This window comes from Passer montanus, unplaced genomic scaffold (genome assembly GCF_014805655.1).
Source record: "Passer montanus isolate IOZ18808 unplaced genomic scaffold, ASM1480565v1 scaffold10, whole genome shotgun sequence".
Lineage (NCBI taxonomy): Eukaryota > Metazoa > Chordata > Aves > Passeriformes > Passeridae > Passer > Passer montanus.
Window position 1 is genome coordinate 28,322,017 of NW_024356505.1, and position 71,579 is coordinate 28,393,595.

General features: G+C 42.2%; 3 protein-coding genes across 3 annotated transcripts; 2 read left to right on the plus strand and 1 right to left on the minus strand.

Moving 5' to 3' along the window:
- Positions 1 to 404: 404 nt before the first annotated feature.
- LOC120500571 (phthioceranic/hydroxyphthioceranic acid synthase-like) lies at positions 405 to 59,902 on the plus strand. Its single transcript, XM_039705646.1, has 9 exons — positions 405 to 2,960; positions 42,006 to 42,074; positions 42,797 to 42,950; positions 43,911 to 44,090; positions 45,957 to 45,967; positions 47,388 to 47,569; positions 47,856 to 49,325; positions 58,838 to 58,969; positions 59,150 to 59,902. Exons 2-9 carry the CDS (start codon positions 42,014 to 42,016, stop codon positions 59,900 to 59,902), a joined length of 2,943 nt encoding a protein of 980 aa, XP_039561580.1. The 5' UTR covers positions 405 to 2,960; positions 42,006 to 42,013.
- Positions 4,159 to 8,867, plus strand: LOC120503775 (highly reducing polyketide synthase GPY1-like). Its single transcript, XM_039712688.1, has one exon. The coding sequence runs from the start codon at positions 4,159 to 4,161 to the stop codon at positions 8,287 to 8,289; it is 4,131 nt and encodes a 1,376-aa protein (XP_039568622.1). The 3' UTR covers positions 8,290 to 8,867.
- On the minus strand, positions 26,640 to 29,879 carry PTCHD3 (patched domain containing 3). Its single transcript, XM_039712701.1, has 3 exons — positions 29,008 to 29,879; positions 28,662 to 28,783; positions 26,640 to 28,220 (listed from the first exon to the last, which is right to left on the minus strand). The coding sequence occupies exons 1-3, from the start codon at positions 29,737 to 29,739 to the stop codon at positions 28,067 to 28,069; spliced, it is 1,008 nt and encodes a 335-aa protein (XP_039568635.1). The 5' UTR covers positions 29,740 to 29,879; the 3' UTR covers positions 26,640 to 28,066.
- Positions 59,903 to 71,579: the final 11,677 nt, after the last annotated feature.

A 71,579-nucleotide genomic window follows, 5' to 3' on the forward strand; every position in this document is an offset into this window, starting at 1 on the left:
TACACAAGGCATGCAGATTCCAGATTCCACCTCTAGGAAGTTAAGAGAAATCCTCTTGTGATCCATCCTTTCCTTATCATTCAAATTTTAGGAACATTTTGTAAACATCTTCATGCTATGATGTCATGTCTTCTACTTGTTGATCATCAGGAAAGGAGTTGCTTCTGTCCATGCTCAAGCTATTAGCAATGGCACCAGACTATCCACAGCTCTCTGAATGAGGCAGGGCCTGGATATTTTTTCAGGCTTTCAGCAAATGCATGCAGACAATTTTGAATCATTTACTGTCATATAAAGAGCTTGTTTTTGCAATCATACATAAGATTACTATTAAAGTGGGGGGGAAAAATAAAAGAAAAATAATTTAGAGGCCAGAAGGTGCTCTTCCTTTTACTTCCGTTCCTCCTCACTAGCCCCATGGTGCAGAGCTAATAAAAAGACCTAGGGGTTGTCACATATATTACTCTTGTGGTGGGGTCCTTTTTCACCCCATTAGTTTAGCTCCGGGCATAGCAGAACCCCGCTGTGCTTGGTGTTATTAAAACTTTTATAATAATAACAACAACAGTGATAATAAGTGTACTGGAAAACTTCATAGCTGTAGAATTAAAAAGGTAAAAACTGCTTCCTTATTCAATGACACATTAATTAATTATTATTCATTATAATTATATATAAAGCTAATGTTTGAGACTTGACTGATTGGAAATTGTTTTGCCCAAAAGCCAGTGCCTTTTCTTACTAGGTTTTCATGATAATGCAGAATGACATATTTGTATCACAACCTCCTATTTCGTCAAAGCACTGCTTCAGTGAAGAAATAATATCTAGTGGTTAGTGTAGTAATCCTTCTTGTGTCCTGATGGAAACAGGGATCCCACATGTATTTTAGTCTTGATATCTACTTGGAATTAAAAAGCATTCAAATTTTTTGTCTGTGTTGTCTTTAAAGGACATGCAGTCCCACGGATATTTCACTCATGCATGTTTTCCCACCAGAAGACAGTAAAAACTTAATTGAAATAATAAATACTAGGAAAATAAATAGCTGTTTTCCTGTATTTGAGTCTCAGCTGGATGTAATTGTTTGAGGAAATTCACATATATTTTGTTTCTCTTTTTGGAATTATCAGACATAGGTCTGATAGAAGAAACCAAAGGTTTTGTTCAGAGGTGAACACTGTAATGGCATGGGAGAAAAAAACAAGTGTAGTGCCTCCCATTTGACAGGTTTTTGTTTCTTTTTTCAACTTTTTGCTTTTAAATTTAGACAAAATGCATGACAAATCAACATGCAACTTGGTGACAAACCAACATGTTATAAATAGGGTGCCTACGTTAGTAACAGACTCAATCCATTATTGCTACATTTGCTTCCATACTTAGTTCCTATTTCTGCTTCTGTCATTGCTCGAAAGGATTGGGCAAGCACTTGGGTTTATTAATATATTCCAACTATGATGAGACTAGTGCAAGTCATTAGCACTCAGGCAACACACTGCTAAACTGTAAACAAAAATGTTCAGAACCAATGATGTGAACAGCTCTTTCTTAGTCCTTCACCAGTGTTCACATTGTTCATATTGTGTTTGGATCAGTGGGGTTCAGATTGGTTTAACTTGCATTGAAATTAATGACCACAGGTGTGCAGGATTCATTTCAATATTCTACTAATACCTAACTAATACCTTAAAATATGGCAACCATTGCTTTCAGGTGCTGATTGTGAAGCTGTAACAGAATTCCACAGAGAATTCCTAGTTCACTTGATGAATCCACATTCTGTTCTGCCAGGGAATGGTAGTGGTATCAGCCACACTCTAATAAGAGTGCCCTTTAGAGATGTGTAAACTATGGAGATTCTCAAGTCACTTTCAGACTAGCCATCTTATTAATAAGCCTCATAATGATATTGAGGAAGTATGATAATTAAGTTAAAAATCACTAAATAACTGGCAATATGCTCAGAACTGAGAAAGGTGAGTGACTGAGATATTCAGCTGTGAAATGGAGAGCAGAATTTAAAACTTTCAGAGCAGGTTATGAAGTTTCTTGGTGGGAAAATATAACAGAATAATCTGTTTATTCTGTCCATAAACAGAATAAACTGTTTATTCACAGCACAATGCTTTTTTGCTTTCTTTGTGGAAACCATAAGTGAATGTAACCCTGTGTTTTTATTACAAAGTCAGAAGAGGAGAAAGATGAGTTTAGTAGTTGGGATGAATTCACATGAGGGAGAGTGAAAGAAGGACCTAGCCGTGACTACTGGACTTGATCACTTCTGAAGTTATTTCTGGATATTCCAGTGTTATTTGGCTTTTAAGCAGATGGCAGTTTTTAGAAAGAAAGTTCAATACACCTTTTAATATTGTGGTAGACTCAGAAATACTTTGGGACTTTTTGTCTTTTGGCAAGGCTTTTGTGCTTCTACATTTAAATGGTCATGCTCAGTAAAAGAAAGCAGCTGTGGAATCAAACATGAGACTCAGGTTTTAAGTTTGTAGAGAGTTTATCTTTCATTTTCACAAATAATGCCTCCAACAAATAGGGCTTTAACACTAGTTCATATTTATCAATATTAACAGTAAATCAAACTGAGTTGTTACTTTAAAGACAGAGTATTTTAGCTCATAGTCTTAGGATCATAAAGATTTTATGAGCTATTTCATGGTAAGATATCTCAAATTAACGGTGTTGCTAACTGTAAAAAGTTAGATAAGACAGAGGTTTTACTACTGTTTTAGTGTGAAAACTCATGACATCAAGAATTTACTACTTCAGGGAGTTAGTTTTGAACTTTAGTCGGGTTTACTGACTAATCACATGACGCATTTTCTGTTTTCCTTTGAAAGGCGTTAACATTTTAGCATGCCCATTTAAAAAAGAAACCACACAGAATCCTATATAAACGACTTCCACAGACAGCCTATTGCTTCAGCCCACTGGGATGATATAAGGTAAGAGTGACATAGCTCTAGAAATGCTAAAGATATGGTCTATGTTATGATTGGAATGTCCTTAATTTTCTATTACTTGCTATTTAAGTAATAACTTAGGAAAAATACTTAAAAGTACTTTTGTGATAAAATATTTCATTGGGCTTTGCAGCTATAGTTTAGCAGTTACATTAAAATAAGAATTCATAGAATCATAGAAATCATAGACAATTTGGAAAGAATGTAAAGGAAACAATTATTGTGTCAGTTTTGAATTTACATTATTAGTAAAATAGAATTTACTCCTAGAAAGCCAGATTCTGGTCTCCTTATTTTTGCTAGGTGGCCTTTTAACTTTTTCTGCCTTTTCTGTTCTTAATGTAATCTAGAAGTAAATTTTTCAAAGTATGAATCTGAGCAGTTATTCCTAATTTCACCTTTCAAAGCAAACCTCCAAGAAAGAATAACTCTGAGTGATGAGTAGGGCTGTGAAACAGCCTCATCTCTGCTTCACTACTGTCAGTCAGTGACTGAGAAAGGCTCTTTGGGACCTGCTGTGCTGGGATGGAAAACTCTCCCCACTGCCAAGAATCCCCCACAAAACCTTTCTAGAGGAGTCATCTTCTTCTCCTCTTTGTGGGTGGAAGGAAGTCCAAGAAGAGTGCAGGGCTTAGAGCTGGGCATCCTAGTGAGTTCTAATTAGTTCAATTGAACTGATTCTCATCTGACAAGTTCCTTTCTCGGAATCAAGGAAAAAAAAAAAATCATCAGTCAATTCTATCCTGGAGTATTTAATTTGACCCCAAAGAGAATTCTTGTCTTTGCCATCTAATTTGTTGAAAGGAATCACCTTTTGTTAGCAGAGATTAAACAGTAAAAAGGAAGTGTGTGTGCATGACAGAGTTTGGGGAATTAAGTGGGGAATTCCCTCTGAAAGTGGAGACAAGAGGAAGAATATAGTACAGAGCTCTGTCCACTTGTGCCAATGAGATGTCCAGAGTCTTGGAGGACCCCCCAGGTTTGTTGGGGGTACATTTTTATAGATATATTTTCCTGCCCTGAAGACAGGTTGCTCTCTTTCTATGCAAATTATCATGTCCAGTTCCTTCTTTCAGACCTTTTTGGAAATGCATCAGAGGTTTTGGGGTTCTTGGGTGGTCTTAATGCCCTCCCTCCCCAGATTGACCTTGGGTCGATATTTCATTCCTGTTTCTGTGCCATGATACTAAGGGAGCTGGAGGAGCAGATAGAGCCTTTAGAAAAGCAGAAGGGGGAAATGGAAGTGATTTCAACACTGACTGGGGAGGTTGCATCTGAAAATGACTTTGCTCGGGGCAAATTCTGGGCACAGCATACCCGTGAGCCTGTTGCTTTCACACAAGCCATCCAAACTGCAGCCAGAGGCAGGGAAAACGCGGTGTTTGTGGAAATAAGTCCTCACCGAGCACTGCAGCGAAGCATAAAAGAAACGCTAGGGAAAGGCACAAAGGTGTTGTCCTCTTTGCAAACAGATGCAGAATATCAGACACTCTTCACACTTGTAGGAAATCTGTTTGAACTGGGATTTAATCCCAACTGGCAGCACTTTTATAATGGGTATCAAAGTGTTCCTGTGGCCATTCCACGATATCAATTTGATCGTCAAAAACTCATGAACTGCCTGGGAATCCATCAACAAGCAAACCAAAGAGGTGTCAGTGCCAGTCATCCTTTGCTTTACGGCATAAACAGTGACAACGTGGAGTTTGGCTGCCTGGTGTCCCAGGAAACGACACCGTACTTATATGAGCACAAGAACAATGGGGTGGCCTTAGTCCCTGGTGCTTTCTATGTGGAGCTTGGTCTGGCCTCTGTGATGAGCAGCTCAGAACCTAAAGTGCCTCTGAGCACTTGCCAGCTGAGTATCAGTTTTTCTGCACCGTGTGTTCTTACACAGAATTCCCAAGTGCTGAGTATCAAGCTGAGTCCGCAAAAAGCCATGACAACTTTTGAGGTTCTTTCTTCCTCCAACGCAGTTTATGCTGCTGGCCAAGTGGCAAAGGGGGGGCTTGAAGGTGTGGTGGAAGAAAGCAGCATCTCCTTCCAAGCCATCTATCGAAGATGCAAGTCAGTGATTAGCAGAGAGGAACTTTATGAAGCACTGTCTCATGTTGGCTTTCAGTATGGCTCCATATTCAGGCAGCTCAGTGATGTTCATTATTGCCAGGAGCTAAAGGAAGCTATAACGAGCATAAAGGTGAATGAGGAGACTGCCAGAGACATGTACAGCTACTGTATCCACCCAGTGCTGCTCGACTGTTTCCTGCAGATGACCGCTGTCCTGACCTCAAGGACACTCCACTCCCGAGCAGGCTTTCCTTCAGGGATAGGCAGCCTGGTGGTGCTCCGCCCGCTGCAGGAGGAAATGATGATATACATGAGAATGAGCAAATCCACTGGGAACTGCCTTGAGGTCTGTGGATGCTTTGTGGACAAACATGGCTCTGTTTTGGCTGAGCTCAAGCGCGTTGCCATCACTTTCATGAAGGAAGCGTCTTCCAGAGACAATGAGTTCCTTTTTGAAAACAAATGGAAAGAAGTCTCTCTTTCACAGACAATTGGACAGCTGGGGTTTAAGCCCAGAGTGCTTGTCTTTGCAGACAAATTTGGGATAGCTGAGCAGCTCAAAAAATACTTGCATCCTGCTTCCAGATATGTTATGTATGAAGGGTGGGAACGCCTTGTGGAAGGCGATGCACAGGATAAAATGAGAGCAGAGGTTAAGGATTATGATGAAATTCTCTTCCTGTGGGGAATCCAAAAGTTAAATGAAGATTCCCCAAGGAAAGCAGTAGATCAGCTGGCAAAGTGCTGCGAAGCCTATCGCCAGGTAGTGGTGGCACTAAGAGAGAAGATGTCTCGCTGTTCCGTCAGAGTGATCACCTACAGAACAACAGAGAGATATGTGGACCACGTTAACTGTGGGTTTGCATTGTATGGCATGACCAGAACTTGTACTGTTGAAGTTCCAGAAATCACATTTCAGTTGATTGACCTCAGCTCCTCTACTTCCCTGGACATCTCAGTGTTAGCAGATGTTCTTGTCAAGTACAAAGGTGGGGACTATCCAGAAGTCTGCATCAGCCAGGGAAGAATTTATGTGTCCGAAATCAGACGCACGCCTTTTGTAGATGCAGATTACATCCAACCCGTAAGATCTCTCCAGAAATCACAGTCATTCACTTTGTACACTTCTGATCCATACACAGCAAAAGACTTGTCCGGGGAATTATCCACCAGTGCTGCTACTCAACTTGACAAACAGAGTGTTGAAATTCACGTAGATAAAATTTGTCTGCACTCAGAAGATTATTCTCCCATTAGTGTTTCTAGCTGTAACTTTGGTAATACACTGTATTGGAACTCCCAGGCAGGAGACAAACACAGGCTTCTAGCTCTTGATTTCAGTGGCACAGTCACTGCAACAGGCAGTGATGTGAAAAAAGTGAAAGTGGGAGATCATGTGGTTTCATGTTATCCCACTGCTGCATCATCCAGAGTTCAGATTCCAGGAGCAGTTTGTTTCAATGCAAGGAAATTCCCATTCCTCCAGAATGTCCCTTGTGTGTCATACTTCATCATTGCATGGGAAATCTTCACTCAGAGGTTACCCAAAGGAAAACATGGCAGAGCATTGGGAATTATTACTACAGAGCCGTCCTCAGTTTTGTGCCACATTCTTTCTGCAGCAGCAGAAGAGATGGGTTGGAGACCAGTCCTTGCAAAGCCCACTCCTAACGTGCTCCAGTATATTAACCTGTGCAGTGCCCTTGTTGTTCTTCCTCCAGTCAACAGACTGTCTCAGGAGGACCTGGCCCACATGTCCTTTCTTAAAGATGTAGTGATCGTGTGTGGCAGTCAACAGCCTGAATGTATCCAGAATGTCAGTGAAATTGATCATGAAAACATCAGCTTTCATATCCTTGCTGTTGCCAGCCTTTTCCGGAAAGCACCTCTAAAGGAAGTGCAGAAGACCGTACACGCCTGGATCAGTTCCATGGATATGAAACGGTTTAGACATCTCTCAGGTTGTGTTTTTCAACAGTCTGAGAACTTTGAAGGGCTAAATTCTGTGATGTCCTATTTCACCTGCACTTCTGTCCCCCTTGCTGTCCTGAGAAGGCAGAAGGACATGGGTGTGCTTTCAGATATCCCACTGTACGAGCCCCAGAAGCAGCTGTTCAAGCAGAACGCTGTTTATGTAGTAGCTGGGGGGCTCACTGGACTCGGCTTTGAAACTGTGAAGTTCATAGCTGAGAACGGGGGAGGGTGTATTGCAATTCTGTCCAGGAGAATTCCCAGCAGTGAGAAGCAAGAAGAGTTAAGGGCTTTGCAGCAGCAGTACAAAGGGAGCAAAGTAGTGTCTGTGCAGTGTGATGTGGCTTTGACCAGTGACGTTGAGAAAGCTTTCCAGTCCATTGCCAACACCTTTGTGGGGAGTCCCATCAAAGGGGTGTTCCAAAGTGCTGTTGCTTTACACGACGGCCACCTTGAAGTGCTGAAGCTGGCTGACTTTCACAAAGTGCTGAGCCCAAAAGTAGCAGGGACCCTAAATCTTCACTGGGCTACCAGAGACCAGGAGCTTGACTACTTTGTGTGCTACTCCTCTGTTACTTCCTTTCTGGGCAATGCCACCCAAACAAACTATGCAGCTGCAAACTCTTTCCTGGATGTCTTCTGCCTCTACAGGAGGAACTGTGGGCTTTCAGGCCAGGCCATTAACTGGGGTGCTCTGAACCTTGGCATTCTGCTCAACCAAAACCACATTCAGAGCATTCTGGGATCCAAGGGCATAGACATTCTGCAAGTGCATGAAATTCATGACTATCTCAGGAAGACCTTACTTATAAACAAGCCGCAGCAAGCTGTGGTCAAATTGAACTTTCAAGCTTTGTATCATCATGTTTTTACTCAGATTATTTCTCTCAAAAGTCGCTTCATATCACTGATGTCAGAAGATTTCAAGAACAAGATTGAAACGTCTGAGGAAACTGAAGTCCCAGAGGCTGCCTTTCTCAAATCTGAGGACTACATCACCTCACTGGTGAGTGACCTCACAGGAGTGAACGCAGATGAGCTAACCATGAACACGCCACTTTCGTCTTTGGGCATAGACTCTATGTTAGCTATGACAATTCAGAACCGTGTCTTCCGGGAGCGAAAGGTGGACATACCCGTTGTGAAACTGCTTGATCCTCACACAACTCTGTCAAGTTTAGTGGTGGTGTTAGAAGAAACAAGCAATGCAAATGGAACAGTTGAAAAGAAGCATGCTGTGGTTGAAAGCGCAGAAAATGGGAGCTGGCTATAGGAATCTTCCCAATCAGGAATTGTGTAAATTTGACAACACTCAGACTCTTTGTAGCATGTCAGAATGTGTAATTGCAGAATGCCTGGTGGTGCTGAATGTACTCATCTGCACTGACTCAGAAAAACCCACACCAGGTTCTTCTGCCTTTATTCTGCTAGCTGTGTTAATTTCAGTCAGTTGTTTGACTTTTTACTTTCAATGTATTTTACCTGAATTTTCAATAGTTTTAACTGGAAATAAGTAGGTATTTTCCTACACATTTTATTGCATATTGCACTTTTAAATTGTATTCAAGTTTTGATGAAAATTGTATATTTGCACCTCTAAGCAGTAAATATACACATAAAGCTGTATAAGCTTATCAGCATATTTGTTATATTCTATTGTTAATATATCATTATTTTTAATATCACCAAATATTTATAAGTACAGGCATCTTTTTGAAAGTCTGATGTCAATTTAAAAACCTAGTGTTTTTCTTGTGTCTTCAAAAATATTAACAATTTACCAATTGTTACCTATTGTCAAGCATACAAAAAAGCAAATGTTTTTTATTATGAATTAACAAATTTTTGTGAAAGCCCAAATAAACAAAAGCAGTAAAATGTTAAAAAAAAAAGCCCTGAAGTGTATTCTTATCCTATTTTATTTTTTTGTCCCTTATCTGCTCTCCTACTTAAAATCTTTGTAACCCTAATACCTGCCCTGCTTTTGCTCCAGTGAAAAAAACCAGACTTTTCTACAAAGACACTGAAGAAAACTGTCTATAGTCTTTTAGTATCGGAATAGGGTATTGTATTATTTCTCCCTTTTCTCCCTAATTCTGATGAGTTGTCCCTTGCAGATCTGGTTGTATTCTCCAGTGTCTGGAGTATCCATGGCCTATGAGGTCCCCCTGAAATAATCTGATCTCCAGGCTGAACTTGGTCTCTCTTAACTCTCATGTGCCAGCCCCAAAGATCTTGGCGGTTTTATCCAAAAGTGTTCAGGTTTATCTGTATCTTTCTCATAGTGGAGGGCCCAGAGCTGGCGCAGGGTTCAGGATGGGGTGTAGTGAGCCAAGTGCGGTGTACTGGTGGTGCATGTCACCCCAGTGTGATGCAGAGTTCCCTTCCCAGCTGGCTGCTGGCTTTCATTGCTGTCAGTGTGCACAGTGAGCTCGTGTTCAGTCCACTGCCCATGGGGACCCCCAGTCCTTTTCCTGCTCTGCAGCCCGTCAGTGCCTGCACTGTAACGCTGTGTGCTTCGTCTGTCTCATGTGCAGAACAGGGCAGGGGGCTAAGCCACCCCAGGAGCAAGGCCTTGCATTCACTATGGTTGGAAATAATAAAGATTCTGTAATGCTCTTTGCCTTGTGAATACTGGCCCTCCCTTTCCATGTGCCAAATGCTCTCACCTGACTTGATGCTGGCTAGGCTGTTAATAAAGAGCCTGCAGGGTGCTGCTACTGACTCACTGCCAGATGGACTGGGCACAGCTGATATCACCCTTTAGGCCTGGCAGGCCAGTGAATACTCCACCCAGCTTATAGTTGTCTTTTTCAATCTATCTAGTATCAGTTTGGCTACAAGGATGCATTGGGACACTGCTGAAAGTCCTCATGGAATCAAGGTGCATAAAATCTCTCCTCAGTGTTTTCATTCTTCAAGGTAATCAGGCTAGTTAGCCCCCATACCTCTGTGGAAAATCCATGATGGTCGTTCCTAGCCATGTTTTAGTTAATATCCTTTACTACCTGTGTCATTTTGAGCTTATGGCTCTGTATGAGCAGAGATCCTTGTGACCTTGCCCAAACATTTTGGAGGGAAACATGGTAATGAAATGAAGAGCAGTTAACCATATACATTTATATACATATACATATGCAGAAAGGCACAGGGAGGATTTCAAATCCAGAGTGATTCTGATGTGGCATCACCTGACCAACAGCCAGGCAAATTACAAAGCATAGAATTTGTTCTCTGCAGCACATTTGTTGTACTCATTTTCTGTGCTCTTCCCTGTGCAAAAACACAAGAACCTTGTAGCACTGATGTCAACATCAAAGCAGTAATCCAGCAGGGCTGCTTTGCACAGCTGGAGTAGATAAAGGTATGACAGGTTGGACAGATGTTAGTTGTATGGCAATCTCTCATAGATGTCCACATTGCACAGTTGTGACTGAATCTATGGATTTCAGCCTTTATACAGACAGGTCTGATTCTGAAAGACCGAAGCACCAACTTTGGCTGGCTGCAGCTCTTTGGTTTTCTCTCACCCAACAATCACTGCTCTGTCAGTACTGTGAAATCCCTTTCTTATCTCTTCTATGTATTTTGCTTTTTACTGCTTCTGTGAATCTGCCATAAATATCCCAAAGGTCAGAATATTTGAACAAAAACAAGATCATTGCCAGCCTTCAGAAATACAATCAGAAACCTAAGCTCAAAAAATGCTCTGGCAAAGCATTTTCAGCTGCAGCCAGGGCAATTAGAATTAGCAGTTTGTAACACAGGGTTAAGGCAGCAATGGCAGAGCACTGACTGCTCTTTCATTTGTGCCTGATAAATACATAGACAATGTGACCAAAGTTATCTACAAGCACCAGAATGGACTGCAAAAACAGAAACAACCTGCAGTACTGTAAGAGCAATGAGAAAGTCCTGAGCCCTGTTCTGTCCTGCCAAACATCATAAATGGAACAGATAAACAGCCTTTTGCAGTTGGCAATCCTTTTCCTACTACAGCCCAGGGTATCATCAGCCTTCTTGGACCCCCACAGCTGGCAACCTGCTGTCCTCCAGGACCCCCAGGTCCTTCTCCACAGAGCTGCTTTCCAGCAGGTTGACCCCAGCCTGTCCTGGCGCAGGGGGTTATTCCTCTCGTGGTGCAGGACCCTGCACTTGCCCTTGTTGAATTTCAGACAGTTCTTCCCTGTCCATCTCTCCAACCTGTCAAGGGCCCTGTGAAGGGGGTATGGGCCACTTCTGCCAGCTTTGTGAACTTGCTGGAACAGAAGAGGCCTCTGCCCCTTCATTCAAGCCATTGATGAATAAGTTAAACAATACTGGGCCTGGCATTGAACCATAGGGGACCCCACTAGTGACAGGCCTCCAGCTACACCTGGTGCCACTGATTATCACCTCTGGGATCTGGCATTCAGCCAGTTTATTTTAAATAGATTTAAAAGTTCCTTTTTTTTTCCCTTCATCAGCTGTCAAACATGATTGCAGAGACCTGTACTGCCATTTCCTCCTGGAAATATGATGTTCTTCTCAAGACCTGAATTGTACTTAGATAAATTACACGTGAAAAAAAAAATCTGTATCTGTGTTTAACAAAAGGCTTTTAGTGACAATGTTCTTTGGCGTTTGCAGTTAACTCAGTTAACTACATAGGGGTATTTTTAATGATTCTGAACCCTCGGTCTCCAAACTCTCAATACTGTCATTAGAGGAAGGAACCCATTAACAGGATGCGTATTCAGTAATCAGATAAATGTGACTCTGGGACAATACTTGAAAAACTATTAATTTTTCCAGGCAGAGCCTGAAGTGATATAACATTTGGACAATATACTAAAACACCTGGCTCCCCTTCTCTGAGTACAACCATAAATGCAATTAGTCAGATATGTTCTAAACAGAAGCAACATAAATACAGAATTAATGACACTGAGCCCTAATGTTTCTTTGGAAAATGTGCTCGTGGATGGACTTTTTGCTTAGGCACTTCATCAAAACATTCTCCTATTGCATAACAGGACCTTGCAGGCTGAACTAATGAATGCATTATCCTGCCAGTAAACCAGCATCTGTTTCTGGTTTCGCCTGGATCATAAAACACCTGATAACACCCATGTTGGCCCGGAGGCGTGTTCTGCACCAGGATCAGAGGCCACAAGCAGCCTGTGGCAGGACTACGACATGGCAGTGGCCAAAGCCCAAGACCAGGGCTGGCTGTGGCCACGGCCTCCCCACTGTGCCTCGGGAAGCCTCTTCCCTGTGGTCCCAGCTGATCTGCCTTGGCCCCAGGCAGCCAAACCCCAGCATCTCACAAAGCCAACATGTGTTTTCTCCTTCAGATAACACTCCAGAGATGTAGGCATTCAGTTGATAGTGGGAATGTTACTGATAATGGCTTCTTTCAGTCATACCTTACAAATGCATCAAACATTGATTTTCGCTGTAAAGTAAAAATGCCGTATCGTAAATGGACCCATGTAAATGTTTTACTTAATGTAGTCAACAGATTAAGACATGTCTTACTCAACAGGCTGTTCCTATGGTGCTGGTGGAATGTAATCCTGACTCTGCTACTCAGTGTTTGCACCTGTGACCTCAGAACCAATTATAAGAAATGGTCTCATTAATAACAAAACAAGACACACATTTTGCAGGATCCTTGGAAAGCTACAGCAAAATTACTCAGACACGTGAGGCTGTTTGGATGATGAAAGGACTGGAGCACCTCACATATAAGGAAAGCTGAGGCAGCTGAGATTGTTCAGGAGAAGAAGGGTTGGGGGATCTTATTAGTGTATATAAATTCATGAGGGGAGGGTGCAAAGGGGGAAGAGCCAGGCTCCATTGGTGCCCAGTGACAATACCAGAGGTAACAGGCACAGACTGAAACATGAGAAGTTCCCTCTGAACACCAGAAAACACTTTTTTTATTGCAAGGATGACCAAGCATTGGCACAGATTGCCCGGGGAGGTTATGGAGTCTCCATCCTTGAAGGTATCCAAAAGCCTTTTAGACATGGTTCTGGCACCAGGTTCTGGGTGTTCTGGCTCAAGCAGGAAGTTAGTCCAGATGGCTTCTGGAGATCTCTCTCAAGCTGCTGTGATTCTGTGAAATCCACTGGCAGATGGATTTGATCATCTTCATCAGTTCAAATCTTGGGTATGTGTGACACTACCACATTAAATAGAGCCTTGTGGAAAAAAAACCCAATCAATTCAGAAGCCTGTGACTGATCTCCTTCTTTCCCCTGTACATCCCAGTTAGAGTCTTCAGGTCAGACCAAATCATCCTAGATTAGTCGAGGGTGAGAACAATACTTTGAGAATAGCTGACACATTTCACAGAGCAAACAGGCTGCTTGTTTCAGCTGCAGTGTTAGCTTTGACTGCTTGGACAACAGCATGTGACCCTGCAAGAAAGAAGCTGACCCATTATAATAAAAACAAGAGCCTCCAATCCAGGGAATGATTGGCATCTGACTCCATTGATTCAGAATGCTGAACAATTGTTTTATTAAAACTATATTATATTACATTATACTATACTATATTAAAAAATACTATCCTACAAAGAATATTAAAGAAAAACCCGTGACTGTCTTGAGACAGCCAGGACACAGCTTTGACCCAATAGACTAATTAATATAAACAACCATCACCAGAATCTAATTAGGATCTCACTTCAGGTAAACAATCTTCCTAACACATTCTACATGTGCAAAAGCAACAGGAGCAGCAAGTAGAGATAAGAATTGTTTTCTCTTCTTCTCTCTGTGCTTTTCTAGGAAAAAAAACTGGGAGATGAGAATTATCTCTCTCTCTCTGTTCAGAGAATGTGAATGCCACAGACCCATTCTCCTATTTCTTTGATGGATGGATTCAGCAGAGTGACATCTTCAATGCAAAGTTAGTCACAGACACTCTATGCACACATACACAAAGAAAAAAGAAACCTTTTTCAAGATAAAACCATTCAATAGATTTGAATGAGGCCTAATGACTCCCCTCTCTAAAATACCTGCTTTAGCACTGGCAGCAGGAGGAACCCAGGGCAGTTGGCTCAGACAGCACTCTCTTGGAGACAGCCAAGCTGATTTTGTTCAATATTCACAGAAATTCAACCTGCATAAGCATGGATGGAAAATCTGTAGCCTCCTGGCCTATGTTTGGCAGAAATCTGTGCAGCTGGAGGGGGGCTGAATATGGAAAATGTCAGACAAAATTCATTATGGTGTTACTCCAGTCTAGTTGTATCAGCCTGCAGCAGATGAGTGGCCTTGTCCCTGCTTGTGACACAGATGGAAAAAAAGCTGATGGAACATCTTGAGCCACAGTACTGGCTCAGAAAGACACACTTACATCTTTCATGTGAGAGTAAAGGAAGATTTTGTTCAATTGATGTGTTTCTTTTCAATACTCAGAACAGGAAGAACTGGCTTCTGTGTAGAAATGCAATTTCTTGTCATGACACCATTTATTGCAAAACCATTAAGAAATTCAGAGAATGCAATATTTCATATTGACATAATGGACCTTTACTTCCATAGGTGAACTGAAGAGAAAAAAGCTGGTTATTCTGCTTTTTAAGTAATAAAGCCACTAGTTAATGGAACTGATAATTTCTGGGAACAGAAAAAAATAATATGATGGAAATACTATTAGAAAGATTTAATATCAAAACATTGTGTACACAGCAGAAAATGTGCATGGTGTGAGCTGTCTTGTTGAGTAGATATGTTACTGCAATCTGAAACTTCAAATCAGATTTTTAGCATGGAGGCTCTAATACTGCTCTCCATGAAGTAAATAACTTTGTTTTTCACGAGCTGTGGAAGCCTGCCCCAGTGAGCATACAGACAGTCATTCCTTAGGCTTCCAGGAATTTAACCCTTGCTTTGTCTTGTAAATATTCTTGGCTTTACATCCTGAAAGTGCCATGAGAAACAGTGGTGATGACTGGATTTTTCATGTTTTCTCATCTATTTTTACTGTAATTTCTGGATTAACAGTTCTTCACCTCTCAGCTATTACTTGATACACCCCTTTGTTACAAGGGCAGAGGGGCACACAGCAAGGTGACCTCTAAGTTCACCTCCTATGGTGGCTGCTGTGGCTAGATGTGGTTATGGTGAAAATATGGAATCCCATTTGTGGCCAGGATGGCACTGAGCAAACTCAGCAGAATGTATCTGCTTCTTTGGAAACTGCTTAAATCCACATGTAATTTACTTGCTGATGGTGTGATATTCTTCCAAATCAAGAACCCACCCTCTAAGCAACACCACAGTTGCTGCAATATTTTTCCAAATCAAGAAAGCACCATCTAAGCAGCACCACAGTTGCTGTGCTAGCATTGATTTCAGGGAAATCTGGTTGAGAAAAGAGTTTTCAATATAGGACTTATGTGTATTTCACTTATGTGAAATATTCTTTTGCTAAAAATTCTTGTTCCAAATAATTTCAATGAATAAGGGCTCGAATTGCCTTAAATGTTATTTGGACAAAAATCTGTTTAAAGTTTGCTGCCTGAAGTTGCATTACAGCAAATATAAGCCCTTTATTAAACTGGTTAGACCTGCTGAAGCAATAAGATTTTTACTTACAGCTAATAGTGTGTGTCTAAACTCCCAGGGACAGCTCCTAAGATTTAAAAGCACAAGAGATGGTCTGTGATCAGCAAGAAGGTACCTTTTTGCAGAAGCACAATGGTGAATAAAATAGTTCAGGTCTTCAAACACCAGGTTATGTTTTTCAGAAGGGAATTTCTGAGGTAATGATGAGCTCCTCATAGCTGGTGTTTAGACCAGAAATAAATCCGCAGTGATTCCAAGGGTTCTCTAGTGGGAGGAAGATACTGTAGAAGTCATATATTCTTCTCAGTTAGCAGAAAGACATTTGAAATTTGTGACATGGGGACAGAAGATACAAATTCAAGTATTTTGGGGGTCTTAAAGGCAGTAGTTTCAGGGTGAGACAGTGCTGCTTGTTACAACTTGAGACATATCCCCTCAGGTACAGACAAGGAACTAAAATATGTGGAAACACTAGAGTTATTGAGTACTAGATTTAACATGGTAGAAGCAGCTTTGATAATTCTTGTTGGCATTTATGAATGAGTATTACGGCTGCATTTCATAAATTATATGCTATTAATACTAGTGTGGTAAATCAGTACAGACAGTCCATACTCGGGCTGCAAACCCAGCTCAGTTTCAAACAAGACTCCATTTAGTCTATTTGCCAAGTTGATCACTGATTGTTGAGCAGTCTTCAAAAGTGCTTACTCTGAAGTCTGACTTGGTTAAAAATCAACTGTGGTAAACGAAATTTTCTTCAAAGGATGTTTACATTACATCAGTGAAGAGATTGTTCAATATCTGCGGTCCTTGAATGCACACACAACAGAGTTAAAAGAAGTGAAACTTCCTGCGTTCAGCATCTTTATGCAAGCAAGAAGAAGCTGGTCTGTTTGGGAAAATATGGGGCTGAGCGGGGAGAGGTTTATGGGAAACATCCTCAAGTGGCTTATGAAAATAAAGACTGCTCTTCCAAGTAGAGGAAGCCTGGAATTATTTATCTTTTCTCAAAATATAAAACACACCTGACTAACTGAAAGCAATAAATCAATTTCTCTCTCTGGACTTGCCAAGTTACCTGCACATAGAAATGTCAGGTTTGCTGGTGCTTTTCAGAAACATCTGGTTTTAGTGCTGCCATGGTTTAACTCCAACTGGCCACAAACTACCAGGCAGCCACTCATTGAATCCCTCCCCTTCCCTCTCCTGGTGGGATAAGGATAATAAGCAGAAAAAAAAGTAAAACTCGTGGGTAGAGATAAGAACAGTTTAGTGATTGAAATAAATTATTATAACAGTAATAATAAAAATAATAGATTAATAATATAATTGTAATAGTAATAGTAATAGTAATAGTAATAGTAATAGTAATAGTAATAGTAATAGTAATAGTAATAGTAATAGTAATAGTAATAGTAATGGGAAGAGAGAGAAAGGAATAAAACTCAAGAAAAGCAAGACACACTTAAAAGAATTCCTCACTACCCACTGAGCCATCCCAGCCCCAAGCAGCAATCAGTGGCTCCAGGTCAATCCCCCCAGTTTACATATGGAGCATGATGTTCTAGGGTATGGAATTGATTATTGCAGATTAGCTCTTCTTGCCATGCCTCCTCCCAGCTTCTTGTGCACCTGCTCACTGGCAGAGCATGGAAAATTGAAAACTCTTTGATTCAGAGTAAGAACTAGAAGCAACAAAGAAACCATCAATTTGTTATCAACTTTGTTCTCATACTACATCCAAAATACAGCACTGTACTAGCTAGTAAGAAGAAAATTAACCATCTCAGCTGAAACCAGAACAAGCATGCAAAAGAAGAAATGTTTGTTCTTCTCTTTTAGATGTCCCAGTTGTGCTTCACAGCTTGATTACCCTGCGAGAAACCAAGGAAAATAGGAATTTAAACCAGCAGAAGTGGATTCAACACTGCCTGGGATTGCTGCTTCTTCAGAGGAGGCCACGGAGCAATGCACAAAAAACTTGATGCTGCCTTATTTTTAGCACAGAAATAGGATAAATCCCCAAGAGTTTGTAGAAACATGTTCTCAGAGAGGTTAAGTGATATGTAGGACACTTGGCACACTAACACTGGATATCACAAACCTGTTTGTTCTGGGATGTACAGGAGACTGGCAGCCCCTCTGTACATCATTTGCTCTTTTCCTGAATCATTCCTGAGTGCCCCAGTGCCCATTCCACAGTACCCATTATGATCACAAGAAATCCATGGCCTGCCTGGATATTTCTGCTGCTGAGAAGTTCTGAACCTGGAACTGTCAAAGGCTCTTTCATTGCCAGGTCTGAACTACTGAGAGGACACAAGGGCAAAAATACAAATGCTGAGTAAACCTGTCATTTTTCTGAACTTAAATTCCATTACTACATTTGTCAAATAAATAGATCAGGTGCAGAGCATCTGTCATGGTTTAATCCCAGCTGGCAACTAAGCCACACACAGCCACTCAATCTCTAGGGGATGAGGGAGTGAGAGCAAAAGTCAGAAAACTTCATCTTTGAGATGAAGACAGTTTAACAATTAAAGGTAAAAGCTGCATGCACAAGCAAAGCAAAATAAGGAATGAATTCACCACTTCTCACTGCAGGCAGGTGTTCAGCCATCTCCATGACAGCAGGGCTCTATCACATGTGTAATGATGACTTGGGAAGAAAAACACCATCACCTTTTCCTTCCTTCCTTCTTCTTCCTCCAGCTTTGCATACTGAGCATGACACCATGTGATCTGGAATATCCTATGGGCTGGTTATGGTTGGCTGTCCTGGTTGTGTCCCCTCCCAACTCCTTGTGCACCCCCAGCCTCTTTCCTGGTGGGGTGAGGAGCAGAAAAGGCCTTGACACTGTGTAAGCTCTGCTCAGCCACAGCTAAAACATCCCTCACTTATCAACAGTTTCCAGCACAAAACCAAAACACAGCCCCATACCAGCTACTGTGAAGAAATTAACTCTACCCCACACAAAACATCACAAGCTCTGAGCATTAAAATTAAACTAATAAAATTGTTTTTCTGGAACAGAGAAGAAACATGAACATTTCAACTACTGCCAGTAATTGTAGCATCATCTACATTTGTCTCTTGAAAATTTTATTTCCCCTGCAACTTTTACAGTGTTCACATAACACGCAGCAAAGCTGAAAGCAGTGGGAGTATCACTTCTCTTTGTCAGTGCAGCGAGCTGTGAGCTGTGTTTGTATTTGGGGCATTTCTGTGAAAGGGTGGGGACAAGGAAGTGGGTTTTGCTTGCAGCAAGCTTCTCCATTCTTTTCAGTGGGGAGCTCCCATTCCCAGAGCCATTTCCCAGCGATGCCTCCTGCCTGTGAGCACCTCCCAAGGCTGGCAGCCCTGTGCTGTGCAGCTGGGCAGGGCCAAGTGCAGCAGGAAGCCCTCTGCCCATCGTGCCCCCTCTCCAGGGTGCAGCACCTTGCTTCCACTGAACACAGGAGATCCCTGCATGACTGTAGTGGCATTGATCCAACAGCCAGCTCTCTTCAGTGCTTGGTATGAATGAGTGTTTAAGATTGCTTAAGAAATCACTGGCAAGGGTATCAGTGAAAACCAGATTTAACATTAAGCAACAGCACAACAAGGTTTGTTGCCAACATTCACTCTACTACTTACAGAACAGTTAAGACACACTGAGGATAAAACAGGAACAAAATACAGCCAATCAAAACAGAAATTACCTAAGAACTATCTATGTATGTTTGAATGTGTGTGTTTAGTTGCATGCGACAAAGGATAGAAAGTAATACAACCTAAAAGCTTAGCAGCACTCAAATGTAACAGTGCTTAAATTTAATTTATATCTTAAATGTAACTTATAACTTAACCATAACAATTTAGCAAAGAAATAACAGCATTTATATTAAAAGCATTTAAATTAATTAAGTTATTTAAGTTAACAAAGTTAACAGCATTAAACATAGCTTATAACTTAAATTTACTTGCAGGCCTAACTTACTTTGATGTCGAAGATACTTAAACATCTAAGAGAGCAGCATTTCTCCCAGACTTGCTATAGCATGTGTGTATGCACACAGACATTTTTCTCACTTTTTGATATTTGGCATTTAAATATTTTCTTCTGAATTTCATAAATGGGAACTGTGGCCTAAACACCAGTTACTGCTTGTAATTTCATGAAGTTGCAAAAAATGTTTACTGTGAGTCTAGAAGTAAATGGATCTTATATACATATGTCATATTTTATTCCGATTTGTATATTTCAGATTTAATTCATTTGACAACCCCTGTTTGAGATTAATAATATGGAAGCAGAATGCATGGATCTGCAACAGAAATTACTGATAGAGTGCAAATACAAAGCCCTGGAGGATGCAGAAGATAGACGGTTGAGTAGAGAAGCTTGTTCTGTACGGCGTGTTAAACAACAGCTAAATCCATCTCCGACTTCCAGCTCACTTGTCCGGGAAGATTTGTGAGCTGTTGTCTCAGCTGCATGGCCCGGAGTCACGGTCTTCCTTCTACTGTCCGTGTTCTCTCTCACTCGTGTGTTGTTCGCATGACCCCTTCACTGCCTCCCGTGTCCCCGGGGCCCCTCAGGCCCGTTCCCTCGCCGGGGATGCCCTGTCCGGCGCGGTCCCGGCGCTCCGGGACGTTCTCTCGGCTCCGACGCGGGCGCGCCCGGCGGCAGTGCCAGCGCGCGGCCAGCAGAGGGCGGCCCGGGCCGGGTCCCTGCCGCGATCCCCGTCGGGAGCGCGCGCGTGGAGCTTTGAACCGCGCCGGGCCACGGAGGGCGATGATGTCAGCTTCGTCCTTCCACAAGCTGTGGGGGGACCCGCCAAGGTATGAGGAATGGAGTGCTAGTCAGAACCCTCTGCCAGTGGCTCTGATTTGTGCTGACTGCACTTGAAGTCTTACGGAGATGAGTCAAGGGCTCCTGAGGTAGTAGATGCCGCCACAAAAGTATCTCAATGGAATTAAGGGATGCTCCTCTTAGGAAAGCAACATGGCCAGTATCCCAGCTGAAGTTCCTCTAAACCATTGCATACAGCACGGCCAACAGACAGGAGGAGCTGGAAGCCACCTGCTGTAATAAAGCAGTGACCTAGTTGCCATTACTGAAACTTGGTGGGACAAACCCCGTTACTAGAGTGCAGTTATCAGTGGCTACAGGCTGTTCAGAAGGGACAGAAGAGGAGGGAGGGGTGAAGGGGTTGCACTTAACATCAAGAGGTGGAGTGAATGTGAAGAGCTCTCTCTCTGAAGAACAGCCATGAGCAGGTTGAAAGTCTGTGGGTAAATAAGAGCCTGAGACAGTGAAGGGAACCTCATGGCTGGTGTCTACTACAGGCCACCTGACAAAGAGGAGTCTGGCTCCAGCTACAGGGGGCATGGTGCTCACATGCTCTTTTGCTGCTGTGGAACTTCAACCACCCTGACATCTGATGGCAAATTAGTATGCTGAGCTGTAGGCAACCCATGAGACTCCCAGAAGCATGGATAACTTCTTGAGCCAGGTAATAGACAGCCCTTCCAGAAGGGATGCATTACTAGACCTGTTGGTTGTTGCCATGATATTTTAGTGAAAAAGCCTCTGCTAGGATTTTTCCTGTCCTGAGGAGCTGAGGGCCTCAGGAAAGAAATGTAAACAATGGCTATCTGCTGCTGTGGAATGCCACGGGTGCATCTTCCATTGGTTCATGTAGGTTGTTTTCAATCAGTGACCAATTGCAGCCACCTGTGCCAAGGCTGTGAGCAGTCACAGGTTTTTGTTATTGATTCCTGTTCTATTCTTGTCTTTGTAGCCTTCTGATCTTCTTCTCTCTGTTCTTTTTAGTATAGTTGTAATGTAGTATTTTAGTATAATATATAACATAATAAATCAGCCTTCTGATCAAAATGGAGTCAAGCCTCGTGTCCTCGCACCAGGGATCTCAGTCTAAGCAAGAGTTGGTCACCAACACAAATGAGTTAAGTGTGGACATCAAGACTGAAAGGAGCCTCGACCTGCAGTGGTCACGCATTTGGTGGAGTTTGCAGTCCTGAGGGATGTTGGTCAGGCAAAGAGTAAAGTCAGGACCCCAAAATTTAGGAAGGCAAGCTTCCAGCTCTTCAAGAAGTTAGTCAATAGGACCCCATGGGAAACTGTGTTCAGGGACAAGGGAGCAGAAGAGAGCTGGCAGACCCTTAACGATGCCTGTCATAATTGCAAGAGTTAGTGATCCCTAGGTGCAAGAAATCAGGCATGGAAGGCAAGAGACTGGCATGGTTCAGTTTTAACTACGACCTACTAGTTAAAATAAAGGGTAAAAAGCAATTCATAGACAGTGCAAGTAGTGCTAGCTATCCTGGGAAGAGTGTAGACATGCAGTCTGGTTGTGCAGGGATGGGTTAAGGAATGTCAAGACCCAGCTGGAGCTGAACTAGGCAGGGGATGGAAAGAATAACAAGAAGGGCTTCTACAGGTATGTTAGCCAGAGAAGGAAAGTCAAAGAAATTGTACCTGCCTTGTTAACAAAGGCCAGCAAACTGGTCACAAAGGACAAGGAGAAGGCTGAGATACTCAACCACCTTTCTGCCTGTCTTGAATGGCAGCCTCTCTTCTCACACCTCTTGAGTGGGTGGACTGCAAAATGGAGCTTTGAGAGCAAAGTCCCTTCCACTGTAAGAGAAGATGTTTCATTACCACTTGAGGAACATGAGCATACATGTATCTATGGGATGTGATGAAATGTATCCCAGAGATCTGAAAAAATGGTTAATAGAGTTGCCAAGCCACTTTCTGTGCTATTCAAAAAGTTTGACAGTCAAGTGAAGTTCCAGGTGACTGGAAAAAGGGAAACACTGAACCCATCTTCAAAAAGGGTAGAAAGGAGGACCCTGGGAGCTACTGACTTCTGTGCTTGGGAAGATCATGGAACAGATCCTCCTAAGCTATGCTAAGGTATGTTGAGGACAGGGAGGTGATTTGAGACAGCCAGCATGGTTTCACCAGGGCAAGTCCTGCCTGACCAAACTTCTATGATGGAGTGACAATATCAGTGCATATGGGAAGGGTTATTATTTCCTCTGCCCTTCTTTAAGGCCTTTGACATGATCCCCCAAAATATCCTTTTCCCTAAATTAGAGAGATATGGATTTGATGGGTGGACTGCTAGGTGGATGAGGAACTGGTTAATTGGTTGCATCTGAGGGGTAGTTGTCAGTGGCTTAGTGTCCTAATGGGTATTGGTAACAAGTGGTATCCCTCAGGGGTACATACTAGGACCAGCGCTATTTAATATCTTCCCCAATGACACAGACAAAGGGATTGAGCAAGTCTGCAGATGACCCGGAGCTGAATGGTGCAGGTGACATGCCTGAGGGTCAGGATTGCCATTCAGAGGGACCTGGACAAACACAAGAATTGGGAACATCATGAAGTTCAACAAGGCCAAGTGCAAAGTCCTGCACATGGGTTCGGGCAGCCCCTGGTATCAATACAGGCTGGGAGATGAAGAGGATGAGAGCAGCCCTGCTGAGAACAACTTCAGGGTACACTGCTGGACAACAGGCTGGACATGACCCAGACATATGTGCTTGAAGCCCAGAAAGCCAATTCTACCCAGGTCTGTATGAAAATAATCACAGACACCAGGTCAATGGAGGTGATTCTGCCCCTCTACTCTGCATGGAACACTGCATCCAGCTCTTGGGTCCCCAGTATTAGAAGAACATGGACTTACTGGCATGAGTCTGGAAGAGGCTACAAAGATGAACAGAGGGCTGGAGTACCTCTCCTATGAAGACAGATGGAGAGAGATGGGGTTGTTTAGCCTGGAGATGTCTCTGGGCAAAAGGGGACCTGGAATAGTGACAGGGACAAATATTTTAGCAGGGCCTTTGATATAAAACCAGCAGTGATGAGTGAACTAAAAGACAGTTGACTTAATACGAGGAATTTTTTTTCGATGAGGGTTGTAAACCACTGAGGCAGGTTGCCCACAGAGCTGGAAACATTCACAGTCAGTTGGATTGGACTCTGAGCAACCTGATCATGTTGAAGATGCCTCTGCTTATTGCAGGAGGGTTGGACTAGATGACCTTTAAAATGTTTTGGTTTGACACTGGCCAAATGCCAGGCATCCACGAAAGCTGTTTGCTCACCTTCTCTTGGTAAGCTGGGCAGAGGAGAGGAAAAAAAAAGAAATAACAAAGGGCTCTCAAGTTGAGATGAGGAGAAAACTGGGAGAAAACACTCTAAGGGCAAAACAGATTGAAATTTAAAGGTATAAAGTGAATTTATTATTAACAAAATCAGAAGAGGACAATGAGAAGTAAAATAAGCCTTTAACCACTTCTTTTTCCCCCAGCTCCTCCCTCTTTCCCATTGACAGCACAGGAAGACAGGATGTGGGGGTTGTGGTCAGTTCATCACCCAAGATCTTCTTCCATTCGCTCAGGGAGAGGAGTCTTTCCTCTGCTATGCCATGGGGTCCCTCCCACAGGAGACAGTTCTCTGTGAACTTCTCCAGTGGGGCTCCAATCTCAGGAGCAGCAGTCCTGCCAAAACTGCTGCAAGGTAAGTCCTTCCCACTGGTCTTTCCAAAACTGCTGTGGCATGGGTCACTTGTCCATGGGGTGGAGTCCTCTAAGGATAGGCTGCTCTAGTTTGGAAGCAAAGGTTGTCTTTCTTGATCTCTGGAAGCAGGGACACTCTCTCTGCATTTGGGTCTCCCACTTGATCACACCTTTCTCCAGTATCCACCCACTCTGGCATTAGTACTTCTGCCACGGGCTGCAAGTGGATCTCTTCATCCCCCGTGGACCTCATGGTCTGCAGGGGGACAGCCTGCTTCACCATAGTCCTCACCATGGCCTGTAGAGGAATCCTGGCTCCAACATTTGGAGCATCTCCTCCCCTTTTTCCACTGACTTTGATGGCACCATTTTGTTTCCCCTCACATGTCCTCACCTCCTCCTCTTCTCTGACTAGAAGAAAAGCTGTTGCCCATAGGTAACACTGCCAACAAGTTACATCAATTAAAAGATTCCTGCAGGATCCCACAGTGCCGAGAGGTCAATCTTGTCTAAGTTCCTTGCCAGGAGTTGCTTGCCATACTTTTACCGCCAGCCACATGGCCCTGCTGCCACTGAGTGGGCAATGATGGCTGCTGCGGCGCTGGTGCTATTTAATGCCTCTCTTCATGTGGGGCAGCAGGAAGGGGAAGCTGTGGCCGCTGGCCCTGCCCTTCTGTCTTTGGCATGGCTCGCTAGGGGTGGCTAGGCAGGCAAGGCTTGCTGTGGGCCGTGCCAAGATGGCGGCAGCACATCGCCTCACGCTGCCAGGATGGCCCTGGTGGCGGCGCCTTGCGACCCTGGAAAAAAGCTGCACATGCACTGTTTTGATTTTCTTCTTAAAAATGTCATCACAGAGGCACTACCAACCTCTCTAATTAGGCTAGCAGCATGTCTATCTTCAGAGCCATCAGAGATGGGCTCTGTCAGACATAGTGGAAGCTTCTAGTAGCTTCTCACAGAAGCCACTTCTGTGGCCCTCCCCTGCTACCAAAAAACAGGCTGTGCCAAATCAACACAAATGTCCCTTCCAACTCAAAATATTCTATGACTCTATGCATAAGAAGGATCCTGCCCTGTTTACTGGGTCTCATGAAACTGGCCAGATATCCACAAGGAACAGAGGGAGTCCCTGGCTTTGTCACACTTGCTCAGACTCTCAGAAGAAACTCACCACAGCAGCAGATTTGGACTGAATGATTTAGTAAGTTCTACACCAATTTTTCCAGAATTACAAACACTGGTTATACCATCACTTATTTTATTTCCAATGGGTCTATCATCATGTTGGCAACAAACTATGAACTGCATTTTCACCTACTGTCTTGTCCCCATTGGTCAGAAGATCACCTCATACATTCTTAGCTACTAAGTGAAAGCTCCTCTGCTCTATCGATGCATCACAGGATGGGTTGTCACTGATGAACATAATGGAATTTATGGGTTTACAGTTTTAGGACTGAGCTGCATAAACTTGGGTTTCTTTTTCACTTTGTCTCACATCAGGCTGTGATTGTCTCTAGTGAATCCCTGCCCTGTCATACCACGGCATCTCCCAAGGTGGTTACTTAGGAGGTCCACACAAGTTCAATGAACTTTGCAAACTGCAGCCAACAGAAGCTACACACAAACTTTTTAAGGGTACCAGATGTTCAACCGTAGCTAGAAAACAGGACACCAAGAAAGGGTTTTGAACAGAAAATGGGAGTCAGCTTGGGGTGAGTCTTCCTCAAGGTTTTTTCATGCTGCATTAGGAACTTAAGCACATTTTGTCTCCTGAAGGCTTATGAGTTATTGCAGTCTGAGACAGTTCTGATCTCTTGTAATTTTGCTGTAAAACATCCAGATTTGAGCCTCTTGGATAAAAACTGTCTTCCAGCTCAGTGCTGGGATGAGTTACAGCATCAAGGAAAACAAGGAGGAAATACAGTCCAATGAGAGTTACTCTTTCCTGCTATGACTGTGTCCTGCAAACATGTAACATAGTCCATTCACCTGATGCAGTGGTCAGTGTTTGTAGTAATTTTAATACCTTCAGTTAAAAAGCCACACAAAAAATATAATTAGCAAGGTAGTAATATAAGGTGGTAGTTGAACATACACAAAGGTAAAAAATGCAAATCCATTCTGTGCAGTTTGTTGTTATTTTTCTTACCTGGCTTTTCTGAAGCATTTGTTGATCGGATGTATTTATTCTTCTACTTTTTATGGCTTATATTTCCGGACAGTCACTGCATTTGAGCCTCCACATAGTAAATATATAAAACATTTTATTTAAATAATTTATGGACAGTCTTTATCATTTCTAAACCTATGCTCTAACCTTTTAGATTTGGTATTATGAGGTGAACTGCCAAAGTTTCCAAAAAATGTTAAAAACACTGGAATAAAAACAAGACCATGAAGAGCCCCAAACAAAATAACAAGGAACATGATCTTGAAGAATGTCCTAAAGATGTAGGTGTTCGCTGCAGCCAGGACAACTACGCCCAATATCGTAGAAACTGCACTCCACTTCTCTCCAGTTTATCTTCCAGCACTTATTCACGATTTATTATTAATTTCTGTTCACCTTTATACCAATGTGCTCACAAATATTACCTGACAGGTCCCTGGGAAAACCTGCCAGGAAGACTGGATCCTGGGTTTGGGTTTTTGGTAAGATGCCAGAGTAAGTGAGCTGAAGTTCAAAAATGAAGAGCCAGTGGGCTTCTCTAACCTCTGCTAATTCTCAAGATTATTATCTCACACCTTTCAGTATTTTGCCATGTTGTCAAGGGCTCTTCTATTCACTGAAAATTAACACAACAGAAGGAAAGCAAGGCTGCGCAAATAGCGGAGTGAGATTTAGCCAAGCACAGAAGAAGAGAGGAAAGTATTACCTGCTACCTGAAAAGGCAGTTGCCAGTAAACATGCAAAGATGAATTAGGCAGCACATCAAAAGGTACTAAAGGATGGCAGTGAGCCAGTCTGCTTCAGAAAGCAAGCAGCCTTCAAACAAATCCTCTGATGTACTGAGAATTTGTTTGCTTTAACACAAGGAAGACAGAAGTCTGCGTGTTATTGCTGAAGATCTGAAGTGACTGGCTTAAGCCCTTTCCCAGGTATACAAAAGGGGCTTCTTGATAGTCAGCCACTGCAATTGATGAGCAAGCAAAAGTAAATTAAAATGCATTAGAATTATGCAGGAAACACAGAAACAATGCCTGCCCAAAGGAGCAGTTGCATTGGGCATCTTAGGATGATGCACAGCCTTTGTCAACCTGGGAGCTCCATGTGCCTTCCTCAGCATGTGACCAAGCCCAAGAAAACATCAGAAGAATATATGATATAGGAGACCAGTAAGGATTTTAAAAGCAGTCATTTGTTTGCAGCAACATTATGTAGTTGGAAACATTATCTAATTGCAGCAACACTATCAATATTTGGAAAGTTCACCACTGGCTGTTAAGCAGCCTGTGTAACAAGGATGCAATGATACCAACTTCCTTGGGTTTTTGGGGGGAGCTGCTTGCTCAAATGGTGCATCACTTCAGTTGTGCAGCCAACTGAGACTGGTTCATACATAGATGTTATATTGCAGAGAATGAATCTTCCTGGCTACACTTCCAGGGACACTAGAACCATGCCACAAGTGCTAACTGTTCCACTCTCTCATTTACAGTCTTCCTGCTGTAGCAGTGGATCTAGATCAGACCTTGTCTTCTAGGGAAAGCTGCCCTTGCACCAGAACCCATCTCCAGTCCCACTGTGGCACACTGAGCTGAGGGGTTTGCCCATCTGCAGGTGCTCTGAGAGGGCTGCCTCTCTGGGTATCTCCTACACTCACTTCAGGACAAAATGTTGTATCATCTGACATTCATATCATAAAAGACTGACACCATTAGGTTGTTTTAACTTCACTCTGGTCTTTGTATCTGAATACAACTCACTTTTTCTACTTACCCAGAATCAGGAATGGTGCATTTGCTACAGTGACCACAAATGGTACTCCACAGAAGAGCATCAATCCAAAGCTGCTTAATACAGCTAAGCCAGAAGAAAGCACTCCACAGCTTGCAAGCCAGATATTATTTCTTATACAGCTCAGTCTGAAAATATTTCAAGGAATATCTTAATTATGTGTCATATATTTCCCAGATAATACCCTGTCTGAAGAGAACACCTGATGAATGATGCTATGAGAGATCCCAGGTGTCAGGCAGTGGACATGATTTATTTCTGTTGGATGTGAGCATTCAAGTTGGTCATGTCTACACTAAAGACTTGTTCAGGTACTTACCATGAAACTCATCTAAGCAATTTGGAAATATGCACAGATAGAAAAGAAAAAGAAAGAAATACCTTTTGCCTATTATTAAATATAATTGTTATATTGTTAAGTATTGTTAAATATTGTTATATTATTAAATGTCACTGGAAGCCTGCAGTTTCAAGAACGCCTTCACTCGGCAAGACCAGAAATCAACTGCAGGAAGGTAAAGAAGAGCAGAGATTACTGATCACTGAGCCATAGTTTAGAGACATTTTACCTTAGGCAAGAGATGATTGCAAACGTTATTGTCAGGAAATATGTCACGGAGAAGAGCGGGATCACACTCTTGGTATTTCCTTCAAACTCCTGTTGTCTGGACAGTGAGGTAAAATAAGTCACCTGCCGTTAAAACAACAAGAAACCATAAAGCACTTTTCCTTTTCTTGTTCTTTCTACACAAGGAAAAGGCAAGGTCAAACATGACGTTGGCAGAGGAACAGTGCCCTGGCACTCGCAACCCGCTCGTCTTCGTCCGCCACCGTCCCTTTCCCTTTCCGCAACGGGGCTGCCCGGACATTTCGGGCTCGGCGGCTCCGCACGGCCGTAGCCGGCCCCTGCGTTACCTGAACGGAGCCGAGGCGCAGCTCCGCCACTTTGGAAGTGATGCTCTGCAGGAAGCTCTCCAGCCACTGCCGGCTGTCCTGCGCCTCGGGGCCGTCCTCCCGCAGGTAATACACCAGCTTCAGGGCCCTCGCCCTGAGCACCCGCCCGCCGTCCGTCTCCACGCCGCCCAGCGCGGCGCCCAGGAAGACGCTGCCGTTGACGGGGAAGCGGAGGCTCCCCGGGGCGGGCGGTCCCGCATCGCCCCGCCGCGACAGCAGCGGGTTGGGGCTGGCACAGACGCCGGCGGTGCGGGCGCAGAGCCGCTCGTACTCGGCGTCGTGCACGGCGGCGTTCAGCCGCAGCACCTCTGCCCACGCCGCCGGCTCCAGGACCGAGGTCCCGTTCGTCGCCACAGCGATGAGGGCGGCGTAGGCGCCCTCGGTGGGCAGCCGCGGGGCGGAGAAGCGCTCCGAGTCGTCGGTGGGGAAGTGCCGCCGCACGAAGTCGCGCTCGGCCTTGGCGGGCCCCCACGTCGGCGTGAACTGCCCCTCGATGTCGTTCGCCTGCCGCCGCGGTAGGAAGAGGAAGCCGGCGCCCAGCCCGCCCGACAGCAGCAGCGGCACCAGCACGAAGGGCCAGGGGCAGGCGGCCACGGCGCTCGCCAGCCCTTCGAAGAGCCGGCGCAGCGGCCGCTCCACGCAGTTGGTGTTGCGGCAGGAGCAGCGCTCCGCGGGGTCCCGCGGCCCCGCCATGGGCGAGGCGGGCACGGGCTGCCGGCAGCAGCTGCTCGCCGCGGGCGCGTCCCACGCCGGGGCCCGACGGTGCGGTGTGTGCCGGTGCCGGAGCAGAGGAGAGAGCAGAGAAAGAGAGAGGGGAGTTCAGAGCCGCCCTCTGCCCGTTGGGGCCGTGGAAGTAACGCGGAGCTTTCAGAGGTGGGCGCGGCCGGGGCCCTCCCTCGCCGTGACTCACGGGCTGTCCGGGACGGGCAGGAGGGCAGACCGGGCTCCCCCTTCTGCGCTCCTCCTTCTGCCTGGCCCGCGGTTCCGTGTGCTCCCGTTTCCTGGCCCCTCGTTTACTTTTTCTGTGTATAGTGAGCTGAACAAACTCACTGGGGAGTCAGATGAGTGCTGGGCCTGTAACGAGGAAACGAGTCAGGTACAGAAGAAGAAAGAGCATCTGGAATCAAGACTGTGTCATGCATTCCACTACATGTGAGTTGTCTCATGAAAGCTCACATGTAGTGGGCAGCAGGGATTTCAAGTAAATTTGGGGCTGCCTCGTGGGATCTAGTGCCTTGAACTCCCTGTAGTAAACAGGATTTAATGTGATCCTTGGGTATATAAACAGAGAACAAGGCTAGGGAAGGGACTTCCACAATATCTAATAGAATCAATAAAGCCACTGTTACAATATTAAATGCAGAACTAACTTCCATGTTATAAGAAGGATAGAGCAGAATTAAAAGGTGTAGTGATCCTGAGCAGGAGACCATTGCCTATTGAGGAGTTGTGAAGATCACATGGCAGCGAGCCCGCGCTGTGCTGTGTGTTCAGCGTGGCCCTTGCACCAGTCTGTGTCTGCAGGATAGCCTCAGCCAGCCCATGGCACCAAGAGGAGCCTGCAAAGCGTCTCCCACTTGGTACCAGTGATCAGAAAAGCTAGACTTCTGTTTCTTGTTTTCTCCAAATCTGCTGCAGCTGTCACTTCACCACTAAAGATTATTCTTCTATCTGGGAGCAAAACACAGACAGTGGTGATATGCATCTTGCAGTGTTTGCTCTTTCAGTGTACAGGTTTACAAAACAGGGGAGTGACAGAAGAAGAAATAAAAGAATTTGAAACAAGCGTTAGCGATTCCAGTTGGCAGGTCACAAGAATATCACTGGTGTGATATGTCAGAGCTTTATGCAGTAGCAATCATAGAAAGGATCTTTCCAAACCCAAACCCTACCCTGCAGCCTGGTGTTTTTGACATTGGTAAGTGACAGTGGTTTGAGTGGATTCTAGCTGAGAAGAGCATTAAGCTCAGATGTGGCAGTGCTAGTCAGGTGTCCAGATAATTAGCTAATCCCTAATAGGCATGCACTTCTTCTCCTTGCCTTTGAAAGGAGCAACTCTCTTCTCTCCTGCCAGTACTTGCGGAAAAGTTATAGGTATTTCTTCTCTCCCATCTAGGGAAGACAAGCTTGGAACCTGTGAGTGTAAAAGAGCCAGCCAGGCTCGGAGCAAGGTTAGGTTATATATCTCCTGCTGCACTCACCACCTAGGGCAGGTTGGATCCTGGCGATTCCCTTTTCCATGCACAGGTTTTCTGAGACGGGTATGTCAGCTCTGAATTTCTCTCTGGGAGACAGACACTTAGAAGCTATTTCCTGTAGTTCCTAACTTGTTGAAATCTAAGTGTTAATTAGCATGACTCCAGTGATAGCTTCTCTCGTATTCAGTTCTCAATTTCCTTGAATGGATTGACACTATATTAGAGTAAGAGCCGTTTACGTAGGAGGAATTTGTCAACAGAAAAAGGGGTAGCTACTTGATGTCATGTAGACATTTAGGTCTTGGTCTTAATTAAAGAGTTACTCAGCTGAAAAATATAGCCTTTGTTACCTAGAGATAACTAGGGAGCAGAATAGACATCTGGGTGGGAATAAATCACAAAGACACACCTATCCATAGCCAGACACCAAGAAGATTTCTAGGAAAATCTGGTCCTAGACCGTGTTGTGGAGGACTGACTGACATTGCAACAGACATGAAGAGATGGTGTCTAGCTGTAAAAAACAGCCATGAAGTGTTAGTGACTTTTTAAAGCTCAACAAGGCAGAAAATAAAATGTAACCACTTGTCCTAGCCAGTTTCTTTCTTGATCCTCAGGAGCTTGAGACAAACTCTGGTAACAGTCAAGGGGCAGGAACTGGACTAGTGGCAGGGTACCCAGTACACTGGGCTCAGGTGGTGCCCTTAGGTTAGCTCTAAGACTTGGGAATCTCACCTATGGCGTGGGAAGGTTGCTCCACCAACTCTCAATTCAGAATGGACTTGAAGAAAGAAGTATATGCCAGTCTTCTCTCAGAACCTGGATTCTTGTCCTTGTTCCCTGCCTATTCGTGCTCTGGTATTAATTTCCAATAGGATAAAATCTGAAATGCTGCTTGGAGCAGAGCTAGGAGCTGGTCTACAGGACTTCTGCCAACCAGCTTTCTGGTATTTTTTGGATGAAGGCACAAGCTCTCCTGATTATGTTGCATTTGATGAAATTTTCAAAGTGAAATCCCAGTGAATTGCTATTTAGACATATTGCCCCATAGGTAGATACTCGCAGCAATATTTCTTTGTGTTTCCCAATGCTAAAGAAACTATGAAAAGGAAAGCTGAAATATATATATGTATACGTAGATGTAGATGTAGAGGTATATATGTATCTGATATGCCTAGAAGACAGCTGAGATGGATAGCTAGCTGTTGCTTCACATTTAAGCAGATTGTATTTGCATCTTTGCAAGGTTTGTGGGGACGTAGCAATACAATCAATTAATTTCTAATATCCCAGTGGCCTCATCTCTAGGTGGTCTCAGACTGTACTTAACACAGGTACATTGTCCACTTCAAGACCACATAAACCAGTGAGGGTGGTAAACACCAAGCAAAAGGCCAGGGTGGGAGGACAAAAAGGAGAGAGGTCCTCACTGGAGCACAAGGAGGGAAGAGGAACCTGGACAGGGGCTGGAGCCAAGGGACCAGGAGCTGAGACATGCAGCCCTGAGGAGCTGTGGCCTGGTGTGTGCTGGCCTCAGTCTCCTGCACTGGCCACTGTCTCAGCAAAGGGGCTGAGCATGGCCTGGGGTGAAGAGCAAAAAGGGTAGTGAGAGGAAGAGGTGTCTAAAGGGAAAAAAGGTTTTTTCCTCAGGGCTGGTTGGGGTTTTTTTCAGTTTCTCTTGATACCAGAATCTGTATTTAATAGATTTTCAATTGCAAATAAATTCATTCATGGAAATTCCCTGAAAGAGTAAAAAGTTTTTGCCAGTAACAGTATATTGCTGGAATTTTTCATGATACAATTTGTGACACTTGGTTCTTGTCTTTTTCCAGGACAAGGACACTTGCATTACCAAATTCTCAGGTGGCTTATTTCTGCCTTGCCTTTGAAATGTCAGAACAGAGGGACATTTCCTAATGCACCCAGGCTGCCATTGGAAAGTACTTTGCCAATTGTTTGAGATACACTGGACACTGGAATTAAAAATAAAAATTCCTGTCATCAAGAAGACTTTTGTCCCATTTCTTCCATCATAATGCAGCATCAGGCATGACTGTGCCATTTATGAAGGAAATTCACTAACCTGATTTTTACAGTGCCCACCACAGCACCTGACAGAGAAGTTCTATCCTATCCTATCCTATCCTATCCTATCCTATCCTATCCTATCCTATCCTATCCTATCCTATCCTATCCTATCCTATCCTATCCTAATCTCCTTTCCATGCATTTTGATGAGGCAGGAGTACTCTGAGGGCTGCTTAGCTACTGCTGTGCTTGCATGCATGGCTGAAAAAATAGGACTATGGTACCTGTGCTAGGTACCTGTGCTCTGTGGTTTCCTGACCACAGATGATGTGGGACATGCAGTGCCTCAAAGCCCTGTGCGCAAAGGGAGCAGTTTCATTGTGAAACTGGGGGCTGCCAGCACACTCAGAATTGCAAAGGAAATTAATTTTATTAGTCATGTTAGCAATTAATACATACCAACCCCTGGATTCTGGAAAAGCCACTGAGCCACAGAAGGAGATGGCTTCTGAGAGAGAGGGCTAGGAAGGCAGTGCACTTTCAGGGCATCCCCTAGATGAAAATGGTGTGCATCATGTCATCCTCTCCCCTCCACCCCAGGACCACACCTTGTATCTCCACCTCAGCAGTAGCCAATTTCAGCATCATCTCACATGGGGCCAGCACATGAGATGAGGTCATAACAGCCCATGATAACACTTCCATACCAACAATGGCTTTATTCTGTATTATTCCCCTTTCACAGGATGAATCCCACCAGGTGTCTGACACATAGTTTAATTTCTGAAGGTTAGAGTCCTAGCAACTAACAATAAGGTCTTCTTCTACATTATCTTGTTGACGTGCACAACGGTGGACCAAATATGGCAGTTCTTAGACACGTCTTTTTTCCCTGACACAGACACAGTAAAGATATCTCAGGGGCTGATGTGAGCATAGGTTCTGTTATCTGAGGAGGGGATGACCTTTCAAATCCCTCTGCATTTCATTTACTGGAAGCAAATTTTATTCTTCCTTGTCAGGGAAATTTTCTGGCAAACACACAACTTATGTGGATCTTCTGCTCCATAGTGTTTCTGTGCCAACAGGATATTAGAGAAGTTATCTCCATGTGAAGCTAATCCAGTCTTTCCTGGAATATGTTGATTTATTATGGGTGTGCATGTCAGGGTAATAGCTTCTTCGGTTTCTGGTGCAAACAAGGAAATCGCTTGTCTGGCTCTATCTGTGCCTGTATATTTTTATCAATGTGTCCTTTTCATTTGCCTAGCCAGAATGTTTGCAGAGGTGTTGGTACCTGGGTAACTTTATATACAGTATAGCAGAACCCTCTAGGGAATTTTTGCTTTTCCTAGAATGCTGACATGTCAGATGGAGACTTTATGTCTTTGGAAAAAGATCTTTCTGATCCCCGAGTTTTGGCAGCCACAGTCAATATTACTTCTCAAAAATGAACCAGAGTGCATCCTGATGCTACCCTGGTCTTTCCCTGGTGCCTTCACTTTGCTTCACCCTTTACTTTATCCTTGCTGGTCACCTGGAATATGGTCCAGTGAAATGACTCCTGTTCTGTTAGCTCTCAGATGACTAATTGTAAAACACAAATGTAATGCCAGTGGCCTTCCTTTCCATTTACCTATCTTGGCTAGGAATTATCCTTGAACTGAGAGTGTTTTTCCTTCCTTCCTTTCCCAGGACATTCCTCAAACGTTCTTTGTGTCCACTTGGAGTTGGAGTGCAGTGTCCACCTGTACTGGCCCAACATCCAGCTTTCTTCACTGCGTGTTATGAATGAGAGTTTGAGATTGCTTGAAAAATCACTGACAAGTGTATCAGTAAAAGCCAGATCTAATACTAAGCAACAGCAGAACAAAGTGCATTGGCAAGGCCCACTCTACTATTTAAAAGACAGTTAAGGCACACTGAGGAAAAAAAACCCCAACAAAATACAGTCAATCAAAACAGAAATGAACAGAGAAATATGTGTGTGCATATGTGCCTATGTGTGTGTGACAAAGGATAGAAAGGGCAAGGATAAAAAGGAATACAACCTAAAGACTTAACAGCACTCAAACTTAACAGTTTTTAACTTATAACTTAACAATTTAGCAGGGAGTAGCACTTAACAGCATTAAACGTAGCTTATAACTTAAATTTACATGCAGGCCTAACTTACTTTGATGTCGAAGGTACTTAAACATCTAAGAGAGCATCATTTCTCCCAGACTTGCTATAGCATGTGTGTATGCACACAGACTTTCTCACTTTTGTGATATTGCCCTCAGAGACAGTTCTTGTCACGCAAGAGAACATAATCCTGGTGCAGAGTGCCCTGCTGAAGGGTAAGTGAGGTAATTGTTTCTTAGGGAAACAGTTGGTCAAGTCTGTCTTGTGTTCTTCAAGCTTTCATCTGAAGCAACATGATATCTGTCTGTGAATGGAATCTTCTCTGTGATTTTGGAGGTTCTAAGGGGTATTTTTGATTTTCCTCTGTTTTTTTGTTGCTGGTTTTTTAGATTATGCAGAAAAGTATTCAGGTGACAAAGATTAGATTATGATCCTGTGTAGGTTAATTTTTTATGAAATAGGTTGTAAAGAAGTACCATGTCATTTGACCCTGAACTGTTTATACCACTTTCATCGTCAATCATGAATGGTTTATTGAGCGTTAATGCTCAATATTTCAATATAATAAGGAAACATAAGTCAATATGTTTTCAGGAGCTGGTTTTTATGTGTCTCCTTTATAAAACCTGTGTAATTAAAGTAATAGGCAGTTATAAGTTTAGTATATTTTCCACTTCAAGTGTATAAACACCAAATGTTATGAATGTTTGTATTTTACCTTCAAAAGAGAAACTGTTTTTACATGGGGCACACTGAGATCATCAGGGCATCATAATGTGGTTTCTTAATGGTTTTGGAACACAACAGTGGCAGTCCTTTGCCTCAGTCCAGCTTCTGTCACACCCATAACCATGTCTTGCTCCAGACACAGTCCCCCACAGACTGGGAGGGAAAATAGCAAAGGAACTTCTGTCTCTGTGGGAAGCCATAGGTTCTTTTTTTTATGCAGTGTACTATAAAGAAAAATACTGGTATCAGATGAGGTCTGAGCCCTAAGAAGATTCATGTTTACAAGCAGTGCCGAAAGTCAGACTTGCAGAGCTGCTGCATCTCTTGTCTGAGCTCCCTTGCCCACCCCCCTCCGGGTGACTGCTGAGCTGCATGTACAAACAGGGAGGCACCAAGATCTTCCCCTTGGCTATTTATCCCAAAGCTGTACGCAGCCTTTTACTTACCCTTCTTGCTTCTGTCCAGGAGTCCTAACTCTCTGTGGCAGATCTCTGTGCTGTGCTGGTGCATGTCACTGTCGCCAGTCACTGTAGTAGACTTGTGACCTTCTGGGGTTGGTCATTGCTGAGCAATGCTTGCAGAGAGTCAAGTCTTTGTGTTTCTCACTTTCCTCTTCAGAGTCATTTGGGGGTGGGCAAGAGGCAGGGAGGGGACACAGCTGAGACACATTGCTGGACCTTGTACTAACAAACCACGAGGGATGGGTTGAAGATGTGAAGTTTGGGGGCAGCCTTGGCTGTAGTAACCATGAGATGGTGGAACTCAGGATCCTGCATGGAGGAAGCAAAGCATTAGGAAGGACTAGATTCCTAAACTATTGGAGACATAATTGTGGCCTCCTCATAACTTAGAGGAATCCCATGGGTTAGGGCTTTAGAAGAGAAGGGCTTCTACAAGTGCAGCAGCATTAAAAGGGAGACTGGGGAGAATGTTGGATAGCTGCAGAATCAGAAGGATGTTCTGGTAAGGGTCTTCTGGAAGACACAGAGAAGGCAGAATTACTGGAAACCTTCTTTTCCTCAAACTTTACTGCTGAGAATGGCCCTCAGGAGTCCCAGAATTGGAAGGTGAGGGAAGGCTGGAGAAAGTAAGGTTTCCCCTTGGTCTTAGAGGGTGTTGAGATTCAGTTATTAAAATTATTAGCGATACCTCTACCCAAATTAAGGTGCAAATGAGACTGTGAGGTGCGGGTCCATAGTGATGCAGGGTCCTGAGGATGGTGCAAATGAGAACCCCTTATTCCAAAAACCGGCCCTTTAAAAGCAATTTGCTGGTAATCAGCTACATAGTTTTTAATCATAACAAACATAATTCAACTAACCACCATACACCACGATGTGAGCATGCAATGGTTTCATAACCACTTGTGTTTCTACCTCTAATTCAGCTGTGTCACTTTCCCACAGTCCTTTTCTGCTTAGCCAAAGTAACAGGCTTGAGCCATGATTTTACAAGGCCTTCCCTTCGTAAGGTTTTACCTATATGCAACATGAAACCATATGCTAAAGTCAGTAGTAAGGGATTTATTTGATAGTAAATATGAGAGAGAGAGAGAGAGAAAGAAATAGAAAAGAGGTGGGGGTTGGGGTAAGAAAGAGAGTGACAGAGACAGAATAAAGAAAATATCACTATCTGTGGATCACAATGATGTTCCATTGATCCTCTTCAGCTGGTCTTCTTGGTGATGATGGTGCCCCTAAAAAGCATAGAATCCGAAGGGTTAATATACCCTCAGGCTAGATAGGAAAACCCAGCTATCTCCCTGGGGGACAGGAGTGGGGGTTTGCCATTGTCTCTTACAACAGTCTCTGGATTTGTTGCATCACCCTGGGGAGCACTTTGGGGTGTCTTTGATGGATTAAGCCCCCCCCGTCAGCTGCCTCTCACTTGAAAGTCCTTTGGATGTGGCCTGTGGTGTTGGGGGTTCCACAGCTTGTGTAAAGGAGAACGTTTGCTGCCTCTGACCAGAGGTTACCCCCCCAAACCTTCCCCTGAGTTTCAAGGGGGAGTCTGTGTAAACCTGGCTTCTGTGGGCTGTAATTTCCCCTACCCCAAACCCATCCAGGGAAGAGTCTCAACACAGCTGCAGGGTTTGACTCCTTCTTTTCCTTGTTTACTTGTTTATTTCTCCTGGGGTTTCAGATGAGTGACAAATGGGTCTCCCTTTATCTAATCTCAGCAGTTTGATTTTTAGTTCAAAGTTCCAGTCAGGCAATTTTTATGGAGGTGTGGGCTTCAATGGGTTCTTTATATAGTTTTGCTATAATGAGGAAGATTTTATATCAATGTTTGAGGCATGAACTATTTCAGTCTCTGACGTCCATCCCGTGACTCAAACAGTATAATAAATGATTCTTTGCCTGCTATCTTCTTCAGTTTATGGGGTGTCTATGAAGTTGATTAATAGAGATAATAGGACAAAAGATAGAAATAGCTGAAGCAATAACATGAGTAATCATACAGCATCCAACAGTTCAAAATGTAAATTCAGTTGTAGTCATCTAGTTATCAACCCATTTCTCATTAGTCAGTGCCCTTACTCATGATTCCTAGGAATCAGTGGATTTTTTTATGGGTAGTGAGTGTGTGGGATATCACAATATTGTATCTCTTAGGTGTTGACTCAACATGTTTTGAAATAGTTACAGAATTTTACAACAGTCCTTAATTTTTATATTCCATAGAGGGGTATTCTCAATAGATACACGTATTGATCAGCCAAGTTTCAAGAAGAGTCCCAGCTCTTGTAGTATAGTTGATTAATTTTACCCTGGAATAAATATGAATGGATTTGTTAAGGATGTGTGTTTTCTTCCTGACTGCATTCACATATAGTTGGAAGAGTTTTATAGGTAATATTCTTACTCAGCTGGATAATTCTATACATTATTATAAAATTAGCTTTTATGATACAAAATTAACATGCAAAACATTTTCATACAAAAGGTTCTCATGCAAACATATTTTTACATAAAGGCTATGCTCTGTTTTCCAGGAGACAGATTATAGCACTGTTGTAATTTAATCTTGACACAAAATAGAAACTGTGGCTTTATAATCAGTGTCATTAAAAATGAAACTAATTCCCTTTCAAACTTACTTGTATTATCCTAAGTAGATTTTTTCCTTTGAATTTTGGTGAGCAAATTACCCTCATCACATTCTGCACCCACAACTGGAAAGCATGTGCATGGCAGAATGTGTTATAGTCACCACATGAATTACCATAAATAGAAGAAATGAGGCAAAGTTAAAATACCCTCTTAGGACATATGAAAGGAAATTCAAGAGCACATTGCCTTGAGGGCTGGTAGGAGGCTTTTCTGTACTTTATTCATGTTCTAGTTGCAGTCCATGGCTCTCCCTCCTGGTTTAGGAAGGGGGATTCAATAATTTCTCATGTAACATTTGCTTGTGTTTTGTTAAGATTATTCAGTTCGCTAATTAGTAACTCAGAAAAGCTTAGCCAAATCCAAAAAATTCTAAAGGCAGAACTGGGAAGGTTAGTTTTCACAATGCTTCCAACAAATAGATGGCACTTTAAACACTTGTTGATATTTATTGATATTAAGAGCAAACCAAATTGAATTGTTGCTTTAAAGACAGAGTATTTTAAATTGTATTCCTAAGATCATACAAATTTACTGGACTATTTAATGATGATCAGAGGGCTGGAGCACATCTCCTATGAAGATAGACTCAGAGAGCTGGGTTTATTCAGCCTGTAGAAAGAAGGTCCTAGGAAGATCATATAGCAGCCTGCCAGTATCTATAGGCCCCTATAAGAAAGATGAAGAGCGACTTTTTAGAAGGTCATGTGGTGATAGGACAATGGGAATGGCTTTAAACTAAAAGAGAATAGGTGTACATGAGGTATTAGGAAGAAATTCTTTACAGCTTGCCCAGAGAATTTGTGGATACTACATCCCTGGAAGTAATAAAGGTCAGGCTGTATGGGGTTTTGAGCAACCTGGTCTAGTGTAATATGCACTGCCTGTGGCGGGGGAGCTGAATGTAGAGGATCTTTAAGGTCCCTTACAATGCAAACCATTCTATGGAACTATGGTTTGTTAAAACATAACTTCAGTTTATCATCTGCTAACTGTAAGATGGTAGATAATACTCTTGTCCTTGCTGGCTTCAAGAAATTTACAACTTCAAGGAAGTAGTTTTGAACTTAAATCAGGTCACTGATTAATCACATTTGCATTTTCCCCATGATTTAGCATGTGTATTTCAATAAGAAACCACACAGAATCCAACATAAATGACTTCCACAGACTCAGCCTATTTTTCCACCCGACCGGGATGATATAAGGTAAGAGTTACATAGATCACAGGATAGCTGTAGAGATGCCAAAGATGTGTTCTATGTTGTGCTTGGAAGGTCCTTAGTTTTCTATTATTTGCTATTTAAATGCTAAGTTAGGAAAAATGCTTAAAAGTACCTTTGTGATAAAAGTATTTAGTTGGGATTTGCAGCTCTAGTTTAGCAGTTACATTAAAATAAGAAATCATAGAATCATATAAATCATAGACAGTTTGGAAAGAATGTAAAGGAAACAATTATTGTGTCAGTTTTGAATTTACGTTATTAGTAAAATAGAATTTACTCCTAGAAAGCCAGATTCTGGTCTCCTTATTTTTGCTAGGTGTCCTTTTAACTTTTTCTGTCATAACTAATGGAACCAAGAAGTAGATTTTTCAAAGTATGAATCTGAGCAGTTATTCCTAATTTCACCTTTCAAAGCAAACCTCCAAGAAAGAATAACTCTGAGTGATGAGTAGGGCTGTGAAACAGCCTCATCTCTGCTTCACTACTGTCAGTCAGTGACTGAGAAAGGCTCTTTGGGACCTGCTGTGCTATCCCTGGGATGGAAAACTCTCCCCACTGCCAAGAATCCCCCACAAAACCTTTCTAGAGGAGTCATCTTCTTGGCACGGAAGGGAAGTAGAAAACTGCATCTGCAACCCAGCCCTTCTTAGGAAAGATACTCCCAAGCCAGGCTGTGATGTCCCACCCTTAAGGGGAAGGGAACACCCAAGATGTGTAATTGCTCAGGTCTGCAAAAAATCACCAAGTTTTAATAGTAAATTACACACTTGGCATGGAAATTGGAATGTTAGTCCCTGACCTGCTACATCAGCACATGGCAGTGGGATGTGGATAAAGAGGTGGGGTGGAAGGAAAAGAGAAAGGAAGAGATGAATTAAAGAAGGGGAGAGAGAAAGAGGGCAAGAAAGAGAGAACAAGAGAGAATGAAAGAGAGAAAAAGAGAGAATGAAAGAGAAAAAAATAGAGAAAAATACAGAAAAAGAGAGAAAAATAGAGGAAAAGAGATCACCAGTCCTTCTTCCAGTGTTGGTCTGGTCAATGAGATGTCCAGGATCATGGAGGACCCCCCAGATTTGTTAGGGGTACTGTTTATAGATAAGTTTTTCTGACCTGAAGACAGGTTGCTTTCTATCTATGAAAATTAGTTACCATATCCAATCCCTCCTTTCAGACCTTTAGAGAAGTCTTGGTTCTTGGGTGGTCTTGTTCCTTCCCAGATTGACCTTGGGTCGATATTTCATATCACCTTTTGTTAGCAGAGATTAAACAGTAAAAAGGAAGTGTGTGTGCATGACAGAGTTTGGGGAATTAAGTGGGGAATTCCCTCTGAAAGTAGAGACAAGAGGAAGAATATAGTACAGAGCTCTGTCCACTTGTGGGCAGTGTCATTTGTCATCACAACCAACAGTAGATCATTCCAGATTAACTAAGTTTTGAACAAGTTTGTGTGTTTGTGGGAAGTTCACATTTTAACCTCATATTTATTCAATGGTAAATACATAACTCTTGGTCTGGACTGACAGTGCTTCTGTCTTGTGCAGCCCAGGAGATGGAGATGGAGACTGCAGATGAAGTTGCTATTGTTGGAATAGGATGCAACTTTCCTGGAGGTAACTTTGGGGTAAAAGCAAAGCAGGCTGTGAGGGAACATTGAGAAGCAGAGTCTTTTATTAATGCTGAAATGAAGGAAAGCAACAGTTGTTGGTTTGTCCCTTGGTTGAATTTGTTTCTTTCCTGCTTGTGGGATCTTTTTGAGAGGTGGTGCTGTTGTGGAAACTACTTGGCCTGAATTTGTTTGCAGACAGACAGAGAAAAGAATCTGCAGTGCTGGTTCTGGGAAGGGCATTGAGCTGCACATGAAACTCATACAAATGAGCTGGATGGGTGTGGGATGATTTGACCTTTCTGCGTGTTCACTGGCTGGGTGATTGTGCATTGTTACAGGACTCTGCATCCATAGGGACAGGGCAGATGAAGGGCTGGACATTCTTATCAGCAATGCCTGTAAAATAAACAGGTTGAGTTTTCCTAAATTAAAGCTTCTTGCTTTATTACAGTAGGTGGAGTAGATGTAGTGAGATGACAGGGAAATGGGAGAGAAGGTGGTTAAGGGTTTTGTGGGGATCCTTTGCTTTTAGACAAGCAGTGAGGGGATCAGTCATGCTTTTTCATTTTCCTCTCACCAAAGAATGATCAATTATTTTTGTGGCAAGTCTGCTTGAACTGCCTAGATTTACAGGTGGGAGGTCCTTGTTGCTGATTGTGCATTTCTGAGTCTGTGTGGGTAGGGGGAGCATATAATTTAATCTGTTTTAAAAACTTTGTACAACAGGAGATGGAATTGACAATTTCTGGAAAGTCCTGGAGGAAGGCAAAAACTGCACGGTAGAAATCCCCCCCGAGAGATTTAATGCCAAGGAGTGGTATGATGCAGATGGCAACAAGCCAGGAAAAATATGTACAACACGAGCTGCTCTTCTTGATGAGTGAGTCTGTTCCCCTGCTGCACCACTGACTTTTGTAGTACTTAGACTATGGGTACAGCTGCTCAGGGGCTGTGATAGGGTGAAGAATAGCAAATTACAGTAAGGTCAAAATAAGTGTCTTTTATTTGAATTCCACATTCACCTAAAATCCTCAGGCTGTAGAACTTCATTCAAAGGAGAAGTTGACATGCACAGAAGAAATCTTAATGCCTCCTGAAATTTATACTTGGCAGGGTTGAAACATAGGACCCAGAATTACTTTAGTGCTTAGTCCCATGTTAGATATTGAATCCTGCTCTGAAATCAAGAAATGATGGAAGGCCATATAAATCTGATCTTGGGATACAAAATTAAAGTTGGACTTGGTCTTTTGTAAGCATGGGCCTGTTTTGAAGATGCTTCAAAATATAAATACACACAAAGTATTCATGAATGTGTTGTTAGAAAAGCATGGGTATCTATTGAAAACACCTGAGCCGATCCTCTACTTTTTGGTTTTAAATTTAGAGCATTGGTCTGTATTTGCTTAAAACAATCTGTAATTTTTGTAGAAAACAAGGTTTGCTGGGGGATTCTTTGCAGTGAGGAGAGATTCTCATTTTGTTTATAACTTGTTGAAGCTATGACCACATTACCAGGGAGGGAGTCTCATTCTGCACATTTCACAGTTTGAGGAATCCAGTTGGTAGTAGTGCAATAAGCGTGAGAATAAAAATGGGTAGGAGTGGGCTCTTAACTCTGAAATGCAGAATTATTGATAAAATGGCATTTTTTGTGGTGGGACATAAAACATCTTTGGCTTATAAACATTTTCTTCCGAATTTCATAAATGGGAACTGTGGCCTAAACACCAGTTACTGCTTGTAATTTCATGAAGTTGCAAAAAATGTTTACTGTGAGTCTAGAAGAAACGGATCTTATATACATATGTCATCATTCATTCCGGACTGTGTATTTCAGATTTAATTCATTTGACAACCACCTGTTTGGGATTAACAATATGGAAGCAGAACGCATGGATCCGCAACAGAAATTACTGATAGAGTGCACATACAAAGCCCTGGAGGATGCAGGAGTTCCTGTGGAATCTATCAGTGGCTCCAAAACAGGTGTTTTTATTGGTAAGATGAAAATTTCATGGCAAAGAAAATATGTTTGAACCTCACAAAGAGGAGCAATTCTTCATAACCTTTTAATATGTTATCTAGCACTGGATCTAGGCTGGATCTAGACTGGAGATTTAAGGCTAAAGTGCTATGGCACTTGTGGTTAGTTTTGGTAAGAATTACCAGGCTACTCTAGAAGTTCATGCTACAATTCCTGTATCTCTTTTTGGTGCTCTTCTTCCTTAGTTCATGCACTGAAGGGAAGCTTGAAACTGCATCTACAACCCAGCCCTTCTTAGGAAAGATACTCCCAAGCCAGGCTGTGATGTCCCACCCTTAAGGGGAAGGGAACACCCAAGATGTGTAATTGCTCAGGTCTGCAAAAAATCACCAAGTTTTAATAGTAAATTACACACTTGGCATGGAAATTGGAATGTTAGTCCCTGACCTGCTACATCAGCACATGGCAGTGGGATGTGGATAAAGAGGTGGGGTGGAAGGAAAAGAGAAAGGAAGAGATGAATTAAAGAAGGGGAGAGAGAAAGAGGGCAAGAAAGAGAGAACAAGAGAGAATGAAAGAGAAAAAAAAGAGAGAAAAAGAGAGAATGAAAGAGAGAAAAAGAGAGGAAAAGAGATCACCAGTCCTTCTTCCAGTGTTGGTCTGGCCAATGAGATGTCCAGAGTCTTGGAGGACCCCCCAGGTTTGTTGGGGGTACATTTTTATAGATATATTTTCCTGCCCTGAAGACAGGTTGCTCTCTTTCTATGCAAATTATCATGTCCAGTTCCTTCTTTCAGACCTTTTTGGAAATGCATCAGAGGTTTTGGGGTTCTTGGGTGGTCTTAATGCCCTCCCTCCCCAGATTGACCTTGGGTCGATATTTCATTCCTGTTTCTGTGCTGGTGCTGGCCATTGTTTGTTGATGGGGGTAGAGTGGTAGGAAAGTGCCCAGCAGAAAAGGACCTGGTGGTGCTGGTGGTCAGTAGCACAACATGTGCCAGTGTGTGCCCGGGTGGCCAAGAAGGCCAGTGGCATCCTGGCATGTATCAGCAATAGTGTCACCACAGAAGCAGGGCAGTGATTCTTCCAACTGTATATGGCACTGGTGAGGCCACAGCTGGAGTTCTGTGTCCACTGTTGGGCCCCTCAATTCGGGAGGGACATTGAGGTGCTGGACTAAGTCCAGAGAAAAGCATCAGAAGGGTCTGGAACACAAGTCCTGTGAGGAACACCTAAGGGAGCTGGTATAGTCTGAGAAGAGGAAGCTCAGGGGTGATTTTATTGCCCTCTACAACTGCCTGAAAGGAGGGTGTAGTGATGTGGGGATGGGAAGGGCATAGCATGAAAAGACATAAAAAAATAAGAAGTGGAAACCTTTCCAAAAAGACTATAAACTTGCTGACAAGCAGAATATGAAATGTGGATTAAATTGGCCAGACTGCTTGTTCTTTAGTGACCTCTGAAAAAATTAAATGCCAGCAAAGTCAGGAATTAAATAGGTCTTTGCCCTTGTCTGCTGTCCAAATGGACACTCTTATTGATTCTGCTTAGATCTTTTTGTTTAATGTTCCAATTATCTCTCTTTACAGTTGCATGAGAAAGATATTTCTCATTCTATTTCTACAGTTCTAAATTCATCCACCCTAGGGAATGATTCCTGCCTCCAAAGTGATGCAGATTGCATCCACATACCCTGTTTAAGGCTAGATCTCCACAGAACAGATATGCCACGGCCAAACCATGCAGCACCTCTGCTAGCAGCCCTTTTAGGCTGCTACAGGGCACTAGAACAGTTTGATAGATGGTGGTGTTTTTTTTGGTTGGTTTTTTTATTGTTTGTTTTATGTTTGTTTTTATTGCTGTTGTTTGTTTTTGTTTGTTTCTGTTTTGTTTTGTCAGGGAAGAGAGAGGTGGGGACATTGATTTTAGTTTATATTATGTGATATGATGTGGCAGCTCTGCTGGCACTTGAGACAGGTATGAATTATAAGATGAACATGAAAGTAGATATTTCATGCTCAGGAGTATTTCATTCGAATATCTGGAGACATCTGAGAGTGAAACACATGCAGGACAGCTTTTCCAAAGAGGGCAATAGGAGCAAATGCACCCTGTTTAAGGTTGTGTATGTTGCCTTTTATATATAAACTCCCGAAAAGATAAGTTACAAGAGCACATGAAAATAGCTTCCTTTTTCTAGCTTACACCTGGAACTTAACAGATATAGCAATCAATCAATTACTTAATTGGTTATAATTTATGATTTCTGGCAGCCAAGGCCCTGTGTTGGGCCAGAGAAGAGGGCGTTAGATTATTGTTTTTAGTAATTTCTATCATAGTATTGTCAAAAGCTTCTGACTTCCATTTGTTCCACATAACTAAACTGATCTTTAGCTGATTTTTGCATTTATTTTGTCAGCACATTTAGGTTTCAAAAAGAAATTTCTTCCTTTAATTCAGTAGTTTATTTTGTTGAGATGTATTTTATCTGTTCCAATTTTAGGCCACTAAAAGTTTAGTGCATATCCTTAAGCAAGTTACATTAGGCTCACATTGTAGACAGAAATGAATGTGTTCAAAGGGCAGATCATTTGACCTTGTTAGTTACTCACATGAAGAAGTCTGCCTAGATGTGCAGTTTTACTGATATTGATTACCCTGCTCAGGATTAGATATTTTAGATCCCTAAAGACAGTATGGCAAGACATTAGACTTTTATCTATTTGTTTATTCATTTTTTTGTTTGATGAGTTACATTTTAAAACCAGTTTGTTTACATTCTGCAGAAGAGATATATGAATAATCTAACATTTTAAAAGAGAACATAGAAACTCATAATTTATAAAAGGATTATGTTATATATATATAGATATATGTTTTTGGGTGTTTGTTTGTTTTGTTTTTTTTCTCTTTTTAGGTGGTTTTCGTGGCCTCCTTCTCCTTGGAGACATTCTTTTTACCTCTCCTTTTTTCCTTAAACTGTTTTAGCTAGATTCAGATACAATCAAGTTGGCTTTCTCCACCATAATGCTTTGGAGGCAATTTCCTCTTCATTTTAAATTTGTCACCAGGGAAACCTTTTTATTTCTTGCAGCCAAACAGATGGTTTATATTTTCATTTTTTATTTTTTCAATGTTTCCACTAAAAAGGTCAAGATCATCTTTGGAAAAGTGAAGTTCTGAATTTTCTTCCACTATCTAAAAATAAAAGCATATAAATTTTTAAAGTCCTACAGGTTGTTTCTTTTTCTTCTCAAATGTAACTACTCATAGATGACTTTGGCCCTTATCATTGTAATACCCCATGACTATGTTTCTGCTTGACTCCAGGAGACTGTGAGGCAGCAATTTGTGGTGGGGTGAACTGCATCATCGATCCCCGCACCTTTGTATCTCTCAGTAAAGCCAAAATGATCTCTCCAGAGGGCATAAGCAAACCCTTCTCCAAAAAAGCAGATGGCTATGGAAGGGGAGAAGGCTGCGGTGTTGTTTTCCTCAAACCGCTGAAAAAGGTAAGACTGCTTGTGAAGCAGGCTGAAATAAGACTGGTTGCTTGCCTGAATTTTGTGCCTTCAGGTCTAATAATGACTGTTCCAGAGAAGTTTTTCCAATTTAAGTTTAAGATTAATGAAGCATTTCTTTAGAATTTATCAACTTTCTGTAACATAGGGAAAGGATCTCACATGTAAAAGTTAGTACCATAATCTGGTTTTTCTTGGCTTTCTTGTGGTGTTTATTTGTTTTCTTTACAGAGAAAGCATGAGTTTATTAAAGACAATTTAACTTTTCATGGAACAGGCAAAGGAAGACTACAGCAAAATCTGGGGTGTGATAAACATCAGTGCAGTCAATCAGAACGGCAGATCCACGACTCCAATCACGAGACCGTCTCAAATAGAGCAAGAGAAGTTACTGCGCAGCATTTATGAAAGTCGTGTTGATCCCTCAGTTGTGCAGTACATTGAAGCCCATGGCACAGGAACTGCTGCTGGAGATCCTACAGAAGCTGAGAGCCTGGGTAGTGTCATTAGCAAAAACAGGTCTTCCAGAGTTTCCATTCTGAAAATCGGTTCAGTGAAAGGAAATATTGGACACACTGAATCAGCTGCTGGAGCAGCTGGGTTAATCAAAGTGCTCCTGATGATGCATCATGGAAAGATTGTTCCATCCTTGCATTACTCAAAGGAGACGAGCAGTATCGATACAGAGAAATTAAACCTTGCTGTTGCCACAGCTGTAGAGCCCTGGGAAGAATCCAGTGAGTATGGAAGAGTAGCTGGCATCAACTGCTTTGGATTTGGAGGAACCAATGCTCATGTTGTAGTCAGGCAGGTGAAGCAGCCAGAGGCTCTTCCTGCCTTTAAGAAGCCCCTGGAATTAGTTCTGCTGTCAGCAGCATCCCCTAAGTCCCTTCAGATGACAATGGCGGACACAGCTGAGCAGCTGAGCACAAGGAACTCCGTAACTCTCCCAAGCCTGGCCTACACCTCTGCCTGCAGAAGAAGCCATGCCAGCTACAGGTACCGAAAAGCATTTGTCACAAATTCCCTCCAACACTTGCAGCAAGAGCTGAAGCTGGCAGCGAGCACGGAACCTGCCATGTCCAAAGCGGAACCACAGCTGGTGTTTGTGTTCTGTGGCAATGGTGTAACGCTGAAGGAGTTCAGTGAGGCACTGCTGAGCTCAGAGCCAGTGTTCAGAGACAAGTGTAAGGAAATAGAAGACCTTTTCCAGCAGCACGCTGCCATCAGCCTCCTGCCAGCAAGAAATCATAGCCCAAAGGACTTGCTGAACCCAGAGTTTTCTCAGCCCTTGCTGTTTGCTCTGCAGGTTGCTGTAGCTTCCCTCCTGAAGCACTGGGGTATTAAGCCTGTTGCTGTTGTTGGCCACTCGGTGGGGGAAGTTGCTGCTGCACACATTGCTGGGTACCTTTCCCTGGCAGATGCAGTCAAAGTGATTTATCACCGGAGCAGGCTGCAGGCAAAGACTCCCAGGGGCAGAATGCTGGTGGTTGGAAACATCCCTGTTGAAGAGATTGCAGAGCGCCTGCATCCCTACTCAGGAAAGGTGTGCATTGCTGCCTTCAACAGCCCCATTTCCTGCACCTTGTCTGGGAGTGTAGAGGCTGTGGAAGCTGTCCAGAGTGAGTTAGCTGAAGCTTTCAGACAGAGAAACATCTTTCTTCATGTTTTAAAAGTTCCAGCTGCTTACCACAGCCCCAGCATGGACGGTTCTTCTGCCTTTATTCTGCTAGCTGTGTTAATTTCAGTCAGTTGTTTGGCATGTTACTGTTTGCACGTCTACATTATGAAAATACATGTAAAGCAGCATAAGATTATTTTGTCATTATTGTAATCTTTATGTATTTTTATTTTTTTAATATTACCAAATGAAATCAATTAAGTAATTTGATTACACAATGTTTATAAATACCAGCGTATTTTTGAAAGTCCTTTAGATGTTTTGATTTTCAAGATTTCTTCTCAAAAAGGAAATTTGATTCTTTTCCTTATGTTTTCAAAAATAATAAAACTGTACCAGGTGCAAAGCATACAGTAAATCAACTGGATTTTAAAATGAATTAACCATTTTATGATAACTGAAATAAACAGGAATAGTAGAAGAATTTGAAATGCAAAAGCTAAAGTGTAATTTCTTTTCTATTTTATTGTTTTTGTCATTCATTCACTCCCCTGATTTAAATTTTCCTAATCCAAACATGATGTCTTATTTTCTTCCCATGAAGACTCACACTTTTGAATGGAGAGCCCACAGATGGAAAAATTTAATTATATTTATGCAATAGGGATCTAATTCTAGAAGTTCCACTATACTTTAAAAGGTATTATCATTAAAAACCAAAGCATTATATTCAGTTTTAAATCTTACTATAGTAAATAATTTTCCTACTTGTAAGAAAGCATCTTCTATTTTGAATGTAACAGCAAATGCTCTGTATTGAAGTCAAATAAAGAATATAGTTTGCTATATTGCACACTAGCATTACCTGTGAATTTATATACCACCTGAAATTCATGAAGAGATGACAGTCTCTTCATGAATTTCAGGTGGTATATAAATTCTATATCTAAATATAGAATTTTTACCTATAAATTCAATCTATTCTATCTACAGCTTTGAACAGGCATCCTCTTCTGATAGTCTCCCTAGGTCAGACCAAATCATTCTAGCTAAATCTACAGTGAGGACAGTACTTTGTATTACACAGAAGAAGTTATAAGTGCCTTTGATTAAGCAGGAATCAGCATTTTAAATTCATCTTTTCCTACAGTACGTGTTAGTAACATTAAATCCGATGGTGTAATATAAATTTAGTGTTAAACCTTCTCCACAAATGGTATCTAAGAGAAGTACTCACCAAATTGTAGTCAAATAACATTGTCCTAGAGACTTCCTGGAATTCCAGAGAAATGAAACAGAGCAAGAATGGTACACTAGTTTAATTGTAAAGTATTTGTTCTATACAGGGGAAATGCTTATGCTTGTTTTGGGTATGTTTACTAATCACAGAATGGATTTACTGAAAAAATCTGTATATCTTTTTACATCTCCTTTGTCCAAAGTGGAGGGAAACTTTTAAGGACTTTTCAGGAAATGTATAGAAGAATAAGTTGAGTTGGAGGAGGCCTTTAGATAGACCTAAAACTCACACCTGCTCTCCTGAGAAGCTATATCCTGTTCACAGTGGCTGTGGACAGTATCTATCAAGACAGACTCAACCAATTCTGAGCTAAGAAGACTGCTTGAAAACAACTGGAATAAGAATATAAATATACCTTATTCAGGAGAAATGGGAGTCACTCCAGGATTACTAGGCCTGGTGCTGCCAGTGATGTGGATGGACAATGTAGTCAGGATTCAAGCCTGGAACAAGACTTGATCCTAGATTTTAGTGAAAACATTCCCTGGTCATATGGTATTCAGATGAAGGATAGCAGATATTTGCTGCCATTCAGGTTTCCCACTCTAAAAATGCAATAAATTGTTTGCATGGCTCTTCATCTGTGTGTTCCGAGCATAAAAGGGATTTAATCTGTTCAGAACTGGTTATCAAATAAACCAGTTAATAGAGAAATTGTAGAGAAACAACTCAAATCCATAGATAAGAATAGATGACACACCTCACAGAGCAGACAGGCTGCTCTTTTTACATCTGCAGTGTTAATTTTGATGATTTTGACAACAGCATGTGACTCTGGAAGATAGACCTGACCTGTTCTTGTATCACTTTCATGGACAGTTTTTTTGCAAAGGCTGGCACCCTCAATGCAAAGTTTATCACTCACCAAAAAGAGAAAAAAGAAATCTTATCCTAGAAAAAGCATGAAGTGGATTTGAAGAGCAGTTCTCTAGAAAGTCTGAGGCCAGTAATCTCCCAATCACATCATTTGCAGTGTGTATCAATTGTGTATTTCCTAGAATGTACTCCCCCAATTTGTTAGGACAGACTGAAGTCTGGCAGACAAAATATGGAAGAGACCATGGATTTCATAATGCAGAACACTGTTTCTGGTAATCCCGTACAAGTTTTAGGAAAGTAAAGCCAGTATGTTTTAGAGACTTTGAAGGAGATGCATAATCTGGAATAGAGCCATGCTTTCCTCTTAAATCAAGGACTCTTATCAATTCCCTGGGAGCCAAACTTCCGGTTTAGGACAAAGTGCAGTGGAAGACAGATGCTGATCTCAATATAAGTAAATCAACCATATAAATATGTCTAAGTTATACTTCTTATGCATGACTGACACTCCAAGCCCTGCAGCTGCAATGTGAGAGTTTCATGTATGGAGTGAAAGCTAGTGGCTTCAGGGGTTGCAGTTGTAAGAGAACTGTGCCTTTCTCAGGGTAGTATGTGTCTCAGAAAATCAAGTATCTTGGAGTCACATGAGGCCAAAAGAGTCAATTTTCTCCTTTAGAGAAGGATTTGGAGCTGGCCAACATAGAGAGAGTCTAATGTGAAAAGAGTGAAGGAATGAGGGATTGCCACTACTGAAACAGATATCTCAAAATGGCAATAGAAAACACAGCTGAGCAACTGAATGCAAGAAATCAATTGCTCTCTCCAGACTTGCCAAGTTACCTGCCCATGGAAATGTCAAGTTTTTTGCTGCTTTTGGTTTTAGTACTCAGTAGAAGAAATCTCTGTCTTCATCTTTTAAATGTCTGAGGTGTGTTCCATAGCTCAACTCCACTACTAGAAACTATGGGAAAACGCTTTGAATTTAAACTAATAGAAGTGGATTCCTTACTGGCTGGGGTTACTGCCTCTGCAGAGGAGGTCACTGAGCAATGCATAAAAAAAATAAAAAAATGAGGTTGTGTTGGTTTTAGGCAAGCAATAACACAGAAATTGGAGGGAAAAAAAGTGAGTAAACACATCTTCAAGGTTATGTGATATGTAATAGACACTCTGCAGAAAATAAGGATTACTCCTCCTCATGCACTAGCACTGGATATCACAAAGCTGTTTGATTTGGTATGTAATCCAGACTGGCAGCCCATCTGTACATTGTTTGCTCTTATCCTGAATCACTTGTCTCAGTGTCCCAGTGCTGGTTCCCCAGTACCCATTTGATCACAAGAAACCCATGGCAATGCCTGGCTTCTTGCCATTACAGTTTATCATAAAATAATTATAAAAGTAATATTGCTGATGCTTACAAAGTGCCTGTGAAGACACATCAAGTGAGGTATTCTGCTCTCTCTGCTACCTACTCCTGTACATAGAGTGTACAGGGGCAGAACCCATAAACAGCTTGCCATGGTCTGTGATTAATAGAAATACAGAAAATGAAATAGAAATAGAAATAGAAATAGAAATAGAAATAAAAATTTCAGCTGCCAGCTCAGTTTCTCTTTTCCCCTTTTTTCTTTCCATAAGGCTCATTTGCTGTTTTCAATTGCCATGTTTATTTGTTGCTGAAGCCTTGGCAGAACTTTATCTGCTGGGTCAAGTTTGTGGTAACAGTCATGACCGCAGCAGTTCAGTGAATACTGAAATGCTGGCTTGGGTTGGAAACATCAAAACCAGGGAAGCAAAAACAGTATTTAAACCTGACAGAGGCTTACAACTATGAAACCTCTAAGGGGAAGCACTTAGTTCTGGACAGTGTGTAGGAAACTAGGAGAGATTTATTTAAGGATTTTTATTTCTGTCCACCATATTGATCAAACTCAAAGAAAACATGCTAAGAGATAATCAAAGGGAGGATGTAGTCTCCCAAAAACTTAATTGGCAAACAAATGTTTAGCTTGATCCTTGAAATATTCCAGCAATGACAATTCCACAGCACCCTTAAGTAACCTGCTTCAGTGCTTCATTACACTTGGTGTGAAGAAAGCCTTTCCTGATGCATTGCACTGCTTCTTGGTACTTTCCTCTTTGCTGTATTTCTGTCTGTTCTGGTGGAATATCTTGGTTCTTTCTTTCTGTAGCTCTTTTGAAGGTCTGAAGACCTTTTTTTGATGTCTTAAAACTTTGAGTCAATTTGGTTTGTTTCATATTAATCACTTGCTCATGATTCATTCCAAAATATGTTTCTATTTCCAAAAATTATTTCCCTGATGTACATTCATTATGAAACTATTTGGGTTGCATATTTTTAAAGCTGCTTATTGATATAAATATTCTCCTATGAACTGGAAGCAGCTGTCTGTGAACCACATTGATAAAATTAATACAGTAAAAATTGTCATGTAGGAATTGACCTTGGCTGTTACACAGTCCACACATGCTTACACATTCCCCTTGTGATTTTCCTGATATTAGTTATAAATTCAGAGCTGGGTTAATATTTTGGCAAAATATTCAGGGCTTCCCAACTTGGCTAACCAATGAGCATCAAAACCAGATGTTCATCCTGACATTTCAAAGAAGTAGCAAATACACTTACTGCACAATTAGCGAAAGCAACAGAATTCAGTATTTTTAACTGTAAAGCAGACAAAAAAAAATAGGAGATGACCTGTCTTCTTTTACCCAATGACAAGGTGAATTTTTCAGAATTTCCTCATTTTCTGAAAAGCAGAGCAAAACACTCCCTTTGGAAATACATGAGAAAAAAAAAAAGAGAAAACACTGGTTCTCCTCCCTGCAGGCAGGTTACAAAGCAAAACAGAAGATATGCATGGAAAACTTCTAAATATCCTACTTTCTGATAGTCATAGAAATACTTGGAATTTGCTTTGGCGAGGACAGAAGTCTAGTTTCAGATAGAAAGAGGAGTGCATCATGACCTTAGATGTCCAATTAATGGCTTTGATCTTCTGCCTTTAAGGAAAGGACCTAAATCACTGCCAAGTTAAACTGAAATAAGAGGACTTTCCACATCAACTCATCACAGAATGCACATGCTGCTGTCTGCTTGAGGCTGCTGGGTCAGCACAGGGAGGAAACATCCATTTTCCCCTCATCTTTCAGGCTTTAAAATGACTTTGTAGACAACACTTTTAAACAGTTGCTACTTAAATTTTTCACCACATAAGCCTGTGGATTGAGTATTCTTCTGGCTTCTTGTTATTGTCAGTCCTAATCCTGCCATATTGTTAAGGGCTCTGCTGTTATTAAGCACTGTGCCAATACCTCTCAAAAGCTACAACTCTCAGCTTTCCAAACACAGTGGTAAATTTGTAAGTAATGTTTTCAGTCATGCCAAAATGACTTGGGCTCTAAGCCAGAAACGACTTAGAGATGTATGTTTGTACTGGCAAAAACATTTAATCCTTCATTCAGCCTCACTGAGTGTCTGCCTGTGCTTCTACATGCCAAAGGGCAAGAGACAAGGAGATATATCCTTGCAAAGCTTTCAGTTCATCCTTCTTTTAGCATGCTGCTGAGCTGCTTTGCATACTTGGGCATAGTCAGGCAGCAAGAAGAGTGTCAGAAATGCACACACACATCCATCTCTCCCCGACAGGAACACTCAATTCTTTGTGAGATTTACTGTAAGAAGAGCAAATGTTTTGGGACAATGACTTCTGGCTTTTCCCTGCCTAGTTCCTGGTGCCCAAGTCATTTATTTGCAGAGCAGATCTCTCAAAGCTGACAGATCCTGATTGCACTAAGCTGATGAAATAAAAGCACTTTGCTGCCAACTAAGGAGATATTTCTCAGATAATCCAGTCTACTGGCAGGACAGTGTCTCTCAAGAATTGTTTCCCAAAGGCATTCCAGCTGATTTGGTGCAGGAATTTGCATGATTTCCAGGTGGCAGCTGAGACAGGGCAAATCAGCACCATGGGAGCCACAGTGTGGGTTAATATCCCCCCAGAGCTGGTGGCCCAGGGCTGACACAGAGAGCTTCAGCTGGGTGCAGGGGGGATGCTGAGAACAACAGCCAGAGAAACAGCTCAGCTTCACTGTGTTCAAACATCTCCTCCCATTCCATCCCACAGTGCCTGAAGTCCCCCCAGTATGCTCCTACACTAGGAAAGCAAGGGTCATGGAGATTGTTAGCAAAGGTGCAAGAAGTGGGCTTCTGTCTTATTTTCCAAGAGTAATTGGATCTGTTTTTCCTCCACAGCTGCACATACTTCAGTGCAAGTTTATCCATGAACATTCACTTAGGAGTAAGAATTTCCTGTCTTGACTTAATTAAAGTTACTTTAAAAAAATAAATCTCCTTAAATTAAGTCAAGAGTCTTATTTTTGTCCTCATGTAGATTTGTACCAGGGTTGCTGGAAGTGTAAATTAAACCAGATGTAGTCAGTTCAGTGCCTGTGTATGAGACAAGGAAATGCTCCTGTGAGCTGATCATCCGAGGATTTTGCAATACATTTCTCCTCAGCAGTCACAAGCAGCAAAACACTTCAAGGCCTAAGCCACAGTAGCATGGTTGAATGACAGAGTCCATAAACAGCTTGCCTGGCCTGTGATTAATAGAAATATAGAAAATGAAATAGAAATAGAATGGCTAGTTTAACTTCAGGCACAAATCCCACCACAGGACTTGACCCAAATCCACAGGAGTTTTTCCTGGAATCAAGGAGAATTCACAGTTTGGGCACCAGTCATGGCAATGCCTGGCTTCTTGCTGTTACAATTAATCAGAAAATAATTACAAAAGTAATACTTTTACTTGATTATGCTTTGTAAGCATCACTTGGTGATGCTTACAAAGTACCTGTAAAGCCACGTCAAGTAGGGTATTCTGCTCTCTCTGCTACCTACTCCTTTACATAGAGAGCTGTTACTTCTCAGCCCATTGGCTGCTCATCCTTTTACATGGACAAAAGACGTTCCAACTCTTAGTCTAAAGACAGCAAAAATTCTGGAGAATTTTTGGAGAGAGAAATTTTTGGAGAAAAAAACTAGGAGCAGATTAGTAAATTAGTATTTGCTGGTCTCCAAAGGAATGAGGGAGAAGGTTGAAGGGCCAGCTTCTCAGGCCAGAATTAAAAATAGGAAAACTTTAACCCCCAGGAAAATATACCTAACTTGTTGTTATGCTTAATATGGAGGTTTCTTTGGCTGATATCTTCAACAGCAGAGTTATAATACTTAGAGAAAAATATATGCCATCTTTCAAGTGTTCTATGATTTAGCAAAGTCCCAGGACCTAGAAGCAGAGAACTGTCCATTCCCATTTACCTTCATGTATCATTCTGACTCCTTTGCTGTTTGTTAAATTTTGAATTAAGCTCAAATGACCTGACTTGCTTGAGGCTAAAGTCACCTTGGCAGTTATATTAAGGCTCTCAAAACTAAACAAAATTGTCCATGTTCCAAAGGGAATGAACAGGAGGCTGAATTAGATAATGATTACAGACTATCTTAAAGTGATTAAACATTAAGAAATCATCAATGGCAAATTTTCTGTGCTTTCTTTTAGCTGTTTGAGGAAAAGCTATCCTAGTCTTCTTAGAGAAGAAACTGGTTGTCTGTTGTTTGGCAGCGCTCTGCAGAGAGTCCTAGTTGAACATCATGTATTTATTTTCATTTTAAAACCTGTCTTTGGGGAAGGTGGGATTAGATGGTAGTTTCTTCTCTGATTACCTTCATGTCCTTTTTCTTCTATAACCAATCTCCTTCTGGTTCTCTTCTCACAATTCCTGGCTCTCCCTTATGATTCATGCTTTCTCTCAAAGTCAAAAGGATTTTCCTTTTGCAATTTTCCTACCATTCTCCAGTTAGCTAAATTGTATAGTGACTTCTTGGGATTAAATTAGTCACCAAATTTACAAGCTGGAAGGCCTAAGGTGCTTTTTCATTGTAAAATGGCAATTTTCAGGCAGCTGAAAAGGAGTTCTCAGTGCCACACAAAGATCTGAAATTCTGAAAACAGGAATGGTTCTCTGCTTCAGACATCTCCATGACCCTGCCCTCCTAACTCACCTGGAAAGGTGCCATTTGTTGCTCACTTGCACAGGTTGCTGACTGTGGCACCTCAAACATTGCCACTATCACATCTTTGAATGCAAAGTCAGAGCTGAGAGGGAGATAAGTAATCAGAAGCATGCATTAACGTAAAATTATTTATCCAACTCGGCTTCACTTCATTTCCTGCGTTGAGATCTTAGGAGGAAGCTGTGATTCCCATTCTCCTCTGCCCACAGAGAAAGAAAACAGCAGTGTTCTGACAAGGCAGGCAGCTCCACTGCCTGCAGGAACTGCTTCCTTGCAGGTTTTTCTAAATGTCTGCCAGACTACAGCACTGGAGATATCACAGGTGGGGGCCTTCCTTTTGGGCATTAGTTTATTCTAAATTACGTTCCAAAATGCACACCAAAAAAGAGCTGTGAAAGCGTAAGGCTTCCCTGGATTTTCTTGCTGTGGAGGAGAATCATTCCATTTCCAGCCTCCTCACTGATGCCCTTCCTGAGCACTGTTGCCTTCTTCCCCCTTTTTTCTCTTGCTGTTTTCAAGTGTCTGGTCAAATCTGCAAGGCTGTCAAATGCTTTCTGAGAGTCCATATGAGCTGCAGGAACCCTTGGGAGGAGAGGGTGGAAAGGGTATGGAACAGGATGGAGTAGGATCTATTGTCTCTGTTTCTGGCACTGGAAAAGGAGTGGCAACAGGGAAGTTTCCTTACTTGGAGATTCCAGAAACACACACATATATAGAGAGAGACTTCACATTTATTCTGGAAATGGAAGCAGTCAGAACACATGGAAAGAAAGAGCATGAGGTGGACAATGTTTTAGATCTTTGTATTTCCTTCAAGCACTTCAAATATGTTATCATTAAGGGTGCAGTAGAAGTTTCCAATTCTGATACTAATTTTTGAACTTTCAAATTAATGTTTCAACATCTATATGACACAGGTTATAGTTTATTATACAACCATTAGTTGTGAATTTCAAGTAGATATTATTCACACTTTTATCACATATACATGAAGACATATAATTTTTTGTTTTGTTTTTTTCTTAAGGGCCTGAGTTTCTTTATTTGTAAAGAATACTTGTGAATTTCAGTTTTTGGAACAGAACAATTTTCTAGTACTTATACCGAATTCTTGAAAGTCAAAACAAAGACATGAATATCAGAAAGCTAAATTCTGAGTAATGACTTTTAATATTGTTTCTGGTGATGCTGGGACTGGAAATGGGCAGGTTTCAAATCAGGTCTTTAAATCAACATCTATCCCAAGAGTCTGTGGGTGGTCCAGTATTACTGAGATTGGAAAAGACCCCTAAAATCATGAGTTCAACCATGAACCCAGCACTGCCATGCTCACACTAACAGTGTCCCCAGGTGCCACATCTCTATGCCTTTGTGCTCCTCCAGGAATAGTGATTCCATCACTTCCACGGGTAGCCTGTTCCGGCTCCCGACCACGCTTTCAGTGAAGACATTTTTCCTTATATCCAGTCTGAGTCTCCCCTGAGGCTGAGGACCATTTCCTCTCATCCTATTGCTCGTTACCCGGGAGAAGAGGCCGATCCGCAGGTGCTGCACCCTCCCTCCAGGCAGCTCTGCAGAGCCATAAATCGGGTCCCGCCCGAGCCTCCTTTTCTCCAGGCTAAACCCCCCATCTCCATCAGCTGCTCCTCACCAGATCTGTGCTCCAAACCCTTCCCAGGACATGAAAACACCAGATTATCCCGTATATAATTATCCTGTATATAGAGCCCTCTAACACCGAGTTTGTCCACTCAAAGAGGGAGGGCTCTTTCCAACACCCCCCGAATCCGCTCTCGCTTTCCCGGCGCAATCCGGGCGCAATCCCGGCGCATTCCCGGCGCAATCCGGGCGCAATCCGGGCTCATTCCCGGCGCAATCCCGGCTCATTCCCGGCTCATTCCCGGCGCTCCCGCGGGCAGGCGTTGCGCCGCAGTACCGGCGGCGGGCGGCAGGGGGCGCGCGCAGGCCGCGTTCCCGGCCCGGCGTTCCTGTGCCCGGCATTCCCAGCCCGGCATTCCCGTGCCCGGCGTTCCCAGCCCGGCGTTCCCAGCCCGGCGTTCCCGTGCCCGGCGTTCCCAGCCCGGCGTTCCCGTGCCCGGCGTTCCCGTGCCCGGCATTGCCAGCCCGGCGTTCCCAGCCCGGCATTCCGTGCCCGGCGTTCCCAGCCCGGCATTCCCGTGCCCGGCATTCCCAGCTCCCCTCCCGGCGGAGGCGGCGGCTGGGAGGGACCGGGGGAGGTGCTCGTGTCCGGGATCAGTGTCGCTGCTGGTGGGGTTGGGAGCACGTTTTGCTGCCGCTCAGGAGACCTGCCAGCTTTACGCTGGGCTCGATGGCCTTAGAGGTCTCTCCCAGGAGGCGCGATTCCGCAGCGCTGAAAGCTGGAGCGGCCCTTTCAAGGGCTGTATCACAGGCACCTGCGATACCGAGCGTGGGTTCGGGGGGAAACTGGGCTCTGGGGAAGCAGCCGTGGCTGGTTAAAAGGTCAGCGATTTTTTGCTTACCAAGGGTGGTATAAAACCTTGAGCAGGTCCTGCTGTGAAGCTCTTGCTCAGGAAGAGTGTAAAGGGCTTGGTTAATGTAAAACACATATTTATAGTGATTTCTTTTAAGTGCTATAATTTAATAGGTAAGAGCCTGGTTAGTGATGACATGAGGGAAGGGATGATAGCACACAAATATTAGGAAGAATACTGTAATAGCTGTGGGGGAGTTATAAGAACCCTGAGTTCCTATAGCATTAAGTTTTATTTTAGGGAAAGGGTTTGGTTTGTTGGCTTGTGGGGGTTTCTTTGTTGTTGTTTTTTCTTTTTTCTTCTCTCTTTTTTTTTTTTTTACAGACTACGGAATTGAAAATGGAAAATCTAAGATTAAATCTAAAGCTTCTAGCTTACAAGTGCGAGGTAAAAATGTGTCAGTCTTCAAAGTAATACTATTCCACATGGCAACCAGCAGTATTTTCCATTCCTGTTTTTCTTTTCAAATGTTTTTTTTTTCTGGTGCTGCTGAACTTCTTGCCCTCTTGAATGCTTTGCTTTCTGATACTAGAAGCACTGCAAGCTCATCCTTCTTGAAAGGGGCTATTTATTCAGTAAAGCTTTTGTCAGACCACTTATGTAACTTCAAAACCAATTCCCAGTGCTTTCCTTTCTCTCTCTCTTTGTGAGAAGCATATGGATTCTTGGACTGAATGGATATTATATCAATACTATACACTGTGCTTCCCTATCAACATCAATTGCTGCAGTTGGGTTACAGACGCTGTACAGGTGCAGGAAGGAAATGGTCTTGACAAATAAGATACATGGGATTTTTCAGGACAGTCTTTACAAAGAGCTGCCTCGTGAAATCCCCATTAGACAGCAGCACGACAAATAGGCAGGCAGGCTACATGAAATACCACGGCAGCAAATGTGAATGTCTCCCTTTTTTACTGAATTCTTGCCTGCTGCAATCATCACCATGCTTAAGTGAAGATCAGCAAAATGTATTGCATTATTGAGCACAGGAAAGCTGATGGCTCGTAGAGAAAAGCAGCTTCACTCCAAGACACAGATGGGAAGCACATACTGTCCTGAATTTGTCTGCCTTTCCTTTAGGGAATGACAAGTATTCAGCATTATACCTCCCCCGGGCATCGGTGTTGAACCATGAGTGTTAGACACAGGTAACATTTCAAAGCAGTCATACCACTGGCACAGTTACAAACACACTTGATTAAACCATCCCACGCTATGAAAAGAGGTTTAGAACAATAGATTCAGGGTCAGCTTTTCTTCTTGGCATAAACCTGCTCAGAAGGCTTCAAACAGGTCAATTTATGGGCCTCTGAGAGAGCTGAAGTGGTGAAATGGACTATGTTGTTGAATGATTAATTTATTGTTAAATTGTTTTTGCTCTTCCCTCTTTGTTTGTCCTAGTACTAAGCAGTGGGGTTTGCATTATTCATACAATCTAGTGGGGAGACTTTGCAATACAGAAGTACTGACATTATTTCAACATGCAGTAATGTGTTGAGATTATTCCATGCTCTTCCCAGTAGGGATGATGGCACCCAGTTCCATCAAATAAGCCATACATGGCCCATTGCTAGTAAAAATACTCTTTTTCCATTAATAGAACCTGACAGGAGGAAAAACAAAACTCAGCCCACAATCTGCTGTCTTGAGGTTGCCATTGACAAAACATTTTACTCAAATATTTTCAGGCATTTGATGAGGATCCAGTGTCGGATGGATTGAAAAAGGAAATGACAGAAAGATTGTGAAGATTTTTGGGACAGACCTGAAAAGTGAAAATGTCTTTTCCAGATCTTTCCAACATTCCTCAAACTGGCCAAAAAAGGGAAGGCATTTTGGATCTAAAGGCTATTTTAGTAGAGAATCCAGAAAGTGCTACTGGGGAAAAAAAAACTTACCTTTGAAAACATCTTGGCTATCAAAGGAAAGAATTAGACTGCCGCTGGACTATTAAATTATTTGAAATATGAAGGACACTATTGACAGGGGTATTGGAGATGATGGATTATACCTATTTGCTACACAGTGGCAAAATAGATGCATAGTAGTACAGTTTCTAATGTGCCTCTTTTGTATTTCTAGTGATTTATTGGCAGAATGCCTATAAAAATAATGGAAAATCAAACAAAGCAACCAGTTAGTTAAAAAAATGATAGCATTAATACTCTTAATCTGTTCAAAAGCCATATTTTTATTTTAAATAATATTAGTCACTTTTTAAATAGGGTATTGTATGTTGTGTCTGAGGTCAGGGCAGGTACATGGTGTTTGCATAACTCACAGGGTACAAAGATCTCTCTGCTATTTCTGGATGCTCAGAGCACCACTGTGTATTTATAATGTACATTTTCTTCTTGAAATTCATGTGTATCTCTGATTATAATTCCTACAAATTACTTGAATGTCTGCACAGTTTAAAGTCATGTGTCAGAGTCAAGTCTTTTTAACAAAGTGATTTGCAGAAAATGAAAATATACTGAGCCCTTTTATCTTAAATCTTGCACTCCTAGCAGAAGAAATGGACCTGAATAGAAGAATACTAACTGTTCATATGAAAAACTGGAAGATGTAAAAGAGGAAAAAATACATGCACTGCTAAGAACTGCAATCTAAAGCTTTTTTTGGATGCTTTAATTCTGAGAACTAAGAGAATGTGTGTTCTGCTTATGAGGTATCTGATGGAGAAGCAACAGCCTGAAAATATATGAAAATTTACAGGGTACATAAAACAACTTTTGAAAAGTACCCTTTCAAAGTTTTATAATGAAGGATACAAAATTACTTATCAAGTGCTTAATCACAATCTTCTACATTTCTTGGCTGCTTTCTAATATGAGTATCACCATACAGACTGTTTTAGTTGGCCTCTTCCGTTGATGGCCTAAATTATTTACGATCCATCCTTCTGAGAAAACAGGCTCCAGGAACACTCGTTACAATCTCTAGGACATGCCTGCTCTAAAGAAGGCTTTGGGTTTGTTTGGGGTTTTTTTCAGGCATTGGTTTTGTTTTGGTTTTTTTTTGTTTCTTTTTTTTTGTTTGTTTGTTTTGGGGGGGGGCTGTTTGTGGTATTTTTTTGTTTTGGTTTTTGTTTTTTTGATTGGTTGGTTTGGTTTTATAGTTGTTTTTCTTTTGGTTGGTTAGTTTGATTTTTGGTTGTGGTGTTTTGGTTGTTTTTTGCTTTGGTTTTTTTTTGTGGGGGGAGGAGGAGATTGGGACAATTTTTTTGCCTTCTTATCCTTTGGATGAAACTACTGACAAAAGCCACCCATAGTTTGTGAGGTGGGTGTTGCACATTCCATTTGGACCAGTTCAAATACTAGACCCATACTAACTCTTGCTGAATACTGTTTTTCCTTTGGCACCAGGGAAGATGAGAGTAAAGAGATTGAATAAATTTATCAACTTTGGTAACAGATGGTAGATCAGTGATAGCTGAGAAAGCATGAATTGAGCAGGATATGTATTTTTTGAGAAATAAGTGCAACATGCTTACACATGTTCAGAAGCAACTCTATTGCCTTCTATGTCTCTTCAGCCATCCTTTGGTAAGTTTGTTTTACATTCCAGAGTTCAAGAGACTTGAACTCAGTCTACCAGCTTAAAGTTTAAGTAGTCCCTACTCTGTGCCTGCCTTTCCTGCCTGAAAAGCCTCCTTGTTTGCTCCAGACCTCCCTGGCAATATCTGTGCAGGGGGAACCAGCAGGCAGCCTGGGCTCAGGTGGGGAGGGGGATGCACTCCCTCCAGCTGGAGGGATTTCTGCTCTGCTCTCACTCCTGGTTTATGCTGCAGTGCCTTTGGTTTCTGTCCTCTTCTTCCTTTCCCGTTGGGCAGGAACTGTGAGGAACAGAGGGAGTAGGCAGATTTCTTTAACTGAAGCATTGTTTTGTACTGACAATAGCAGCATAATAACACCTGAGAGGAAAGGATTTTGAGTAGCAGAGTTTTATATCACATATGTGTGCACCTGCCATCCTGACCTCAAGCAGACTTCAATTCCCTAAAGACTGTGTGCTGTTGCCCTGCTCCAAATCACCTCTCTCTGCCTGCCTGGCTTTTGACAGTCTCTCACCTGCTTACAGCATGTCCTTGTAATTCGCTGTGCTCATCAGTTTGCTGGGCTTTCTGCTGTGCTCACAAGAAAACCTATTTCACTGAGTTCAGCAGGGGCTTAAGGGTAAAACACTCAAGTGAATACCCTTCCTGTGAGTAGTCCTGTGGATTTGCTGTCTTCAGCCACTATGATATGTCCTATTTATTCTTCCAGGGTGCTGTTACACTAAACCAACACAGTTACAAAGAAATGCACCAGCAGCGGGCCCACAGCCATACCCTACCCAGAAAACAGCAGGGAGCAGCTGTGACCCAAGAAAAGCTGGTTATGCTAACCTGAAGCTACTGGATCATTCTTTTGTCATTCTTTAACCTGAGAAATGAACTAACTGAACAACAACTCCTTTAGGCTGAATTTTGTGGTTCTCATAATTAAGACTGTTATTTTTAATAGGAATTTTGACTTAGGAGCCCAATCCCACATCTTTACTTTATTAGAGAGAGAGTGAAATTGAATGTTGAAATAGAAGCAGACAGGTAAGTGTAGTGTTGGATTTTCTCCTCTAGACTCTGCTTTCTTGACTAATATGTTTGTATTTGGTTATTGAAATATAACATATGTGTAAACACATATAGAAATAAGCCATTATTCTGTACTATTTGAGTACATACATTGTTTTGTCTTCTTTTTATCTTTTTTTAGTATTAGAGATGCTCAAAATTATACAGTCAGAAAAACGAATCTGTTTTATGTGTGTAACACAGAAGAGCCAAAGGCTATATCAGTTTTTCCATTTGCACATACAAGTGTTTGCAGAACATAGCCATAACATTTTCTTTGATTACTGTAATATATTTTGCATGCACACTGCTTGATATCAGCAGCAGAATACACTGCCTTTGTAACCAAGGGACATTACAGGAAGTCTCTATGTAGGCAGAATGGGCAGAATTAATCTGAGTTACTGAGTGACTGGAAAAATCTCTAGAGAACAAGCTTAGGCAATGGCATGGGTGATGTGCTAGATTGGGCTCTGCCAACAGAGCAGACTGAATGAGCATCCCCGTTCTGTACTGAGAGGCCTTTTCTGAGGAAGCCACTCACTATATTTTAGATAAAACACTGAGACTCTCACTTCTTGCAGTCATCAGAGAGCTTAAACTACTTTTGTGGTGTCAACACCAATAGTGTGGCCAAGAGCCACACATGTCATTGCCTTGGGTAGAAACCCAATCAACCCCCCAGGTGTTTCAGTGATTTGTGAGACCCTTCTCAATTTCCAACTCTCAGCTCACATTCAAAATCATTCACTGTTAGGCAGCTACTGTGCTCCTTCTTGGGGTGGGACCCTAACTCTTGGGGCTACTGTACAACATTTAGTATTTCATCCTTCAGCATCCTCTGAAAGAAGGAGACATAGAAAGCCAGAAGAAGTACATGAATGCATATGTATTTAAAAGCTTGTTTCAAAATTCCGGAGGTGAGCGCCTCTCATAACTGGCAGCACTTTAAGTCTTGAGCAGAACTTTGCAGGAGACTCACAGTTGTGATACAAGCAAATTTTCTGAAACTCTAACAAGGGAAAGTGCCAGATTCTGCACCTGGGATGGGGCAGCCCTGGTTGTGTGTAGAGACTGGGCAATGAGAGGCTGGAGAGCAGTGCCACAGAAGGGGACATGGGGGTCCTGGTCCATGGCAAGCAGAACCTGAGCCAGCAGTGCCCTGGCAGCCAGGAGGGCCAATCCTGTCCTGGGGGCACCAGGCACAACATGACCAGCAGGGCAAGGGAGGGGATTGTCCTGCTCTGCTCTACCCTGGGCAGCCTCACCCTGAGTGCTGGGGGCAGCTCTGGGTGCCACAGTGTCAAAAGGACATTGAGCTGTAGAGATTGTCCAGAGAAGGCCCCCAAGGATGGTGCAGGGTCTGAGGGGAAGCCATGTGAGGAGTGTCTGAGGTCACTTGGTCTGTTCAGTCTGGAGGAGAGACTGAGGGGAGACCTCAGTGTGGTCCTCAACATCCTCAGAAGGGGAAGCAGGGGGTCAGGCATTGATCTCTTCACTCTCACGACCAATGACAGAACACGAGGGACAGGCATGAAGCTGAGTCAGGGGAGGCTTAGGCTGGATATCTGGAAAAAAGTTTCTTCACCCAGAGCTGCTGGGCACTGTAACAGGCTCCCCAGCACCAAGCTTGACAGTTCCAGAAGCCTTTGGACAATGCTTTCAGGCACATGGTGTGATTCTTGGGGTGTCCTGCAGAGAGCCAGGAGCTGGACTTGGTGATCCTGATGGATCCCTTCCAACTCAGGATACCCTATGATTCTCTGAAGTTTTAGCTATTGGGTAACTGATATTTGGGCGAAAACTCTTTCATTCTGCAGGTAGATAGGGCTGCAATTTATTTCTTATTCTCTTTTTAGTCTCCAATCATTTTTCCTTTCCAGTTATTTATCTGTAATGGAAATAAACATGGAGTAGCTTTCTTTGCAAGAAGTAGCAACCCTTAGCAGCAATTACTTGGTTGGAAACTTAGATGGATACTTAGGAACCTTGCTTAAGTGGAATCCAGGATGGAAGACATCCAGGAAAATCTACTGGCGGCTCAGATTGTACTGAATAGTGTTAGAAGATTTAAGTCTCTCCAGAGATGCTTAAATCTCAACTAGATTCGACAACTGCAGCATCTGCTGCAGCTCTTGTTAAAATAAAATAAAGTAAAAGAATAAAATAAGATAAAAGCCAAATAAAGTTAAGATACTAATAAACGATGCTAAAATGCAGTATCAATACTCAAATGAAAGGTAAAACTAGCAGCATACAGTATAGAAAAAGAGATGTAACTGAAATCATATCAGAAATAAACTTCACTTATGTCAGTCACTAGGCAAAGATTTTCAAATAGCAGGTCCCAGTACAGGTGCATGGGGTATTGGCAACAGAACAAGAAAAGTTCTGCTGTGACTCAATTTCACTGGAAAGGAGAGAAAGTTATTGATATAATGAACACAGTGAAAACAGTTATGTTTCAAGACTGTCATTCAATTTTTTTTGTGCATCTGGAACATATTTTTCTTGGAACACAGGTAAAGATAAATCCTCATTTGAAGCCCAAAGAACTCGACAGAATTCTTTAAATTGACTTCAGTTGGTTTTTCACCACATCTGTGACTTGCACACCATGTAAGCAGAAGCCATAAATGAGAATCAGATTAATACTTTTGCCTTGCACTGTTGTGGACACCATTGCTATCACTCTGGATGGGAGAGCAGAAATATTTGTATTCAAGTATTTTGCTTTCTTACAACATTAATGAGGCATTGGTGACAATACCAACACCAGAACCTTATAAACAGCAAGAAACAAGAGGGCTCTGGAGGGATGTAATCCTACCAGAGCTAACCCATCAATTTAATTTAAACCTGGCTCATTTGCTAATCTGGAGCCAGAGTGCCCAGTGCCAGGCATTAATAAATCCTCAGTGCCCAGTCATCAGGAGGCTGCCACAGGGACTTAAAATACCAATTTCAGGAGCTCAGAGGTTTCATGGTATTTTCCGCTATAGTTTTACCTCATTCAGCAGTGCTTGAGTTTCTTTTGGGCTTTCCATGAGTAGGCACTGACCCAGTATTTATCCTTTAATGAGGAACAGAAGCATTAAATGCTCTAAAGTTTTCCAATAAAGATGCGAGCCATTACTGAAATTCACTCATTTTGTCCTAATAGCATTGCATTTCCTGCCAATAACTTAAAATGTGCTGTTATTCTGCCTGAAAAGAAAAAAGACCTTAACTCTAAAATAAGACTCTGGAAATGATATAATATAAACATGTGCTGACATTAATTACTGTAATATTTATGTATAAAACAGATGGTAGTGCTTTCAAAAACGTGTGAGCAATGATCAGAATGAATTCATTAGGCATTTATACCGCTGTCATGTACTCACATAGGTGTTGCCTTGGACCCTGCTATATGCTAAGGGGCTCTTTCTTTTTAAGTGAGCTTTTACCAAACAGATGGAAAACATTATTAACTACTGTTTTCCTTTCTTGTCAAATATGTTTTGTCTAATCATCACTATAATTACACATCCACATTCTAGTAAATCATGCTGTATAAACATTTAGAACAGAGTGGATTATTAGGGTGAAATGCAAAGTATTCCAGACATTAAAACAAAACAAACATGGACTAGGCTGTGCTGAATAATAACAATTTTTTTAACATCGAGGACAGACAAAACATAATTTAATAGCTTTGGCTTTTCTTTCTTCCATTTATGCCCCATTATTCTACATACAGTGCATCCTGGGTGCTTTCAAGTGCCTCCCTCCCCTTTCTTTGTGTGAATATTTAAACGAAGCGACAATTTCCTTTATACAGCAGCTTCCTTCCACATCTTGGTGTCACTGTTTTCTTCTTTCCACTTAATACGCAACCACAAAAGCACTCAGGAAGAAAGTGGACAACAATGAAATCTGAGGGCCCTTTGTTTACTGAGATAGCCATGAAATTTCCATTCTATGAAGCAAGTGTGTTTGATGAGGGCAACCAACTACCGCAGGACCAGAGCTGCAGTACTCAGCTTTTCCATCTGCAGTGTCAGGTTCAGAATCACAAAATATCAGCAGAACAACTGCCTTTCTGTCAGTCTTGTGACTGCACTCAAAGGCTGCCACAGCCCCTCTTTGGGCCACGGGCACAGCCAGGCAGTGGCTGGCGCGGGGGATTTTTGGCACAGTTCGCACCACGCGGCCGTGCTTGGCCCTACCTGGCCCTTTTTGGCCAAGCCGTGAGTGCAGTGGGGATGGATTTGGTGTAACATCTCTGCTGTAGCTGCCAATATTTCTGCTAGTCATCCTCTGAAGTCAGTGTAAAGAAATGAGCTTTTATGGCACTGGATCAATTGACTGTACTGACAGGGCAAGTTCTGCTCTGGTGCTCACTTCTTGCTGCTTCAAGGCTCTCTGAACTTCTAGGATATAAAAGGTCCTGCCTGAAACCAATATATTCCTATAATCCCAAAGGCTTGTGAATATTGCCTTACAGTGTCAGAAAATTGTGTTATTCTTCTGTAGACATCCCAAAAGGTGTTTGTTCAATTGTTACAGACAAAATTCAGATTCCATCAGAGACTGGAAGAACATTTATGGCATCTTATATTTGGTTCCCACTTGGAAAACAACAAATACCTTGGCACTGTATACATTTCCAGGACAATTTTCACATATTTTCTAAGAGTCAGACTGCATCAATATATTCCTTGTCTAACTTATTTAAATGTTATTTTATCAACTGTTTCTTGCAAGATCAAAAATTTGTTATATCTATAGGAGCTATGGCCAGACACTAAAATACACAAAGGTTTCATTGAGTTTAGACCTTTTCTTCATAGTGGTACATCCAAAATAGAATTGTGCAGTGTCCTGCTATTTCTGAAAAGACACCATGGCCTGCTGTAGAACTAACAGATTACCAGTGATACTGGTTAAATGAAGTTGACTAATAGGGGATCTGAAATAGTGAAAAAAAAACCCCTTTGAAAGACAGGTATAAGTAGTTCCTATGAAAAGCAGATTAACTATGTTTAATGATAAAAGAAAGTCTGTCTGTACAGAATTGATTCAATAGCTTGATCCCTTGGTCTTCTCTGGATCAATATAAAAAACTATTTAAATTACAAACATGCTGGTGTATTGCTTTTTTAAAAAAACCAACAAAACGGTGTAATTTTCCTTTGTCTATCAATGTTGCTTTTATTACTATTTAAAAATTATTAAGCAGTACAAAGCAATTTTTTTCCTGCTGCACATCAATATCTCTTTATCTACAAACATTTACACAGAATGTTCCAAGTTCATCATGCCTTAGATTTTATCAGCAACATTCTCTTGTTTGGAATTCCATCTGTTGCCTGAGAAAACCAAGAGTACAGAGCTGGCTATTTCTACAAGCTGGTTAGAAAGTCTGCAAGAAATTGGGAGTGTTAAGGGTTGATTAGTATCTGCTACAATCAAGAGTTCATGCAAATTGTTGCTGCATCAAAACAGGGTGATCATAAGTAAATCTGTTATACCTTTCCACAGATGCATTATTTTACAACTTATTTGGGGCATACCTCAAAAACCAACCTCCTCAGCTCTCCTAGGTGGGTGGCAGAGGATTTATCCAGCTTAGTTTTGCTGTGTTGAATGACCCTGCAGTCCTACTATGCCATTAGCTGGCAAGGCAGGAGGTGTTTAATGGTGCTCTTTCAAAGCACATTAAGGCCACCACAACTTTCCTGGCTCAGGAGATGCATTTCCAGCTGCTGCTGCACCCTGCCAATACTGGGCAAGGACTGCCCACGTGTTCACCCTCTGTGTCCAGCACTGCACCAAGGTATGATCACAGAATCATGCAGAATATTGAGTTGGAAGGGGCCCAGAAGGATCACCGAGGTGAGGCTGACCAGATGACAGCTCCCACTTAAGTGCTGGTGCATGGTTAGGATCAGTCTGTTTGCAGTGGCACTGGCAGGGCTGCACCAGAGCACACTCAAACCTTTCAGTAAGCTCTTAAGCACTGCCATGCCTCTTATCTCTGCCAACAGCAATGCAGGGGCCTGGCACATTGTGCCTTCTGCAAAAAGTGGATATTCAAGATGCCTTTGTGAAGAACCACCGAAGTCATGAGAGGAAAGGCTACACAAATCCATGCCACACGAGGGCTCTCTCATGCTAAGAGAAAGACAGGACAAAACCAGATCTCTGGCTGCTGTGAAGACACCTGTTTGCATTGGAACAGGCTGGAGAATTTGCAGAATCATCCTCATTTTAAAGCTGACATCAGTGAGCTATCAAAGCTGTCAAGGGCACTGGGACAGACTGGTAACAGCAGGAACCCATTCCTTACCAGAACATCTTTGACACAAAGTCTACAGCAGAAAGCAAAACCAGCCCTAATCCCTCAGCTGGGCACTCTTGACAGGGAAGCCTCCTCTGGTAAGTACTGTTTGTGTATCACATATGGAGCACATAGTCTGTAGACCCCTCTGGAGAACACATCTAGTAGCAATTTTCCTGATATTGTGGGAAAAGGATTTCTAGGATGCTCTTAGACTTTTCTCTTAATTTGATCTGAAGAGGTAACCTGATTATATATAATGGTAAATATTATATGACTGCTGTTTCCTTTTTTTTTTTTTTTTTACTGCTCCTGGATGTTGATGTTTTGAGCAGATTTGAGCCACTAAATAGCCTTTTCAATGTTGAATGTATGTAATGGAGGTATCAGTTTAAAAAGGACTGTGAAAATGCTAGCTGGCTTTTCCTTTCCACAGACTTCTCCTCATTTCTTTCTGTCAGCTGTCAGCCATAGTGAACTCTTCCCACCAAAATGTAGCTGGGGAGGTGGATCAAAGACGATGTGCAGGAAAGAGCTGTTTTGGACACTGCTTCTCAAAGAAAACAAGAGTCCTTAATCACCCAGCCATGTGTTCCTCTCTCACTTTGTCATGAATGACACAAAATCCATATATTCCTCTTTTCAGTGCACCAACTTCAATACTATTACCTTATAATGAAAATACATTAAGAGTTGTGG

Excerpts from the sequence above, each read along its gene's own strand:
- LOC120503775 (XM_039712688.1), top strand. The coding sequence starts at position 4,159 with ATGATACTAAGGGAGCTGGAGGAGCAGATAGAGCCTTTAGAAAAGCAG.
- PTCHD3 (XM_039712701.1), bottom strand. The coding sequence starts at position 29,739 with ATGGCGGGGCCGCGGGACCCCGCGGAGCGCTGCTCCTGCCGCAACACC. Across the intron at positions 28,784-29,007 it reads TGCGCCTCGGCTCCGTTCAG|GTGACTTATTTTACCTCACT; the intron begins GTAACGCAGGGG and ends TTTTAACGGCAG. Across the intron at positions 28,221-28,661 it reads GCAATCATCTCTTGCCTAAG|ACTGAGCTGTATAAGAAATA; the intron begins GTAAAATGTCTC and ends AAATATTTTCAG.
- LOC120500571 (XM_039705646.1), top strand. The coding sequence starts at position 42,014 with ATGGAGATGGAGACTGCAGATGAAGTTGCTATTGTTGGAATAGGATGC. Across the intron at positions 42,951-43,910 it reads CGAGCTGCTCTTCTTGATGA|ATTTAATTCATTTGACAACC; the intron begins GTGAGTCTGTTC and ends TGTGTATTTCAG. Across the intron at positions 58,970-59,149 it reads GAGAAGAGGCCGATCCGCAG|AGCCCTCTAACACCGAGTTT; the intron begins GTGCTGCACCCT and ends TCCTGTATATAG.